Consider the following 72089-nt stretch of genomic DNA (forward strand, 5'->3'; position numbering starts at 1 on the left):
CTGCTCCTAGTCTATTGGAGTTGGGTGTGTGCTGCTGAGGCCTGAGCTAGACTGTGCTCCACTCTCACCTTGTGTGACAGAGTTTTCCTGCAATCTTCCAAGTTGTCCTTTGGAGTCTCTGGGCTGAGAGATCTGGAAATGACCACTGCTGTCACTGACCCAAGGACCCTGTGCCCTATTCCAAAATAGCTGTGACTAGTTCATTGGGGCATGGACTGAACTGTTCTACAGGTACTTTCTAACCCAGGTGCTACAGAAGATCCCATGTATCTTCCAAATTATCTTGGCTGAAAAATTGTTTCATTCAGTCCTTTTGTAGGTTCTGCCACTCTAGAGTTTGGTTAGAGCCCTTATTTAAAGACATTTGGAGTGGTTTGAGGAGAGCTTGGGCAAGTCTCTGACTTTACTCTGTCATCTTGACTCCATTGTCCCACCCTACCCCCACCCCAGAGGTGAAATTTAAATCCAAGTATTGTGACTCCAGTTCTCTTTCCTTTCATTTCTTCCCCTTCCCTACCATGTATCTCTAACTTGCCTTATGATCCCCTTAGCTCAACTGACTTTTTCCTATTGGGTTACTTGGAAAAACTATAAAATAATAATAATAATAATAATAATAATAATAATAATAATAATAATAGATAGCCTTTATTGAGTGTTTATTATGTACTAGGCACTGTGCTAAAAGCCATATACATTATATATATTATGTGTTTATGTATATATATATATATATATATATAAAATATGATCTTATTTGATTCTTACCAACAAGTGAAAAAGAAGAAATAGAAAACAGAAAAATAGAAAATAGCTTTATAAATATGATCTTATTTGATTCTTGCCAACAAGTGTAAAAGAAGAAATAGAAAATAGAAAAATAGAAAAAAAAAAGAAAATGACAAAAATGTTGTATATGTGTGTGTGTGTATTTAGGATACTAAATTACCATTGGAAATGGTTAAATAAATGAAGAAAAATTATTTATAACTATTTGGATAGGGCAGAGAGGGTGACTGTTAGAGGTCAGAGGAGGCAGTTAGTCATTATGGCCCAACAGACTTCATGGGACAGAGCATAAAGGGCTGGATGGGGAAAAGCCCAGATAGGGGAAAAAAATGCTATTATTCATTTTACAGATGAGGAAACCAAGGAAAATAGAGATTGCCTGACTTGCTCAGAGTCATACATTTAGGAAGTATCAGAGGTTGGATTTGAAGTTGTGTCTTCCTGCTTCAAGACCTGGCATTTTGTTCACTGAACCACCTTACTGCTGTTTAAGCTTGGGAGCATCCATCCTGGATAAGAAAATGTGGCCACTGAAGTGTTAAAGCATAATGCCCCTAATGCTATATTACCAGTGAGTTTTCTGGGACATCTAACTGATAAACTGATTCTCACTGAGCCATGAATGACTTTGTGTAAAAACTTTAGGAAGGAGAATATCAACAACCTCAGTGATGCCCTGACTTTCCTTGTCTGGGTTTTTCCCCATCCAACTTTTTCTGTTCTATCTCATGAAAATAGGCAGCCTATAATGACTACCTCCTCTGACCTCTGTCACCCCTCCACCCTGTCCAATGAGTTATAAATAATTTTTCTTCTTTTATTTAACCATTATTCAATGATAATTTAGTATCTTAAACACACACACATCACACATCACACGCGCACACACACACACACACACACACACACAACATTCTTGCCATTTTCTTTTTTTTTATTGGTCCTTTTATTTCTAATCCTCTTAAAAAATGCAAAGTTTTGGTAGAAGGGAAATGATAGAGTTTTACCAAAACAGGTAAAGGGAAAGGTTGACAGTACCAGTTTCCTTCCAGGTAAGTATACTCCTCTCTGACCCAGAAGAGATTCTCCAGAAGAGTCAAATGGAAAGAAGCCTTGTCTTGGGCAAGGGCAAGCAGGGGTAGAATTGAGAGGGTGAGTGAACAGAAGAGGTCTCTTAAATGATGAGTGAGGCCTCCTTAGGGGGAGGTACTAGTCACCTGTGGTATTGGTTGGGGGAAAGGTAAAGGTGGGGTCACTTGGATTTGGCCAGTGGAGACTCCTGGGTCTTGAGGGAGTGGACCAGCCAAGACACAAGGACAGTGATCAGGCAAGACCAAAGGGGAAACCTTAGAAACTGAAAGATGTAGAAGATAGACCAACAACAGGCAAATAGCTTGCTGTAGGGTTCCCAAACATTCCTGCCTGATCTGAGCAAGGAAAGGTGAGTTCAAGGCAATGTTCAAGCCCAGGCCATACAGAATCCCGACTTAGAGAAGCCAAAGGCTATTTCCATGTGCAGCCATTCTAGATGATCACACTACTTAGAAGTCAAATGAATGGACCAAGTCAGGTCTATTCTCAGGAAAATGAGGTTCCAGTAAGTTCTAGTAGAAGTGCCAGTCCAATCAAGGGGCACTCAGAGTCATCAACCATTCCAGGAAAGCACCAGCTATCAGTGCTGAAAGCCAGAGGGGACATCTACTTCCTTCAGCAGTTGGGACTTTGTTTTGTAATCTGACCTGACATGGGCCAGAGGGAAGCTTCTGTGACCATGCAGTGACCTGAGGGAACCTGGACCAGGTTCACAAGAGGCAGGGAACTGGTGAACCTGAGTGGGTACTTCAATATAGTATCCAGATTCATGAACCCACCAAAAGAGCTGGTCTCTAAAAAGGAACCACTTGGAGGTAAGGATGAGTCATTCCAAAAGCAGGGTGATCCAGAGCACAGGAATACCCACATGGTGACAAGGCATAGTAGGCCAATGGGAAGTAGATAAAAACATGCACTTGGGGTCACCTAGAAAGGTGACCCAGAGTCAGAACTCCTCCAGCCACAGCAGTTTTTTCTTATAGAGTTTCTGCCATTGTGATGCCCATTATCACAGTTGGTTCCATGCCACAGTCTTTGGAACTCCTGATTCTAGTTTGATGGGGGATGGAAAAGGAGGGAAATGAAGGAGAAAGGATTTGTCTGTGTGTGTAGCAAATTTTCCAAGTTTCCCTTTCTGCTGCCTCCACTTATTGATAGAAAGTTCCTTGATCTCTTCTGGAGATAAGGACAGGGAAGTTCAAGGCCAAAGCATAGGATTCCAGGTATGTTCTAAAAGTTTTAAGTAATTTTCAAGAGACAGAGGCAGGGGTAGTACTGCAGCTGACAGTCTAACTATTGGAAGGAGAAGCCTGCATCTTCTGCTGTTTATTTCCAGAATACCAGGATAGTTTCTTACCTAATGAACTGACACTGCTCTCTGAAATTCCACTTTTAATCCCCCACCCCCAGCAAATTCTCCTGGAAGGAATAGAATCCCTAGTTTTTTCCAAAGTCCAGATCAGACAAATGTCCAATATGAGGACCTGGAACTGGCATGGAGGTTCCAGATGTCTATATTTACCTAGGATATCTAGCTCAACCAAATCTTTTCTTTCTCTTTCTCTTTTATTCATTATCAGCCAATTAGTCTTTTTTTTCTGATTAGTTCTTTTGGGGTGGGGGAATGGTAGTAGGAGGTTCATGGACTAGGACAATCTAAGCTCTTTCCTTTTCTTCCCAACCTTAACCCCAAATCTTCTCCTGCATCATTAAAATGAAACATAGTACAGTTTTTTCACTAGTCTACTGTTAGTTGCTCTGATTATTATTCAGTACAAACACTTCAGTCATTCTAGCATTTTCACTGATTCCAATTAAAAGTCAAACTCATAATCACTGTAAAGGAAACTCCCTCATATGCATTCCTCTGTACTGATAGACCTCTTCCTTCCCATCCTTCTCCCATCCAGGGTTGATGAATTCTTAGTGTCAAAACATTAACCTTTCTGTTTGGGGCCCCATAATATATTCAAGATGCATAAACTTCTTGAGGATATTATTAATTCCCTTTTTTCAGGGTTTTAAAAAAATTCTTTCCATTTATATTGTAATAGATATTGTTTAGATTGTTGGCCTGGTTCCACATAGAATACCCTATATCAGTTCATAGAAATCTTCTTGTGTTTTTCTGAATTATTAATATTTATCATATCTTGAATTCAGTATTATTCTTTTGTACTCATGCACTATGATTAGTTTAACCAATGCACAAACAATGGTCATGTATTCCCACCCCAACTCCTACCCTCAGTTCATTGCTACCTCAAAAGTATTTCTGTTAATATTTTGGTCCTGTTGAAGAGTCATTTCAGTTGTCTCTGATTCTTCATATCCCCATTTATGGTATTCTTGACAAAGACACTGGAATGGTTTGTCATTTCCTTCTTGAATTCATTTTATAGATGAGGCATACAAAGTTAAATGATTCTCAAAGTCACACAACTAGTGTTGGAAACCAGATTTAAACTAAGAAAACTGAGCCTTCTGCCAGCACTCTATCCACTGTGCCACTAGGTGCCCCAATACAGGTGTATATGTAAAGGTGCCTTTACAGGTGTATAAACTTTAACAAATGGTAGCCCACTTTATGGAGAATAATGGTTCTGAGAGGCTCTAGTTTACTAAAGTAGCAAAAAAGGTATCCTCTAGACTTCTCCCTATCCTTGTTCTACTAGCTTGAGACAGGTTTAGAGAGACAGGAGTCCTTTTCAAAAGGGGAATAGAGTTCCAAATATGTAGTGAGTCATATGCCACCCTAACCCTCCTGTTTTCTGACCAGGTGAAAAGATCTCTACTTCAATGATTGTGAGTCACCAATTCTCACTTGAAAGCAAGAAGCTAAGATTTTCATTTCAACTCTTCTTCAAATAGGTTATGTAGCATTCCTACCTCTGGAAAATTGGCTCTCTGAAATATCTTTCTCATCTACTTACTTCTGATTTATCTTTACATTTTCTTCCCTCTCTGAATGACTTCTCTGATTCTACAATTTAGGCACATATGTCCTCCAAACTGGTACAACCAAAGGATGAAGATGGGAAATATAATCTAAAAAGATCACTCAACCAAATTCTCTGTGAACTTGAATGAGATCCTATTAGTCAATCAGACATTTAGTGGAGAAGCATACTATCTATTTTGTTGTTGATCAGTCATTTTTCAGTCACATCTAATTCTTCATGACCCATTTTGGGATTTTCTTGGTAAAGATACTGGAGTAATTTACCATTTTCTTCTCCAGCACATTTCACATATGAGGAAACTGAGGCAAGCAGTGTTAAGTGAGATGCTCAAAATAACACACCTAATAAGTGTCTGAAGTTAGATTTGAACTAAAGAAGAGGAGTCTTCCTGACCCTAGACCTGGCACTCTATCCACTGTGCCACCTAGCTACTGCTACATTAAGCCCATTCCTCAGGTATCATATATTGCAAATCTATTTTACTAGGATTACTTTCTCCAGCTATATCTCATGAGTTTCCCACATTGATTTCCCTATTCCAAGGCATTTATAGCTAGTCTTTCTGTTTCACAGGCATTACCTTCACTTGGCACATGTGACATGAACTCCTAGAGTAAAAGGGATCACCTTGAGAGTCTTGGTGATACTCTCTTTTCCTTTCTGTCAAATGAGAATAACAGTATCTCCCCCACTCTCCAAATCTTGAGTTGAATACCAAGTGTAGTCCACTTCAACAATCCGATGTATCCCAGGAAAATGCTATCCTGATGTCATCAAAACTATCTTGACACTGAAGGTGGATACCTGCCAGTTTCTATGGGAAATTTTCCAGCTTACTCCTCAGTCTCTTCAAATCTACCAATTCCTGACCCTGGGGTTGGTGGGGCATGACTTCAACTGATAAGCTAACCCTCTTATCTTAAAGGATCCAGAGAGGGGATGCTGAGAAATCATGTGGGAGGTGAGTGAACAAGAACAGAGAAGGGAGAAGCCATGAAGAGATGTGAGAGGAAAACAGTTGCCATGGAAGCAGGGGAGGGGCTGCATCAATGTGGTTGCCAGCTCTAGTTTCTGAATCCAAGAGATATGTCTGGGTGCTTCCTGCTTTGTTGGAACTCCTCTGGGGAGCTAGACCCGAGGGAGTGATGTTCCATTTTCATCCTCTCCTTCCTTCCCCTCTCTTCTGAGAGGGCATGTTTCTATTGTTTCTCTAAGGTAGCTATCTCTATTTTTTAAAAGTTTATACTTCTGTTTATTTATATTTCAGCCTTTCAGGCTAGCAATTATGATGAATCCTGTTAACCATCACATTGCATATACATATATATATATATATAAATATGTCATTGCTCAAATGCAAAAGAAAGGGGGCAACTGAAAATTGTTGGAAGAGGGAGACAGCGATATTTTAAATTGAGGTATTTTGCCAGCACATTTTTCTCTTGTTAGAACCTCAAAGCAGAGAAAAAACTATTGATTCCCCTTTACAGCATCCTAAGGCAGAAAGAATACTTGGATGGATATCCTCTGGACAGCTTAATGAGTCAGCAACAGTGAGAACTACTGAAGCGAACTGGGCTGATACTGAAATATCATTTTTCTCAGACTTGAAATAGGATATTGGAGAAGGCAGAACTACTCAACTTATTTTGTTTTTGTTTACTCTGCTAAGAAGAAAAGAAAAATAATCAGACCAAGATTGAGAATGAAAACTATAGAAAATTCAAGAAAGATACCTGATATCCTATCACACTACGAGGAGAAGTATTCTGGCCCACTAAAAGTAGGGGGCAAGGAAAAATGACTGGCAACTGTTCACCATCATCAACATACAAGAATGTGCAGCTTATTAAACAGTTACATGTTCAAAGACAAGTGTATCCTGATAATATATTAATCTGTGATGTGTCTCATTTCAAACAAGAACATTGCAGAATATACAGATTCAGATTTATTCATTTAAAAATTCATTCAACAAATGCTCATTTAGACACAGAGCTATTAAGGCATGATTATTTACTTTTCAGAAAGATTCCCTACAAGTTTGCTTTAAAAACTAGGATCCTCTAGTAAATTCAATTTATGATTCGATTTATAACTTTTCATTAATATGCCTAATATATATATATATATATATATATATATATATATCTTGTCAGAGGAAAAAGGGAAGTCATTTTTATGTGTTTGAGAAACATAAGGCTTAAATTATATACAGGAGAACTGGAGATAAACAGTGAGAGAAAAATAGTGATAGCAGGCACAATGTAGGGGCTTTGGAATAGGCAATAAGATCATTAACAGACAAATGGGCTTAAAGCATCCTTTGATCTGGAGGGTACGCATTCTCCAAGTGATCTTTCAGGATTAAAAAGGAGAATTTTACCTTTCCTACCATCATTCTTCAGGGTCTAGACAAGTCTCTCTCTCTCTTTTTTTTAAATTTAAATTTATTTTTATTAAAGGTATTATTTGAGTTTTACATTTTTCCCCCAATCTTGCTTCCCTCCCCCCTCCCCCCCACAGAAAGCACTCTGTCAGTCTTTACTTTGTTTCCATGTTGTACCTTGATCCAAATTGGGTGTGATGAGAGACAAATCATATCCTTAAAGAGAAGAGAAGTCTAAGAGGTAACAAGATCAGACAATAAGCTATCTGGTTTTTTTTTTCTAAATTAAAAGTAATAGTCCTTGCACTTTGTTCAAACTCCACAGCTGCTTATCTGGATACAGATGGTATTCTCCTTTGCAGACTGCCCCAAATTGTTCCCGATTGTTGCACTGATGGAATGAGCAAGTCCTTCAAGGTTGAACATCACTCCCATGTTGCTGTTAGGGTGTACAGTGTTTTTCTGGTTCTGCTCATCTCACTCAGCATCAGTTCATGCAAATCCCTCCAGGCTTCCCTGAAATCCCATCCCATGACATACATATACCACAGTTTGCTAAGCCATTCCCCAATTGAAGGACATTTACTGGATTTCCAATTCTTTGCCACCACAAACAGGGATGCTATAAATATTTTTGTACAAGTAATGTTTTTACCCTTTTCCCTCATTTCTTCAGGGTATAGACCCAGTAGTGGTATTGCTGGGTCAAAGGGTATGCACATTTTTGTTGCCCTTTGGGCATAGTTCCAAATAGCTCTCCAGAAGGGTTGGATGAGTTCACAGCTCCACCAACAGTGTAATAGTGTCCCAGATTTCCCACATCCCTTCCAACACTGATCATTATCCTTCCTGGTCATACTGGCCAATCTGAGAGGTATGAGGTGGTACCTCAGAGAAGCTTTAATTTGCTTTTCTCTAATAATTAATGATTTAGAGCATTTTTTCATATGGCTATGGATTACTTTGATCTCCTCATCTGTAAATTGCCTTTGCATATCCTTTGACCATTTGTCAATTGGAGAATGGCTTTTTGTTTTAAAAATATAGACAAGTCTCTCTTAATAAGCAATTGAACAGCTGATTTCTTGAACTCACATATAAAACTTTACATTTATCCCCATTACATTCCATTTGATAGATTTAAATCATAGTTTTAGTTTGCCTAGACTTTTCTCCATCCTGTTGGTCATTTAATTTTAGCCCCATATATTCTGGAGTATGTTTTCTGTTTCCTGTGTAATACTATGTCAAATTGAACTTAAAGTCCATTAAGATAACTTGGACATTTTATAAATCTCCTATCTGGCATAACTCATTTACCCTGTACATGTAGTTGGGGGTTTATCCATATTAAATTTAATTTGCTGAGATCGAGTCCATTGTTTAAAACTGTCATGATCTATTTGGATGCCCATGTTGTTGTCTAACATGTCAGTTATCTCTCTTTCCTTTGTGTCATCTGAAAAATTGGTAAACACACCTTCACTGATTAAAATTTTGAGGTGAACACAATCAAGGACAGATTCCTGAGGTACTCAACTTGAAACAATTCTCCAGGTTGACATTGATTCACTAGAATCTACCCTTTAGATTCTGGCATTCAACAACTTCAAAATCATCTCCTCACTATTCCTAGGTTTCACTTTCATGTGTATAGTTTTTGTTCTCATTCTTGTTCTGATTATTTTTTTTTTTCCTATTCAGGCTCTCCTTAGAAGAGCAAATAAAAACAAAATAAGTTCAATAGTTCTGCCTTTTCCATTATCCTATTCCTCAGAAGGAGAAATTTTTACCCTATCTTTGAGCTTCTTTTTGCTCCCAGTAAAGCTTTTTAAAAAGTCCTTTGTATAATCCTTGGCAATCATTCTCAATCTCAACTGATTCTTGATGTTGCTTTTCAGTTCTGTTCAAGATTCAGCTTTTTCTGAGCAGTGGAGTTATTGACACTCTTCTAAAATGACCATAAAATGTCTTTTCTTCATTCTCCATTTCCTACTCTTGCTTTCATATTTTGTACATTTTTCAAAAACCTGAGATAATTAAAGTGTTCTGTATCAATCTTTTGGACAATTTCCTCTCTTTTTCTTTGTTGAAATGGTTTGACTTTGGGTCCTCCGAGTTTGTTTATGAGAATAGCCAGTCCACTTGGGTCAAAGACTCCTTGAAGAATATTATGTCATGGGATCCACCTATTTTTAATTGACCCTTTTAAAATACATTCTTCCAAAAACTAGAGTGCAGGTCAGATTATGCCACTTCTTTTTATCACAAACCTTAAAATGGAGTCACCACTTCCTCCTATACTTATTTTGTACTTTGGGATCTAGTTCTTCCTTATTGCTTATAATCAGCAAGAAAACATAGAAATCTCATTATTTCCTTTGTTTTTTAAAGAGTTAAGTTTTCATTATTAAGTAAATTAAAGAATTTATCCATTTTCCTACTCCAAATAACTCCAGTAATTGTCTAGAAAGTCAAAATCCCCACTGTCATTGTATCAGAGTTTTATGTCAGGTATCCAAAATGTTTTCTGCATTTATCATTTATTTGCTCCTTCTGTCCAAGTGGTTTGTATACTCTTATTTGCTTTTTCCTCCACTGTTCATCATCCAAATACTCTCAAGCATTCTTTTCCCTAAATCCATGAATTTCTTCATACATCTGCTTTGATAAATCATGGGGCCTCTCTTGGACCTCAATTTATCTATAAAATCTAGGGGGTGCATATGTATGACCAATTCCAGTCATAAATTTTCTCATCTTTTTATTATAATCCAACTATACTATCTTTATTCTGTTTTTTTCTACTGGAATGAGTCATAATTTTTCATTGCCATCCATGCTTTACTAATAAATTATATTCAACTATATTTTAGTATTAATTGAGTCAGAGCTACTTCCTTGAATCTCTAGTTATGCTTTTTTAATTACTCATGCTTTTTGCATTTCTTTTTAGACATTTTGTCTATATATTTCTGCTTCTTTTCTTTCAGTACTCCATAATCCTCTATCTGAATATGCCTTCTGTGATATTGTCTCCTCCTCCTCTTGCCTTTCTCTCTGATATTTTAAAAAGTCCTCAGGTTTTTACCTTTTTTTAATATATCCCAAAGACTACATTCCTTGGGCTTCAGTCTTGACTTCCTGATCTGTGTTTCCTTAAGACTCTTATCTAGAAGGGGTAGCTAAGTGGTGCAGGAAATAGAGCACAGGCCCTGGAGTCAGGAGGATCTGACTAGCTAATTACCTAGCTGTGTGACCTTGGTCACTTAATCCCATTACTTAGCAAAAAAAAAAAAAGACTTATCTGGAGTGATTGTTAGTTCTTGTGATTTCAAATTATCATGTGAAAAAATTCTTAACTCATTTTCTACTTCTGATTTCCTCCAAATCTATACAATTATTAGCAATCCAATAACTACTGTGGTTATATGTGCAGCATTTCAACATCTAAAACTCTTACATATTACATGAATTTTTAATCCTGATACCTAAACCAGGAGGACATAAAGTAGAAATAAGAATCTGTAGACCAATATTACTAATAAATAGTGTTATGAAGAATTCAGTATTAACAAAGAGCTTATAGCAACATAATCAAAAGATTATTCATTATTATTAGTTGGATTCATATGAGAAATTAATATAACATTAGTAAACTATACATAAGAGACTAAATAAATTTTTAAAAATATGATTATATCAATAGCTGCAGAAAAAATTTTCTGATAAAATGCAATGCTCATTTATGTTAAACGCTAAAATAGATATCAACTAAAATGCATAGCTATCAAAATGCACAGATATCAACAAAGAAATAAATGTTTATTTGATAATGATAAAGAATATCTTTCTAAAATCTAATTGACATTACTATGGAGATATACTGGAAGTCTTTCTAATAAGATCAAGAATAAAGCAAGGATATATATTGTTCTGGCTATTGACAGAATCAAAGAATCTGAGAATTGGAGGGACCTTGTCATTTATCTATTCTTTTTTTTTTTTGCAAGGCAGTGGGGTTTAGTGACTTACCCAAGGTCACACAGTTAGGTAATTATTAAGTGTCTGAAGCCAGATTTGAACTCTTCCTGACTCCAGGGCTGGTGCTTTATCCACTGTACCACCTAGCTGCCCCTTTTTATCTATTCTTGAAAGTAGATACAAAGAATTCCCAAGATAACATATCTGGCAAATAGTTATCCAGTCCCTGCTTGAAGATTTCCAAGAAGTACAGGTCATTCCACTTAGGAACAGTTCTAATTATTAGCAATTTTTTTTTGATAGTATAACTAACTTTGCATCTTTAAAATTTCCATGCAGTGCTTCGGATTTTGTCCTCTGGGATCAAATAGAATATATCTAATCCTTCCTTCACATGACATCCCTTCAAATATTTGCAGAGAGTTATCTTGGCCCCCAAATCTTCCTTTCCCTTAAACATTCAAGGCTTTTTTTCAACCAATTCAGGGTTACATAGGTAATAAGCATTTGAGGTCATATTTGAACTCAGTATTAAGTTTTCCTAACTACAGATCCTGCACTCTGTCCAACTGCATTACATAGATGTCCTTTCAGTCTTGTGATACCTCCACTATCTTCCATGAACTTTCTAATATTATCAGAAATCACATCTGCCAGTTCTTTCAAGATTCTTGGATGTTATTCACATACAAGGTCAGGTTACTTGAATTTATTAAGGACAGCTAAGAGTTCTCTTACTATCTCCTTACCAGTCTTGGTTATCAATTATCATTATTGTTCTACCATTTTTAGTATGAAGAAAATTCTCACTTAAAAAAAATTGAAGTAAAAATAAGATTTTAGCAGCCCTGATTTCTTTATATTTTCAGTTGCTATCATCTCATCAAGGTCTTATCCTATCTTGGAGCCTCTTTTTCTCCCAGTAGTTTTTTAAAAAACCCTTTTATCTTTCTTAACTTTCCTCATCAACTTCACTCATTCTGATCTTTAGTATTCCTGAAACTACTTTTATAGAACCATGTCACATTCATCTTTGTTCTCTGGCCTTACTTCCATATTCTAGGCATTTCTTTTAAAATCTAATGTAGTTGATGAGTTCTCTGCAAATTTACCTGTCTCTCCAGACACCTCATTTTTCTTGTTTACTGAAATAGTTTCCCTTAGCACTTTCAGAATTTCATTCTAAAACATATCCCATCTTGGGCTATCTCCTTCTGGAGCATTGTACTCTATAGGATATTACCTAGATTTCCTCTGAACCCTTCTCAAATCTGCTGTCTCAACATTATACAAACAGGGTATACACAGCACTAATTCTATGAACTGGTAATTGATGGCAGAGAATAGGCAGATCTCAATTTTCATTTCATTTCTCATTTTTTCCTTCTGTATTGTGGGTCCATCTGGCATTGATTTCTTCTCCTTCTCTATCTCAGAATCTAGGATGGAGCGGTCATTTCCCTCAGGGTTCTCATTATTTCCATTCCAGCAAACAGTTCCCAGTTTTAATGAGAATATACACCTTGGTAGTTTCTTCATCATTTGAAGGATGTCATTATTAGTAAGTCAAGTGTAGAAAGTATTCACTTTTCTCTCCCTCCTCCCATGCTTTTTAGTTTAAAGTATTTTATTAGATTTTTCAAGACACCTGAAAAGTACATTCTTACCAGACTTTTTAGGAATATACAATATCAATAATTGTAAAACTGTGGTCCAGAAACAAGTCCCATTCTTAGAATCTGTTTTTTATTCAGCTAATTTTTTTTCTTCTTCTGAATCTTTTTCCCTTAATGAACAATGTTAAGAAAAACACTATCTTTGACCATTTAGTCTTCAGTTTCATGCCCAAAGACTTCATAATTATTGACAATATCTTTTAGGTTCATCCTGGAAGTATAATTTTATTTATGTGAATCACCTAAAGTAGGTAGCTTCTAATCATTTTACTAAGTTTGAGGAGCTTCTCTGCTATGACTTGTATACATGTCCTAGGAAGGTAACAGAGATCCTTCTGTATTACTGTCACCAAGTTGACAAATATCAACCTCAGTACCCCTAAGCAAGGAATCAACAGCTGCTATTTCTCTTTTTTTTCTTTCTTTCAACCCTGCTGAACAATTTCTTACCTGAGAGTTTCTCTGATTCTATTATTTTCTAAAGTTCAAGAACTGTTGGTGTATTAATAATGTAAAAAACAAAGTAAAAGGTATATAAACAGACAAAAAAGGAACAAAATTATTTTATTGTCAGATGATATGATATGATTAGAGAAATCAAGAGATTCAATTATAAAAATTAACTGCCATTATGTTACTTCCCTCCTGTACCACGAAATAAAATAAATTCACAAAAATCATCAGCTATTTTGTATATTACTAACAAAACCCAGCAGGAAGAGACAGAAAAAGAAAACCATTCAAGTTAGATTCAAAATATATAAAATATCTAGAAAGTGAACCACCAAAACAAAAATGCTCTTAAGAAAAATGAATACAAATAAATAGATGTTATATGTTCATTTCTAGAACATGGAATAAGGTAAAAAGGATAATACTTAAATTTGATTATACACCTGGTTTCCTGTCAATAAAACTACTAAGGAGTTACTTGATAGATGGAGATTAAAATAACAATAGAGCTTATGAGAAGAAACATGAGGTTGAAAATCCATTTTGAAGGGATTTCTTTTTTCTCTTTCTGCTAGATTTTGTTAGTAATCTATAGAAAGGTTGATGATTTTTTGTGGGCTTATTTTACATATTTTGTGTATATGTGTGTGTGTGTGCATGTGTGTTGTGAGTTTAAGAAGCTATATGGTATAGTGGGATCTGTAATCAGGAAGACTTCAGATACTTAGTAGCTATGTGATCATGGACATATCATTTAACCAATGTTTGCTTCAATTTCTTCCTCTATAAAATAGATAATGAAAGTATCTACCTCTCAGGCTTGTTATAATGATCACAGAAGATAATAATTGTAAGATGTTTAGCATATTGCATGACACATAGTAAGCATTTTATAAATGTTGCATATATATGTATATTATGTATATATAGTATGCATACACACATATGAATATCTATAGTATGCACACATATAATCAAAGTAATAATGAACAGGGTATAGAATTGGCATATCTCAAATTATACTATAAAAGAGTAGACACCAAAATTATTCGATGCTTGTTAAAAAATAGAAAAGCTGACCAATAGAAATATTTGATAAGTAAGACATTGAAGGACCTAATTATAACAAAACAGTTTTTGATGAACCCAAGTATATCAACTACTGGGTAAGAACTTTTTAGTCAACTGACTAAGAATTGCCGAGAAAAGTGGAACACAAAGCACATACTAATACAAAGGTGACATCATTAAAAATGGGGGGGGGGAGTATCTTTCACAATTATGATTAAGAGGAAAATTCTTAAATAAAAATTTGAAATGAACATAAACATTAAATGGGCAATTTTAATTCCGCCAAACCAAAAAAAAAAAAACTTTTTCAAGAACAAAATCAATGAAACAATGAAAACAAATGCATCAGTTGTTTGGAGAAAAGTCTTTTTGGTAAATATCTTTGATAAAGGATAATATCCAAGATATAAAGAAAATTGATACAAATAAATAAGAACAAGAACCATTCTCCAAAAGTTGAGGGATTAAAAAAATGAAGGGCCAGCTAGGTGATGTTTGGTGGTTGAGTCCTAGCCCTGGAGTCACTAGGACCTGAGTTCAAATCCAGTTCCAGACATTTACTATCTGACCCTAGAAAAGTTCTCCATCTGTAAAATAAATTGAAGGAGGAAATTTCAGATTACTCTAGTTTCTTTACCAAATAAAAACAAAAAAACAAATAAAGTCTCAACTGGTTGGACATAACTGAAATAACTCAACAAATAATAAGATGAATGAGGTATTAAAAAAGAAATGTAAGCTCTCGAAAATCATATAAAAGTACTAATAATTAGATAAATGCAAATTCAGTCAATTGTAAGGTTGTTTCTTCAGATGGGCAAGTTGGCAAAATACAAAAATGGTAAATTATTTTAGGAGCATGAGGAAAAAGACACAATACTATACTATTGATCCATTTGTTCTGGAAGACAATTTTGAATTATAATCCAAATGACATCAAGCTTAACACACTCCCACTACTTAGGAATATGCCCTAAGGAAGTCTTTTTCTAGTAGTAAGGAACTGGAAACAAAATTAGATATCCTCTGAGTAGAGAAATGACTAAATAAATTAAGAATTGTATGAATGCAGCAAAGTCATTGGAAATGATAAATACAAAGAATTCAGAAAAAAAAACTTAAAAGGACTTGTATTAAATGATAACAGTGAGAATTAATCAGGACCAAGAAAGTTATTTCCATATTCATAGTCATGTACAGAATAACAACCCTGAATGACTGAGCAGTCATGATGTCAGAACACTAATGGTAAAGCATGCCTCTTGTCTCTTAGCAGAGAGACTCTTGGGAGTCAGTAGATTGTGATCAAAATGAGAAAGAAGAAGAAAGAAAGAAAGAAAGAAAGAAAGAAAGAAAGAAAGAAAGAAAGAAAGAAAGAAAGAAAGAGAAAGAAAGAAAGAAAGAGGGGGAGGAGGGAAAGAAGAAAGGAAGGAAGGAGAGAGTGAGAGAGGAAGGAAGGAAAGAAAGAATGAAGAAAAGAAAGAAAGAAGGAAAGAAAGAAAGAAAGAAAGAAAAAGGAAGGAAGGAAGGAAGGCAGAAAGACACATAAATAACCCTTTTTTTAAGCAGTCACATCTGTAGGATGTCATTCAATATATTCATGACAACAATTTTCAGAGCGAGTGAAATGAGAGCCAGGTTGGATCAGCCCAATCAGAAGCTGGAGGAAGGAAATGAGATGCTGCTGTTTGAAGGAGCCTAGAATAGGCATGTGATGGAACATAGCAGCTCATCTTCCTGCTGTGTCTGGGCCAATGATACCTTGCCTGTGCCAAAGCTTCCCCAGGAGCCCTCTCAGGAAGCACTTTTCTCTCTGTACATGCAGGGTCTTCTGGTGAGACAGCTGTTTTTTCCAGCCTCCCTGGCTGGGAGGAAAATGCTATAGCATCTGGGGTCCAGTGGGAAGAGAGAAAAGCATATTTTAAAGAAGAATGTGTGTGGCAAAACTCTGATTTAACAGGGGGATTTAGGGTCATTGATTTCAAAGGAGTCACTCCGCTGCACCCCCCCACCCACATATACATCATTGTACCTCTTTCAAGATATATATGTATCTCCTAGTCTGTGTCTTTTTGTGTTTCTGTTTTCCATGTTTCTGCCTTATTCTCTGTCTCTTTACTTTTGTGTACCAATCTCTGTCTCTGTCTGTCTGTCTTTGTCTGTTTCTCTTTCTCTTACTGTCTCTTGTTCCTTATTTTCTCTCCTGTCTTTTCAGTATTTCAACATCTTGTATGCATCTCTGTGTCAGTGTATGACATCTGTATTTCTGTGTATCTCTTTTGGGGTCTGCCTCTATATCCACGGTTCTCTCTTCCTGTTTTTCTACATCTGTCTGCATGTCTCTCTATTTTGCTTCTTTTCTGTGTTGAATAGGCTGCATTTAATGAACTGAATGATGTAGCCTCTTTGTCTGTCATCTGTGGTAGCACATATATCTGGATTTCCTCTGGCTACCATGCTTTCTGTTTCCACTGCTGTGTGGGCCCTAGTAACACAGAAGTGCCCCTGGTATTCAAGGACCCATCTGGCAGAGACAGATATAAGGAAAAGGGCACACAACAACTTAATGAAGCAGATAAAGCTTGACAACCAGGGCAGAGAATCCATACTATATACTCAGTCTCTAATCTGTCACTCTCCCTAACGCTTACTATCCTCCTTAACCTCTCTTTCTCTTTTTTAATGTACCGAAGTCCCTTTTCCCAAGGGAACTAATAAGAAGTATTTTCAACCAACCTGGTTCAGGCACAAATTAGTTTTCAAATTGCATTAGAACCTTTGGTTCATCCACTCTTTTATTTTTCCTGAATACGACTATCTCAGATCATTTTTTTCATTTCTCTCTTCCTTTATGATAATAATGATACTTCACATTTTATAGATGCATACTTGCTTCCCTAGAGCTTTGATGGCACCCCATGAGGTAAGTGGTGTTAGTATGACTGCCTATACAACTTGAAATTGAAAGTATATGCAGTTAGGTGGTACACTGACTAGAACTTAAAATCTGAAATCAGGAGGACCTGAGTTTAAATCCAAAGACTTATGAGCTGAATGATTCTGAGCAAATCACTTAATGGATGCCTGCCTCGGTTTCCTCTGCTACAAAATGGGAATGATAATAGTAACTCACTCCCAGGGTTGTCGTAAGGATAAAATAAAGTGATATTTGTAAAGTATTTTGCAAACTTCAAAATTCTACAGGAATAATTACTATTCTTTTTTTCTTTACTCTGTCTCTATCATTCCCACAATTTTTCTCATTATAGCTCCCTAAGTCCTTAAAGATTGCACAACAAAGCCAAGGAGAGCTTTCTGAATCTTTGTTTTTCCTTAATAAAGTATTAACCCTTTGAGGAAGCTGGCCCTTGAGTAATATATGAATTCACTGGGCCCTGAGCCTTGCCATTTAACTCTCCAGGATGGATTTTTGAATGAGTCATGGTAAGCTCACACAATTGAGATCCACACTTAAACATGGTCTTTCAAAGGGAATGTAGATAGATAGACACAGGCTATTTACATTGGAACATGGCCTTGGTTCACTGGAGGCAAAAACCAGCATCTGGGAGGCATTTTCAAAAGATCCTATTAATGGGTGGAAGCCATAGTGAAACAGGGAGAGGGAGTTTTGCAGGAGTCACAGATGACACACAAAGAACAACAGGCAACACAGAAAAAAGTTTAGAAACTTAAAAATACATAAAACACCTATATAGCACTGGATGATATCAGCATATTTTATCTTTTAATGCCATAATAATTCAGACTTCTCTGATATGATGGGAGGACCAAAAAATTTTACATGTATCTTCCAATTCTTAGGGCAGCTCTTCCTCTAACCCCCTGAAATGTGGATGGGAATTGTGATAGAGCTTATCTCCCAGGGTTGTTGTGAGAATCAAGTGAGGTAATAACTCTAAAATACTTAGCATAGTGCCTGGCACATCATAAATATCAATTGTTGTTGTTTGTTGTTGTTGCTACAGTCCAAGATATAAACCTTCTATAATATTTCCATGCAGAGTCTCAGAAAAAAAGAACTGGGCCAAAAAAATTACAAAAGCTCTATAAGAAATGAAACAAAACATGTATAAGAGCTAAAGTTAAATGAGATCTATGGAGGAAAGAATGAGAAAGAGAATTAATAGCATAGAAAATAAAATAGTCAATCTTCCTCAAAAAATAAATTATCTGAAAATTAGAAAAGATCAAATTGGAAATGACTCTATTATACAAAAAAGAAATATTAAAACAAGAAGTTAAAAAATAGAAGAAACTGAAAGATATACAATATCAAAAGCAACTTACTTAGAAAAGTCAGGGAGACATAATCTAAGAGTCATTAGACTGTCTGAAAAATCATGACCCCTAAAAGCTTAGATCTTACATTTTGAGAAATAATAAAAACTTTCAGATTTATTAGAATTAGATCTCAGAGGAAGAAAGAAAGAAAGAAAGAAAGACAGACAGACAGACAGACAGACAGACAGAAAGAAAGAAAGAAAGAAAGAAAGAGAGAGAGAAAAGAAAAACTCACTAGTGATCTTCTGAAAGGGACCCCTCCAAATGAAAACTCCCAAGAATACCATTACCCAAATCTAGAGCTCACAAGGTGAGCAGCCAGAAAGAAATAATTCATATAACAAGAAAACACAGTCAAGATAACACAGGACTTGGCAGCTATGGCAATGATGGAAGAGATCTTGGAATATAATATTTCAAAAAAAGCAAAGATGAAAAATCAATAAAAATGCCTTATAAAAATGAGAATAATCCTACAGGCAGAAAAATGGACCCTTATGGAATAAGAGAACTTTTAGGAATCCTTGATGAAGGGATCAGAGTTGGATAGCAGCCGGAGAAAACAAGAAAGATAAATTTATTTGATTTAATAGACTCTGAAATGATTGCATTTTAATAGAGAAGAAACAAGTGCCCCCTTATAAACCTTAAATATCTTTAAAAGTTACAAAAAGAGTTAAATAAGACAGAGAACTTGGGAAAGGTTTTATTCTGTTTTTATGGTATTAGGAGAAAATAAAAAGAAGGGAAAATTAGTGAAGAGATGAGAAAGAAAGGGGAGGAAACCTGCTATCACATAAACCAAGCATTTGATGAAAACATATATATATGTATATATATACATATATATATATGAACTTGAAAAAAGGGATGGGGAAAGTAGGCATCATATCTATCATTTATATCTGAACCAGAGAAAAGAGGATAGGACACACACACATATACTAAGAATTTATTGTAGAATTATGTTAAACTTAACAGTGAAATAGATTGTTATAGGAAAAGGGGAAACTGGGCTAAGAGGGACAGAATCAGTAAGGAACTAGTCATAAACAAAACAAACTTTAACTTTAAGAGGTGAATCTTAAAGGGGAGATTAAAAGAGAAGTAGAATTAAAAACTTTTTATCTGAAGTAGGGTGAGGAGGGGGTAACCAAATTCAGAGGGTCAGGAACTGATCATTTTAGTTACCAATCACTAGTGTTTAATTACATTCCACTTTCTAACTTTCTTCCTTGTAAAGAGGAGATATAGAGGTTCACTCACAATGAGGAATGGGGAAAGGATATATTCACTTATGAAATAAAAAAGAATAGTAGAATGGATTAGAAAAACAGAATCTTTTTCATAAGAAACACAATTGTAATAAGATTCCTTTAGAGTTAAATTAAGGAGCTGGAACAAAAATCATTTATGCTGCAGAGAAAAACTTTAACAATCAAGTGAAGTAATTATTTAGCAAGGGCAAAAATGGGCACAATTAGAAGTAATAAACTGGAAAACTATATGTTATGGGCTTGATTCCATATTGTTCTTCAGAATGGCTATAGTAATAATTCACAGGTCAACCAACAGTGTATTAATGTGCCTGTTTTCCTGTAGCTCCTCCAACATGTCATTGTTGTTATCTTTGCTAATTTGTGTGAGGTGGAATCTCAGAATTTCTTTAATTTTCATTTTTCTAATTATTCATGAATTATAATATTTTTAGCATCACAAAAAGATGATTTCAGACATATGAATTGAACTAAGCAAAACAGGAGAATAATTTATACAAAAAGTACAACTTTGTAAAGACATATAACTTTATTAAGAACTGTGACCACCATAATGTTCAACTATGATCCCAAACCAGAAGATGATGATGATGACCTATGCTATCCACCTCCTAAAAGAGAGGTGATGGATTCAAAATGCCAAATGAGAAATCTGTATGTGTACATGGATAAAATGGACATTTGTTTTGTTTGACTATGAATGTTTTTTTTAGGTTTTTGCAAGGCAAATGGGGTTAAGTGGCTTGCCCAAGGCCACACAGCTAGGGAATTATTAAGTGTCTGAGGTCAGATTTGAACTCAGGTACTCCTGACTCCAGGACTGGTACTCTATCCATTTCACCACCTAGCTGCCCTCACTATGAATATTTTTATAAGGCATTTGTTTCTCTTTTTTTTTACTTTTACATTAAAATAAATAAATAAAATAAAACAGATTATCATTATTGAAAAAAACAAAATCTAAAAAAGTTACATCATGTTTAAATACATCACTGATAATGAATCCATGTCAGTGTTCTCTTTCTTTTTTCTTTTCTCTCATATATATATATATATATACTCATGTACACATAACACCCACATATATGTGCATTTACACTTGATATAGCCTATGAATATTTAAGAGTAAAGTTAATGGAATCACAGGAATAAATTGACAGTGAAACTCTAATAGTAGAAACTCAATGCACTCTTCATACACAGAGAAGTCTGAATGATAAAAAAGAAGTTAAAAACAATTTAGAGTTTTAGAAAAGTTATTTATGAAAGATATCTGATAATTACTGAATAAATAAAAGTGAGCATACATATTTTTTCTTTGTAAATTAAAACAGAAAAACAAATTCCAAATATATGCTCTGCTTATCATAATGAATTAAAATTTTATTCAATATTGTTTATGGATTCAGGTATACATCTGTTGTATTTTATTGTTGTTGTCATTATTGTGGTTAAATGTAATTTATCCTATATTTCATGTCTTGTTCTGAATAGCTGTGCTTATTGTTTAGAGTGGTGGCATGGACCCTCTACCTTTTTTTGGTAAAGAACAAGATTTAATCAAAACATGAGGGTCTCAAAGTATCCTTGTGGAATATGAGCCAAAAAGGTATGCCCTAGACTGAACTTAGTTTGTGTAAACTCAACATTTCAATTCTTGACCATGGGACACACATTCTTTGGGAGGCAGTATAGGGGAAAGATGTGTCCCTGGAAGCTGGAAGTTCAAAGAAATGGCAATTGTTATGAATGGATTTGGGTGCTGTAGAGGACAGAAGTTAATCCTAACTCTATTCACACCAATATGTCAGAATTTTCCATCCTGAGATCTTCTAGATCTCAAAGCTAAGAATTCATACTTGAAGTTTCAGTTTTTGCCCACTGTGTAAATCCCTTGACAGGTATCTTAGAAGATTATGTTTGTCCTTCATTTTTAAAAAAGATTGATCATATGACAGGGTTGGAGTGGGTATGGTGTTTTTGGTTGTGATTAATCAGACCACATGAGTTTGGAAGGCACTACCACATATTAGGCACAAGTGGTACATTAGAACATCTAGTGTAAAAGTGGTTCTGGATTGGCATAGCTCATGTTTTCTTTGTGTTTCTACAATTCTTATGAAATACAGCACCTTCTTTGATGCAGTCATACCAGCATTACCCAGGTGTAGAAAGGACATCTCTGATGGCCTAACTATGCCCATCAAATGTCAAAAGTATGCTTACCTAAAAGATGATTTTACATAGAATTCACACAGTAAGCATTCACATGGTGGTGAGAAGTGGTATAAACACACTCTCAAGATATCTCTGAAGACTTTTAGTATTAATTTATGATATTTACTAAGGTACTCATGAAAATCACCTAGTTAAGTCTTGAAAACATTGCTGATGTTTTAATATGTAAATCTTCATGGTCTAAAGCTGTATTTGAACTTAGGACTTCCTGACTCCAGACTCAGAGCTTTATTCACTACACCTAGATGAACTATCAAATCTAACATCTTCTAGTTGTCTTTTGTTATCATAGAACCCTCAATAGTAATATGAAACTCCAGAGCCCAGAATGGGCTCGGGCAAATGACTCCTGCCTTTGCCTTACCCTAGAATTTACTTTTCTTACATTTCCACAGCTCAAGGATCATAGAATTATGGATCTAGAACAGGAAGAACATTTAGTGGGGCCAACTAGTCCAGAGATGTCAATCATGCACCTGGGAGGGGGGCTGTATTGTGACTCACAACATTCCACTGAACAAGATTAAAGATTAATTGGAAAAAACTTAACAAAATACTGTAGAATATAGTTAATTCTGATAAATAATTTTCTAAGACAATATGCGGCCACAGATATCTTCATTTTTCCTTTAGTTACTGTCAATTAGACTGAATCATCCCCTAACCAATGGATGGCTAGAGCCTAATTAGCAGATTAAATTCAGGAATCAAACAAAAGTTTTATTTCAAAGTGAGGGAAATGGCTTGTAGGCAAGGAGGCAAATTTGATACATTTGCTAGGCCCCTGTAACTAGTAGGGGCACCTGAGACAGTGGGGTTGAACCTTGATTCATGTATTTGTGGCTAGATAAGGAATCATATAGTGTAATGCTGTCTGTTTGTATCAGGGCTTCATGTCTAGTCATGTTTTTGCTTGCTCAAACTCAGAGACCATCAGCTCCAGAAGATGGGCACAAAGGATTGGTACTATGGCAAACTCAGGGAACAGTATGCTTGTTGGACTTTAGCTCCAGAAAACAGGGTTTTTCCTATTGTTTTTTTACAATGGCCCTATTTCTATTTGAGTTTGACAACATTGAGCTAGTCCAGCCCTCTCATTTGATAAATAAGGAAACTGAGATCCAAAGATATTAAGTGATTTGCTTAAGGTCACATTGGCAGTAAGGAACAGAGTTGAAATCTCAGGAGAGATCCTGGGAAGCTGAATATGCTTAGCCCGCCCCGTACCAGGATTTCTCCCAGTCTCTTTGGGTATCTGAACATTGACTTGACTCTAAGGCTCCACACTTGTCCAGTTTTTCTCCTTCACACTCAACTTCCTAATATTTTACTCCTATGAATCATTTCTGGCAGTGGAGTCTGCATCCATTTATACATCTTTCTATATGTCCACACCTCAATATTCCCCTCTTAAAATCAATAAAGACTCCATAATTTCTCATTACAACACCAAGGGATTTAAACTCAAGTTTCTGTGACAATCATCATCAAGATCAAAAGACTGTCTAGGGCAACTAGGTGGTACAGTGGATAGAGCACCAGCCATGAAGTCAGGAGGACCTAAGTTCAAATCTAACTCCAGACAATAATTTCCTAGATGTGTGATGTTGGGCAAGTCACTTTAACCCCATTGCATTAAATAAATAAAATTCTTTTAAAAAGAGGATGTCTGGATATTTTTTTCAGTAGCCCAGGGGGTAATCACAAATTAAGTTCTTGTGCCCCCCCAGATTTATGCCCTGTTCCCCTGAGTTCTCAAACCTGAAAATAATATGCCCTCTTCATTTCCCCCTGGGTTTGGGGCAGAGGTGGGGGGAGTGAGAGGGGGAATGTGTTCTTGATTGCCCAGAGGGGCATAACGTTTGAATAAGCTGAAGTTAGTGGATCTGCTGTTGAATCTGGACTCTTATCTTTTGTTACCTGGTTGACCTTGAACAACTTATGAAACCTCTCTCTTGGTTTCATTTTCCTCATGTGTAAATGAGAAGGTTGGATTTCATGAATTCTAGGATCCTTTCCAGCTCTAAGACTATGATTTAATTGAATCAATGAAAATTATATTTTCTGCCACATACCAGAACATCTGTATGTGACCAGTAGCTCCGTCTTAAAGTTTGATCTCCTTCTTTACACATATAGGCCACCTCTTGCTCCTCAATCAGTTAGCTCTCATCAGCTTCTAATACGTTTTTTTTTAAATTTGAAGACAATTGAGGTTAAGTAATTTGCCCAAGATCACATAACAGATTTGAACTCAAGTCTTCCTGCCTTCAAGCTCAGCTGCCCCTTCCAATGTTTGGTTATACTTTTGCTCTCCCCTTGATTCTTCTTTGTCTTTATTCTATTTTCTGAGAGTAACTTCTCATCTTTTACTAGTTATTTCTTCCTCTTCTGCCTGTGCCTGCTCTAAAACTTTCTTTCCTTAGCTTCCAACTTCTTTTTGCAAAGCATTCAAACTTTTTTAACTTTAAATTCCTTATATTTGTGGTATTGCCTGAAACTTTTCTATCAATTTAGTTGGTCTTCCTGGGACATCCTCTAGGATACCATTCTTTTTTATTTTTCAAAATTTTTTTCCAATTATACAAAAAAGAAAGTTTTCAATATTCATCTTTTTGTGAGCTTTTGAGTTCCTCCTTTTTCTATTACCTTCCTTTCTTTCCCCTCTTCCCCATGGTAGAGAACAATCTGATGCAGGTTGTACATGCATAATTGCATTTAATGTATTTCCACATTAGTCATGTTATGAAAGAAGAATTAGAACTAAGAGGGAGAAACCAGGAGAAAGAAAGAAAAAGCATTAAAGAAGTTTGTAAAATTTAAAATAGTATGCTTTGCTCTGCATCCAGATTCTATAGTCTAAATTGTCCTTGATTGTCCTTATCACTGAACTGTTGAGAGAAGCTACGTCCACCACAGTTGACCATCGCAAAATATTGCTGTTAATGTGTACAATGTTCTACTGGTTTTGCTCACTTCATTCAGTATCAGTTCATACAAGTCTTTTCAGGCATTTCTAAAGTCAAGGCTGCTTGTGATTCTCATGAGCAATAGTACTCCATAACATCCACATGCCTTAACTTGTTTAGTCATTCCCCAATTGATGGGCATCCCTTCAATTTCCAATTCTTTGCCACTTCAAAAAGAGCTGTTATAAATATTTTTATACAGGTGGGTCTTTGCTCCTTTATTATGGTCTCTTCAGGATACAGATTTAGTAGTGGTATTGCTGGATCAAAAGGTATGCACAATTTGATTACTTTTGGGCATGGTTTCAAATCGCTCTCCAGGATAATTTGATCAGTTCACAATTCCACGAACAATTCATTGGTGTTCTAGTTTTCCCACATCCTCTCCAACATCAATCATTTTTCCTTTTTGTCACGTTGACCAATCTGATAGGTATGAGGTGATAGTTCAGTTGTTTTAATTTGTATATCTCTAATCAATAATAATTTGAAGTATTTTATATGACTAATAGATAGCTTTGTTTCTTCATCTGAAAACCAACTGTTCATATCCTTTGACCATTTATCAAGTAGAGAATGACTTGCATTCTTATAAATTTGCTCAGTTCTTTATATATTTAGAAATGAGTCCTTTATCAGAAACACTGACTATGAAAATTGCTTCTTAGCTTTCTGCAATCCTTCTAATCATGGTTACATTGGTTTTATTAGTGTAAAAAGTTTTTAATATAATGTAGTCAAAATTAGCCATTTTGCAATGTATAATGTTCTCTATCCCCTCTCTATAGATCTGAGAGAGAGACTATTTCTTGTTCTCTCAATTGTCTAAGTTCTTACCTACTTTGACCTTATCTTGGCATAGGGTGTAAGATATTCGTCTATACCTCATTTTGGTCACACCCTTTTCAAGTTTTCTAAGCAGTTTTTGTTAAAGAGTTAGTTCTTATCCCAGAAACTTGAGTCTTTAGGTTTGTCAAACAGTAAATTACTATAGTCACTACTTCATTTTCCCTCCAACCTTAATTGTTCAGCAAGAACTCTCACTGTTTCCATTTCTTCCACTACTGAACAGTTTCTTTCATTCATTGCCTTACCTGGTTAGAGCATGAATTCCATTAAAGAAAAAACTCTCAATTTTTCTATTTATATCTCAAATTTAGCATAGTTTTGGGCAATAAGAAGCCCTTAATAAATGCTTTTTTCATTCATTCATTCATTCATTCATTCATTCCTACAACTCTAGACAAAGACTTTAAAATGACTAGAGAAAGGGTTACCACCTTTATAGTGTTGCTGATCTTGATAAGGTGAACCCAGACACAAATCTTACAGGCATTTTATCAGATTCAATCTCTCATCTATTGTCTTCTCCTTAACCATTGGGATCCCAGAGTCATGTCAATCAGATAGAACACTTTGACATCACTAATACTAAATATTGGAATCCCTCCTCAAGAATCAACATCCTGACACAAGGTACTTATTTTTAAAGAGAGCATTTAAAAAGAGCACTACTAAGTAGTGATGATAGCATTATATACAATTAAATAGACCAAGCATCCAGCAGTGATGAATGATCAAAAAGTTTCTCCAAAACTAAGTACTCTCTTACATAATTATTGGCAATAATTATACTTTAAAATCCTAATAATAGGTCTATGGATTCATATAAAACATTAACCTTTTAATTCAACCAAAAATGTCAAGATATTGTATTTCTCCACCTTCAAAGTCTTTTCCCACTTTTCCCTCTAGGAAAGTGTATAGCGGGTAAAGAACAATAAACAAACAAACCAAAAAAAAGTCCCACCCCCCCAAAAAAAACACAAAAACTAAGTCCACAGAAAAATGAGTTAGGGATGCTAAGCAGACAATAAAATTAATACCTACTGTGCAGTTAAGAATATTGCTTTCCCCAACTCCTGAAGCAAATGGAACTATGACCCACCCAGAGCCAGTATCTTCTGCTAGTCAGAAATAAGAATATTGATCACAAGAAGGAAAGGGAGTGGTCAAGGGAAGAATAGTCCAAGAAATGTTAGTATAAACTTACTGACTTTTTTTTGGAATGTTATTCATAAATTGTATTTTAATATTTTGTGATTGTTTTCCTTGTTCAAGATTGCTATAAATGTTACCTTAAGTAATCTTTGGACAGAGAAATATCCTAGAGCACAGAGGGTTTATGCCTGTTTGGATATTTCTCTCTTGATGCTAAAAATGCTTGGATATAGATTAATGTTAAATTGTTTTAAAAATTATTTCAGGCAGATTTATGTCTAAACCACAGAGGAGAGTATTAATATATAGTTTTATATTTTATAGTTGCAAATACTAAAGCTCAGAGGTTAGGAACCTTGCTTAAGGGCACAAAGCTAGTGAGTATGAGAGTCCAACCCAAGTGTCTTAAGACCAGTTCATTCTTGCCACAGTTTCTGCTCTATATTTTTATATTAAATTTATAAAGCCTCTTGAAATTACCTTTGTAGATATTTCATTTGATTCTAAGAGCAACCCTCTAAGGTAATGTGTCAGACTTTATTTGACAGATAGGAAAACTGAGACACAAGGTGGTAAATTGACTAACCTATGGAGTTCCTCTTGATAAGATAGCTGAAGGACCAATCCTATTATCTCTTGGATTATTCCATACCTGATTGCTCTCCTAACATTCTTTTCTTCTTCAAGCCTTTTTTTGGCTCTAGGACAGCAGTGGTCATTGGTGAAGGGTGGAAAACCATTAAAATGAAACTTAGTATATGCACACATACACACACACACAACACACACACACACACACACAAACACAAAAGCAACTGATGATGGCAGTCTGAAGTTGAATATATAGAACCAGGATTCATCTACATGGAGGTGTTACACCCAAGGGAGATGACATCATCAAGAGAAATGAGTGTAGTGATAGAACTCAGTGTGGATAGAGTATTGGGCTTGAAGTCAAGTCAATGGATTTAGATCTTCCCATAGACACCTACTATCTGTGTGACACTAGAGGAGATCTCTAGGTATCTCAGCTTCCTTATCTGTAAAATGAGAAGCTTGGAACTGATAAACTCTAAGGTATCTTCTAGCTCTAAATCTTTGCTCCTATAATTGCATGTGAAAAGAACCCCAAACAAGAATTTGGGGAATACCCAGTTTGGGATCAGGTTATTGAGGATGGGTCAGCAAAGAAATCTGAGAAAAGCTAGTTAATGGTGGTGGGGGGGGCAGGAAACCGCCTCCAACCATTCTGGAAAGCAATTTCCAGTGGCATGACATGAAGAAAGTATGATGGACTCAAGATACAGGATGAGACATACATTTTTGGACATATCTAACACTGTTTCTCTCACCTGTGCTTATTTGTGGCAATGGTTGGGCTTTATTTTTCAAACAATCTTTTTTTTTTTATTTTTTACAAGACAATGGGGTTAAGTGGCTTGTCCAAGGCCACACAGCTAGGTAATTATTAAATGTCTGAGGCCAGATTTGAACTCAGGTATTCCTGACTCCAGGGCAAGTGCTCTATCCACTGGGCAACCTAGCCACCCCCAAAACAATCTTAAGAGGCAGCTGGGAAGAAAAGGAAAATAAGGGATAAGGTGGAAAAAAAAGGAAGAAAAGAGATCATTGAAGCACTTGTTAAAATGTAAAGAAGAGAATAAAAATAAGGTCAGAAGGAATTTCACCCAAGTAGGACAGTTTTGAAAGTAACATTCTGAATTTGTTATTGTTGCTTGTTCTTCATTTCTGAACAGGACCAGTGACATCAAGGATGTGATGCCATGACATCCACGTGAAGTGATTGTAAGTGAGGGGGTGCTGTTCATTCACTAGCTTCATTCTTTCTTCCAGAGAAGGAGTAGAGGGTGGTCAATAGAGTTAAATGCAAATAAAGAAGGATGAGAAGTAAACACTTAAAAAGTCAAGGATAACTTTAGAGAAAGCAGTTTCAGTTGAATGATGAGCTTAGAAACCAGATTTTAAAGGGATAAGGAGGAAGTGAGAGGAGAAAAGTAGAGGCAGATACACGGAAAGCTTATTTAGGAGTTTGGGAAAGGGAGTAGAGATGGGATAACTTGAGATGATTATATAATCATGTTTTTAATGGCTAGAGGGGATTGGCTTGTTTGAAGGCAATAGGGAAGAATTAGAAGTTATCAATCAATTATCAAGTATTTAATAAGGTTCCTCCTATACATGTCAAATACCTTAGTATTCATTGGGTATTTGTACATAGATAGAGAGGGGTTGGAAATTAGAGAGGATCCCTTCCTTCCCTTCTCCTTTTCTTTCTTGCTTCCTTCCTTCTTTCCTTGTTTCCTTCCCTTTCTCTCCTCCTTCCTTTCTTCCCTGCCTCCCTTCTCCTTCCCTCTTCTCTTCTTGTCTCCCATACTCCCTTCCTTCATTCCTTTCCAATTCTTCCACTTTTAGAGTCAATAGCTTTCTTTTGTAGTACTTTGAAAAATGTCATAAGGGAATTTCATTCATAAGGTGTCAGCATTTCTGCAGAAGATAGGAGTGAATGAGATCAGTGTTAGAAGGGTTAGCTATGGCAAGGAGGAGGGCCACCTCATTGTCATACATATTAATGTGATACAGAGCCTTGACTCAGGGGTCTCAGATGTGCTGAATTCATTTGGCAGCCAATAAACAGGAAACTCTTTGATATTGGAGTCAGAGCCCATCCCTTTCTAGATTTTCATTAAGCTCTATGTATAGGATGCTTCCCCCCCCTACACACACACACCCAGATGCAGATGGTGTCCTAAATACATAGGCCAACACAAATACAAATATGTCTTCTTTATCCTTTCCATGTGTGTGACATTTCTCTTTGAATATTTTGTTAGAATCTTTTTCTTTCTTTTTTACTTCCTTTCTCCACCCTTTCCTTCCTTCATTTGTTTCTTCTTCATTTTTCCCTTTCTTTTTTCCTTCCCTTCCTCCTTCTCTCTCTCCCTTGCTTCTTTCCTTCCTTTCTCTTTTCCTCCTTTCCTCCTTACTTCACTCCTCTTTTCTGTCTTCCTCCCTTCCTACTCTATTCCTTCTCTCCTTTCCTTCTTCCCTCTCCCCCTCCCCTTCCTTCTTTCTTCTTCACTTTCTCCCTTTTTCCTTCCTTTCCTTCTTCCCTTCTTCCCTTTTCCCTTCCTCCCCTTTCTCCTTTCTCCTTCCTTCCCTCTCTTTTTTGTCTTCTTCCCCATCCTCTTCCCTCCTCCTTGCCTACCTCCCCCTTCCTTATTTCCTTTCTTCTTCCTTTCCTTCCACATTTCTTCCTCCTTCCTTCCTTTCCTTCTTTTTTCCTTACACCCTCCATCCTTTCCTCTTTTCTTCCTCTCTGTCTCCCTCTATTCTAACTTCTCTCCCTTTTTTTATCCTTCCCACCCTCCTTTCCTCCCTCCCTTCATTTCTTTCTAGTTCTTTCTCTTTTAGAGTCAATAGCTTTCTTCTGTACTACCTTGAAAATATCATTAGGAGATCTTATTTCCAAGGTGTTGGCATACATGCCTACTTGAAGGTGGGCGTGTTGAGGAGAGGAAGGATGGAGAAAAGGGGAGAGGAGAGCCTAGCTGTCTAGCTGACTGGGGTTGGTTTACTGGCTCTGGGGAGCCACTAAGAATGATCCTAGTATGGATGGAGCAGAACAAATTCAAGAGAGCAAGCTCTCTTCTATAGAGAGATCCAAATCAAGCCCAGGAAATGACCCTGACAGCAGCTGCAGCAAGAGCTCTGAATACAAAGGAAAACACGCATGTGTTTTTTTGTATGTGAGTCTACAATGTCAATGTATCAGGGATAATTTCAGCACATCCTATTGGAAGATGAGTTTCTCAGACAGACTTTGCAGGGTTGTGATTGGATTTCCTTTTTCAAGCCTGGCTCTTACTGAGAGGCTATTCCTTCAGGGAGAAACTGCTTTCATTCCTGTTGGTTGTACATGTCTGTACACTCACACTAAGTAATATCAAGGATGTAAATTCTAAATAATTGGAAATACCATAGTAACTCTTGTATTCACATAGAATGTGCCTCTGCAGAGCACAAAGAAGTAACAAAAAACAAAAACAAAAACAAAAACCCTGCTTCATCTCGCTTATTTTCACAGTCTTCAGTAAAAAAAAACAAAAACCCAGCAACAACAACAAAAAACTCATAATTTTTCTCCCTGAGGCCCATAGTAGTTAAATGACATGTTGCTAGATGCCAATGTCTTTTCTACTCTTATACAGCAAAGCACATTTGGAAACAACCAGTGAACATGGCAGCTTCCACACTGCTAGCCTGTGTTTGCACAAACAGCAGTTGATTGGTGATGGTGAAGCCTGTCACATACTGACTTTGCCCAGATGCTTTCCTTATGTGCAGTCAATGGCCATGGAATCAAAGGAATTGTCCTTATGGAGTACATAGACATCTCTACCAGTGGGACATTATGGGAAATGGTGACACTGAGGGGTTGAATCCTTCAAAATTTCTTAAGTCTGGGCCAGGTCACTTCCTGGCTATGTGATCTTTAATAAAGCACTTATATTTTCCTAAGTCTCAATTTCCTGAGTTGAAAAAAATGGGAATAATGAATTACTGCCTATTTTAATTCACAAAATTGAAGTGAGAAGCAAAAGAGAAAAGATATTAAAGAGTTTTGTAAGATGCTATTTAATTTCAATTGTTTCTTTTTCCCATTACTTTTATGACAGTGGAAAAGTATGTGATTTAGAATCAGAAACTTTGAGTTCAAATATTGTTCTGCCATTCACTATGGGCATGACCATGGAAATCTAGGTGGCATCATAGCACATATGGTGCTGGGCCTAGAATCAAAAAGTCTCATCTTCATGAATTCACAGCTGGTCTCAGACACTGTGTGACCTTGGGCAAATCACTTAACCCTATTTGCCTCAATTTCCTTATCTGCAAAATGATTTGGAGAAGAAAATGACCAGCCACTCTAGCATCTTTACCAAAAAAAAAAAAACAAACCCAACTGGGGTCACCAAGAATTAGACATGCCTGAAATAAGAATAAGTGGACTACAGGTCACCTCACCTTCAGGTCTTGGTTTTCTAAGAGTAAAATGAGAGAATTATTGTGAGAAAACCTTGAAGGATTTTTACATTTTGAAATTTTTTAATCTCAGATATAAGGATGAACTATTATTGTTGCTGTTTTTCATTCTTTTTCCTTATCTTTTATTCTTTCTTAGAATTCATTCAGAGTTGGTGCAAGGACTGAATCCATAACTTCTTTTTAATACTTATGCAAATAGAATAAATGACTAAATGACTACTTTTTATAATTGAATAAAGTTCTGGAATGTCAATTTATCTTCCATAGACTCACAGAAAACTTTGGTAGTAGACAATATGACTTACATGCTAGTTTTTTCTTACTTTTTTGGGGGGTGTTACTCTTTATTTAGCAAACCTCAATTAACATGAATATTTCCTTAAATAAATATCAGAAAAAAGTAGACTGTATGTATGATAGAATCAGTATCTGCTAAGTCCCCACAACATCCTTTATTCTCCTATAGGAGACTTCTCCAAGACTTGATTGCTCTATGGTACTATGACTCAATTTTTGACTCAGCTTCATAGTGACCTCTAGCTATAACACCAAGGCTTTCTGATCACCTAAAAGATAACTAAGTGGGTCAGGGGATAGGATGCTAGACCTAAGTTCAAATCCAGACTCAGGTGCTTAATAACTGTGCCCCTGAGCAAATTATTTAATCTTTTTTGTCTCAGTTTCCTCGCCTATAAAATGAGGATAAACATAGTACTTACCTCTCAAGGTCACTGTGAAGGTAAAATGAAATCATATTTATAAAGTTCTTTGTTTTTTGTTGCTGTTATCTAAGGGCTTAAATGACCTTTTCATCTAGAATAGAAATATTTTCATTTGGAGACAGATATCCCAGAATGTTAAGTTAGTACCCCCTACCCTGCTGAAAAGTCTTCAAATATGGAGATGAGGAGCCCACATCTAACTGAGTCAAGTAACATATCCTTGTTGAATCTCCTTTTGGAGAAATAGCTAAGTTATTAATGATTGAATTACTCATTAATGCTTCATTTTATTCCCAAATCAGACAAAATCAGGGCCAACCTATAACATTTGGCATAATTATTAGTTGTAACGATCCCAACATCATGGTTCACATTATGGTTGAAGTGAGGGAGGTTAAGTCACTTGAGGGCCTAGATACAGCACTCTGGCTCCTGATGACAAGGATCCTACTAGGGCTCTAGGGAGAGTTCTCTCAATGGAACAGTGAAAAAACCCTTCAGATGGAAGTGATTAGTTCAGTGGCCGCTGGAGGAAGCTGACAAGGAGGGTAAAGAAACACAAGGTCAAGCATTCAACCATCATGTAGTATTTGAATTCCTAGCATAAGAAAACTTCATGTAAATAGACCCAGCACATTGAGCAGTTAAAGGCAGTGGTTCCTGTTTTAAAAGATCATGGAATGAAGACAGAAGGGCAACTGTTGGAGCTGGGATGATACAAGTGAAAGTGGTGATACTGATGGGGTGGAGTCAACAGGCCTCAGGTAGGAACCAACCCAGAGATTTTGCTGAAGACTATGCTGCATTCTGTTTAGATTAGGGCTATAAGGCATGAGACTGAAAATGGAAACTTGGGAACTGATGATAGGAAAGCCCTGGATTTTTCCCTCCCTCTCTTTCTACCTCCCTTTCTTCCTCCTTCTCTCTGTCTCTCTCTCTCTCTCTGTCTCTCTCTCTCTGTCTCTCTCTGTCTCTCTCTCTCTCTCCCCCTGAACCCCAGGTATAGGTTTTATAGGTTTTCTTCCCCTGAGGGAACAAGAGGATGGGCAGACTTTTACCATCAAGTAATTGAGAATTGTACAGAAGTAGAAAGAGAACCTGGTGAGGTATTACATCAGACAGATGTAATATGGATACCATCTTTTTTCTCTTTTTAGGTAACTAGAGAGCTCTGAGTACCTGACCCTATTAAAGGTAAATTCCTCTTTCAGCCAGTCCCAGTTGGGCCTCTGAAAGAGAGAGAGGATAAAATCCATAAAGGAGATGGGTTTGATGGAATGACTCTTTGTCACCACCCTTCTCTCCATTCTCATGGCCTGCCACACCCTATGACCAACCTGAGTCAGGGGCAATTAAATCTTTCTTATGGATGTGGTAGAGCCTGTACTAGTGGCTTCAAGCTTCAGCTATGGGGTCTCCCTAGACACACAACAATACAGGTAGGGACAGATCATCTGATGAAATTAGAGACAAATTGGAACAGTGATAGCTGCAACAAGGACTGCTGTCAGTGTAAATTGGCTCTCTTGGGATGGAGGGAAGAGGACCAGTTTTCAGTGCTCTATTAGGTGAGCCCGAGACCAGGACAAGGTGAATGCTCAACATTCAGAGCTCAGGGTTACAGGGGTAAATATTTAACCCAAAATCCCCCTGTAAGTGGGGAACATCTCGAATAATTTATACTCTGGTATTTGTGATTTATAAGATTTATTTTATTCCAGATACTAGGGAGCCAAGATGGAGTATCCAGTTGATTAGAGGAGGGAGAAGATTAAAGTTATAAAAGGAAACAAGAGGAATTGCAAAAGACTGACTATTTCTCTGATTCAGACTTTGTCCTAAAACTAGTAAAATTCAGACCATCCCCTTATGGGGGTCTCAACAAACTTAGCAACTCTATATTTGGATAAGCCTTTTTGTTTTGTTCATATGGAGTGGCAAGTATTGAGTATGGGGAAATGGTCCACAGATGAAAAGTTTAATGTCAACACATTGAAACAGGCACATGACTGTAAGGAAAGACTTCAGAGGGAATTATTTTCTACTTAAGGCTAATGCTGTATGATTGGGACTGATAAGTATTTATTAATGAACTGGTCAGCACCTTTGTGTGATCATTTGAAAAATGTGCATCAGACCAGGAAATCTATCCAATAGGTGGAAGGTCATAAGCATAAACAGTAGAAAATATGAGAAGCTGATCCTGAACAGGCAGAAGACTTCAATCCAAGCAGGTAAAGGAGATCATGGACGTTCAACTAAGATTACAAGGCTGAGAGATGAGGAGCCTTAGGACAGGGATATAAGCAGAGGATTTGGGTAACAAGGCATCAGGTTCCCAAGCCAAGGAATCCAAGTAAACAGAAGTAAAGATCTTGGCAACAGGTAAACAATACCAGCCTCAAGGATGTTGCTTAATACCAGTCAAATATTTTCTCAGGTAAGGATCACTACATGCTTTTTGCTCAAGGCCACTTTAATTTTTTTCTGACTCACCTCTCTATTGAGTGAATTATCTAGTCCTATTGATTGCACCTGGGCAATTGTTTTGAAGGGAGAGGAGAAGGGAATGGGGTGGGAGGGGGGAGTTAATGGAGCCCTAAAGGTAGAGACAAGTAGTTTGGAGTCATTGGACTACAGGAATGAGAAGGGGAGACAGTTCCAGACAGGTGAATAAAATCCCAATAATTGAAAGAAAACAGTGAACTATTTCACACCCAGACTGGAAATGTGAATGAAAATTCACATTAACAGAATCCGCCAGCAAACTACCAAGACATTTAATGTTAAAGTTGAATCCAGTTATTTATCATAAATTCCATTATAGTATTTTTTCTCTCACTTCCCTTCTAGGGGTGGGGAAAGACAATGATTCACAAGCCACAAAAATATTATGTCCCTGACTATAAAACTCTTGCCTCAAGTTCTTTGTCTAGAAAGGAACTACACTGGCCAATCTCTTTGCCTTCAAAAAGATTCTAACAGTTTTAACTGAAAATCCAGTCACTTCACAAACCCACAAATTGTCTAAAGGCTAAAGTAAGGCAGAATCAGTGCCTCAAGTCAGGGCTTTGTTTATAGATGGTGGTTCATTGCTTCTGGAAACCACCTGATTCACCCCAAAGTTGGGGAACACTTTTATTTAAAAATGTTATATAGACTGAGGGTGATTTATCCTTTTTTTCCTTTCTGTTTATTTTTATTTTCATTTCCAAATTCTCTCTCCCTCCACCCCCCTCTCTCACCCATTGAGAAGGCAAGAAATATGATATCCATTATACACATGAAGTCACACAAAACATTTTCACATTAGCCTTGTTGGGGAAAAAAGGAAGGTAAAAAAATATGCTTCCATCTACATTCAAGAGTCCACTGGTTCTGTATCTGAAGGTTGACAACATTTTTCATCATACTGTTGTCCAGTCATGTTTGACTCTTTGTGACCTCATTTAGGATTTTCCTTGCAAAGATATAGTGATTTGCCATTTCCTTCTCCAGCTCATTATACAGATGAGGAAACTGAGGTAAACAGAGATAAGTGATTTGTCCAGTGTCACATAGCTACTGTCTGAGGTCACATTTGAAGTCAGGAAGATGAGTTTTCCTGATTCCAGGCCCGGCACTATTTACTGCACCATCTTGGATCATTGTATTGATCAGAGTTACTAAGTTTTTCATAGTTGATTATCATTACAATATTTGCTATTTATATACATTATTCTTCTGCTTCTGTTCACTTCATTTTTCTCAATTCATATGTCTTTCCAAGTTTTTCTGAGACCATCCCTTTTAGTGTTTCTTACAGCATAATAGTATTTCATCACAATAATATATCTTAACTTATTCAGCCATTCTCCAGCTGATGGAAATAGGTGGAATGGGAGTGGGGAGCAATTAAAAAAAATTTAATATAGATTCAATTTTTTAGAAGTAGTCTTTTTACTCATCATTTAAAAATGGCCTGAGTTTATAACTTCAAATTTCCTGAACTTTTAGTTCAACTTGGGAATTGGTAGATAGGTTACAGTTGAAACAATTTAACAGAGAGAAAAAGAGATGTACAATATAAATATTTTTATTTCCTAAGTACTTGTCAGTTATTTCCATTGAGTAAATATTTACACTTCTCTTGTCCCACTGAAGAAATCTACATCTACATATCTGAAAGTAAATATCTTTGCATATATAAATATTTACTTACCCCAGAAATATATTTCTTTGTGTATATCTTCTTATAAGTGTTTTATATTAAGGTTCAATTCTGGTCTACAAATAAGTTTTAAATCTTATAATTCTTTCCTTAGAATTTTTTAGATGAAATAAATTATTGATGACCAATATAGATACCATTCCCACAAAATTTTTCCCTAGTTGAAAAAATGTGAAACTGAATTTAAATATGCAGTATTTTTATTTATCATTTTTTATTTAAAAAATCTTAGTGTTCCTACTATGCACAGATTAAAAATATCTCAGGACCTGAACATAGTATTGGAAAAACAGTGAGTTGAACAGTTGTTAATTTGTCATTAGTATTTCTTTACTGCCCTACAGTAGGCTGAAAGTCACTTCCTGAAGTAGTCTGTTCCCTCATGGGACAGAGCTCTGCCTTCTGAACATTTTATCAGTTGTGTTCTTAATTCTGGGGCCAAGAGAACATTTTGAATCCCTTTTCCATATGACAGATCTTCAGATATTTAAAGAAAGGGATCCCATCCTATAATTTATTTTTCCTTTTCAGGTTAACCATCCACAGTTCCTTCAACTATTTCTCCTTCTGACTCTACTATTTGTAGAAAACCCCTTTTTACCTTGTCTTTCATGTTGAAACCTTGGGATTATCTTTGACCTTTCTCTCTCACCTCATATAACATCAATTACAAAGTAAGAATCAATTCCATCTTTAAAATATTTTATGAATATTCATTCCTTCTTTTCTGTTGCAACAAGGGTAGGAAGTAAATTATAGTTGCAAGTAGATATTGAATTTGGAAATGGAAGGCCTGGGTTCTGCCTCCTATAGCTTGGGTGATCTTTATGTGGATGTTGTTATTCAGTTGCATTTAATTCTTCATGACCCCATTTGGGGCTTTCTTGGCAAGGAAACTAGAGTGGTTTGGCATTTCTTCTCCAGATTATTTTACAGATAAGGAAGTTGAAGCAAACAGAATGGAATGATTTGTCCAGGGTCACACAGCTAGTATGTGTCTGAGGCTGTATTTGAACTCATGAACATGAGTTTTCCTGGCTCCAGGCCAGGTGTTATATGCACTGTAGTACTTAACTGGTCATTGAGCATTCTTAGGCAAGTAAATCACTTAGTCTTTTTGGGTCTTACTTTCCTCATTTCTGTTAAATATAGGGGTTCTTGACCTGGAATCTGGAAGACCATCTTTTTTTATTAAAGATTTTATTTGAGTTTTACAATTTTCCCCCAATCTTACTTCCCTCTCCCCACCCCCACCCCCCACGGAAAGCAATCTGTCAGTCTTTACATTGTTTACATGGTATAGATTGATCCAAATTGAGTGTGATGAGAGAGAAATCATATCCTTAAGGAAGAAACAAAAAGTATAAGAGATAAGATCAGACAATAAGATATCTGGTTTTTTTTCCCCAAAATTAAAGGGAATAGTCCTTGAACTTTGTTCAAACTCCACAGCTCTTTCTCTGGACACAGATGGTATTCTCCATCGCAGATAGCCCGAACTTGTCCCTGATTGTTGCACTGATGGAACAAGCAAGTCCATCAAGGTTGAGCATCACCCCTATGTTGCTGTTAGGGTGTACAGTGTTTTTCAGGTTCTGCTCATCTCACTCAGCATCAGTTCATGCAAATCCCTCCAGGCTTCCCTGAATTCCCGTCCCTCCTGGTTTCTAATAGAACAATGGTGTCTGGAAGATCATCTTCATGAGTTCAAATCTGATCTTAGACAGTTCCTAGCTGTGTGGTCTTGGGCAAATCACCTCAATCTATTTGCCTCAGTTTCCTCATCTATAAAATGAGCTGGACAAATGAATGACAAACACTTTACTATTTCTGCTAAGAAAATCATGAATGGAGTCATGAAAAGTTGGATATAATAAATAATTACTAACTAACATTTATATGCAAGCATACATGGCAAAAGGTCTGACTTAATTTCTTTCCTTAAAACAGGTAACCAATTTTCCCAAGTTCAACTTTAAAAAAGTGAATTTTCCCCAATATTAATTTCACCTAAAGTTTTATCAGTCATTAATCTTCTTCATATATTTGGTTGGATGACTGGTATATCCATTTTTTGTAAGGACTGTTCTCTAGGGGTGGCTAGGTGGCGTAGTGGATAAAGCACTGGCCCTGGAGTCAGGAGTACCTGGGTTTCAAATCCGGTCTCAGACATTTAATAATTACGTAGCTGTGTGGCCTTGGGCAAGCCACTTAACCCCGTTTGCCTTGCAAAAAAACAAAAAAACAAAAACCTAAAAGAAAAGGACTGTTCTCTATTTCTACTTTACTTTTGTTAAGTGCTAATAGTTTTAATAATAACTTTGGAATAAATTTTGAAGATTAGAAATATAAGTTACTGAAACAGACATAGGATAGAGAGATATCTAGAAAGAAAATAAATACTTGGAGGAAGTTATGAAGGAATTCCTGTTCAAGTAGGGATTGTATCCAACTATTTTTGAGGTTCCTTCCAACTTTGAGAGTCCATGATGTAGGGCTGGAAGGGAAATGAGATATCATCCTTTATTTTATTGATAAGGCAGTTATCAATAAGGCACAGTTGGTAGAGCAGTGGGTCTTCAGTCAGGAAGGTGTGAGTTCAAATCTAGCCTCAGAAACTTATTATTTATGTGATCTTACACACATCTTCAATTTCTTCAATTGTAAAATGAGGATTTTAAAACTACCTCCAGGGTTTCTGTGAGGATCAAATGAGATAATATTTGTAAAGTGTTTAACACAATATCTGGAATATAGTAGGTGATATACAAATGTTATTTATTATTATGAAACCCAGTGATAGTACTTGCCCAAGGTCATGTATGTAATGGCAGCTGGGTGGTATATGGTACACAGAGTGCATGGTTTGGAGTCAGAAAGACCTGAGTTCAACTCCTGCCTCAGAAATGTGCTAGCTATGTGATCTTAACCCCATCTGCCTCAGTTTTCTCATCTTTAAAGTGAACTGGAGAAGGAAATGGTAGCAAACCACTCTAGTACCCTTGCCAAAAAAACTCCAATTGGGGTCATAAAGAGGCACATAAGACTAAAACCAGTAAAGATTAATGATCAAACATAACTTAAAAATGACAGAGCTGAAATTTGAAATCAGGTCTTCTCTAAATCCATGGTTCTTTCTAGACTACATTACCTTTCCAATAATTTACATTGTGAAATAGAGCTTTATGGTTTACAAAATGTTTTCCTTGAAACAAATCCCTGACATAAGCATGGAAAATATGATTATTCCCATTTTTAGATGAGGAAAGTGAGGTTCCTCCCAGTCACATAGTCTACTATTGTCAAAGTCAAGTTTAAACTCAGGTCCAAGATACTTCCACTGATCTAACAACCTTTGGAGCTGCTTGGAGTTCATTCACCTTTATAGTCTGTGGAAATAGCAAAATTCTACAAAGAAAAGTATTTTTTGTGGCAGGAAATCTGGAGGTAATTCTCTGACATGAATCATCAAAGCTGGGAGTTATTCTGTGTATATTTTCTAAAAATACTTTGCAGAGTTTTTAACCTTCCAAGTATTCCATATCCTGCTTCCTTTCATGTCCCCAACATATTGTCATTGCTATCATTGTTCCCTTTTAAACATCACCTTAAGGTTGAAACATGCCTTCGATAAATTATAACATCAGAACTGTAAAGTAGGTGCTGTTTATGGCTGAGGAAATAGGTTCAGAGAGATTGTGAATTGTGCCTTAAATACTTAATCTCATTTGTCTTTGAAACAATCTTATGTGGAAGGTTCTATTATTATCCCCATTTTTTTGCTGGGGAAACTGAGGTGCATAGAAGTTAAGGCACTAATTTGCAAGCATCACATCAGTGATTTGATTACTTATTTAACCCAAATTCTTTATATGATTGTTCCATTCAACGCTATTAAGGGCAGTCTTATCTATAAACAAACAAACAGAAGGAATAAATGACCAAAAATAAAATTTAACCCACAGAAGCCCCTACCTAATCATTAAGATAGAGTTTCTGTCCCCTGAATCAAATTCTGAAAAGTTATTTTTTCCCCTCAAACGTTAATCATACTTCTTTTAAAACTCTGTATAAGCACCATCTTCTATGGGAAGCCCTTTCTGGTTACTACTCCCCCTTACCATTTATGTCTCCCACACACAGACACACACACACACACAAACACACAAACAAATAGCCTTGTATCTATTTTGTATATATTATAAGGTATATGTTGTCTTTACCCAAAATGCTAAGTCCATTTTTATTAATTATCTCCTGTTTAGGTAACATATTTATTTTACATTTAGTCTGTTTATATTTATTCTACATTTAAACAAAACATTTTATTTTGTATTTATTATGCATATATAATATATACAAAATTATAATATCTGCCCTTAAGGAGGATCTATTGTATATGGGAGGAAATGTGTAAATCCATATTTGTATCTATTATATGTATACATATATGTTGTTTGTCCTTCATTTTTGAAGATCATAGTTGAATGGGATTTAATTGAGGCAGAGTTGCACAAATTTGTCAGTCTCACTTTCTCTTCCAGAGTCATGGAAGTCCTGTAGCAGGACAAAAGTCCGGATAACTGGTGATGGCCCAGGATGCAGTCTTTGATGTCTGACCAAGCTGTAAGTTCTCTTTCATGCCCATTGGAACAAATTGTTCTAATCTACCCATCCTGATGGGGGAATTCACATGCTTGGGGTAGAAACCTCCCTAATTCATTGACAGATTTGAGGTCCATTGGTTACCTGATTTGGTTCAACTGGGGTATAACCACTGTGCCTACCACTTGGAATTTCTTGGAGCCACAGGTGAGAGCTGGATGCTAACTGGACAGCAAAGGTAGATGAGCAGTATACTTCTCTATAGATAGTTCTTTCCTTTGAAATAGAATGTAAGCAGGAAGCTAGGTGGTAAGGGGATAGAGAATCAGGAGAAACTGAGTTCAAATTCAGTCTCAGTAATATTACAATAATTACCTAGCTGTGTGACCCCATTGCCTTGAATAAATTTTATAAAATTAAAAATAGATATAGAATATAAACTCCTTGAAGGCAGACTATCATTTTCATCTGTATCACTGGCAAACCAGAATAGAGGGTCATTTAATAAATGCTTGTGAGTTAAATGACTGATTCCTCAAACACACAACTACATGCTGATGCCATGCCATTTGTTTTATGATTATATTCATATATAATCTTTGCAAAAATATAAAGCATTTTTCTCTTAACCATCCTGTGAAGTCCTTAGGGGAAGAACTATTATTGTCATTTTACAAATCAAGAATGTGAGGTTTAGAAATCTAGTTAGTTTCAAAGGAGATACGACCTGAAATCAGACCTCTTGAGTCCAGGACCAATGCTATTTCCACTGAATCAGCCTTTTATTTTTCACTGTTATTTACTTTCTGAGCAGCAAAATATATTTTAGTGATAGCTCTGCATACAGAATTTCTTTATTCTCTGACAGACCAGAGACAAAACATCTAGTTGCCTTTCCAGGCCAGACCCAGGCATGACCTGGCCAATGAAGCAAGGAGAGGAGAAAAGGTATCTGCAGACCTCTGGGTGAGAGGCCAGGTGAGTCACCTGCACATCTCCTCTGTTCTTGACCTCTCTGATCAAGCTGACAGGCAGGAGAGGCCTTCCATAATAAAGATGTCAGCTGTGCACTGAAAGATGTAAGGAGACAAGCTTACTATGGCTTGGTGCCACACAAATGATTTTGGATGGGCTTTGGCCAGATGCCTGTACCACTCACAGGGCCTTGTCTGTGTTGGCTTCTTCCATGCCAAGCAGGAAGTGCATCACATAAATACTGTCCTTGGGCTCATCAGTTATAAACTATGGCAGCAAGAAGACTGGCCTTAGGCAAAACTGATGTTAGGGGAGGTTTTTCTTCCAGGGCCTCTTAGCATTCTCCACATTCAGGAATCATAAATTTTATCACACTTCTTCTCTTGACATGCTCTCACTCCTCCAGGTATAGCCTTTTATTTTTTCTTAATTTTTTATTTCACTAAATATTTCATATTTTTAAATTGTTTTAAGATTCATCTTTTAAAATTTTGAGCATTTAATTCTCTCCTTCCTTTCTGCCCCACTGACACCATTTTGAGAAAGCAATCAATACATCAATCATATCTGTCGAATCATGTAAAATGCATTTCCATATTAATCCTGTTATACACACACACACACACACACACACACACACACACACACACACACCAATGCAAGAAAATGTTTACAAGTTAAATGTTTCCTTCAATCTGTTTTTGTTCATAATTTCTCTAGAGGTTAGTTTTTTACAGTTCATCATCATTACAATATTACTATTATGTGTGTACAATGTTCTCTTGGTTCTGCTCACTTCATTTTGCATCAGTTCATCAGATAAATCTTCTAAGAATATCCCATACTTTTCCTAAATTTCTACCTAATACTGGATAGGATCTAGATCTGTAATCAGGAAGACATTAGTTCAAATCCTGCCTTAGATACTCATTAGCAGTATGACCTTGTGGTAAGTTTCTATACCTCTCTATGTCTCAATTTTCTTTTCTGTAAAATGGAGAGAATAATAGTCCTTGCTGACACAAACTTGTTTTGAGGACCCTCTCAAATGAGGCAATAGATCAAAGTAAACCTTAAAGCACTATAAAAATATTATCCTTCTATCCTTGATAGAAGAGATGACGTTTTCCTTTTCTTTGTATCTCCAGAGTTTAGAACAATGTCTATAACACATAGAAAGAACTTAATAGTGCTTGTTGATTGTGAGGTAACTATCAGGAAAATCTGACAAACAGATATTAATTGTCAATAATAGTTTGAAGTGTTATCCCTTCTCAGTAATTTATTTGCATTTTCACAGTGATTCTATAGGTGAGAATTTTAGGCATTGCCCAGGGTCAGTAATTCATATTGTCTGGATTCCACCTAATCTCCTGAATCTCAATTTCCCTTCAATTTAAATGACTGAGAGTCTAGTAAGGGAAATATTTTCACTCCTCTCAAATTATACCAAGTAGGTATCTTCTTACTTGACTTATATGTAGAACTGAACTAGCATTTATAGTTATGAATGCTCATCTTTAAGTAGTTGGAAATATCTGACTACAAAGTGGTGACTTTAGAACTCTGATAATTGATGAAGTTTTATATGTAAAGCTAATTCTAATCTAGGCAAAAATAGTAGGATCATCAAAATTTGTTTTTGCTGTTCTCTTTCCTTCATGGTAATGCCTTCACTTCCTCCTTTGTACCTTCTCTTTTCTCTTGCCCCTCTGTCCTCCCATAAATACTGGTCTTTGGTTCCTTCATACTATGATCATTCATACAGCTAGTATATGTTATACATATAGTATATAAAACTTGAGTCTTAGAGAGTATGAGACCAGTTCTCTCTTCCTCTTTGTACGCACTCCTCACAATGAGCTTGTGAGCTAAGTAATGTCATCATTTGACAAATGAGCAAACCAAGACTCAGACAAATGAGAAGCTCATATATCTAACAGATGCCACAGCTAGGACTCAAACCAAGTTTAACTCCAAAACATAGCTTTTTTCCTTATTATGTCAGTGTTTGCCTACATATGAGTTGAGTGACACTACCAGCGACCATTCCCTCCCAAGGAGATCATTCATGTTTTCTGTGTGAGGAAGTGGGGTCAAGTTTCAGCAAGCAATCATAGTTTAGTCCTAGAAGAGATCCCAGGAGTCATCTTAACCTAAACTCTCCTATTACAGATGAAGAAATTGAGGACCAGAAGGATTAAATATCTTGCCTAATGTTATCCTGTTAAAGTGGCAAAGACATCATTTGAAACCTGGCTTTTAGACCCCAAATTTATCAGTCTTTCCCATTGTATATTGTCATATTCCTTCCCCTACCCTATAAATGTGAAGAAATTCAGCCAGGAGATTAATGACCTTCTGGGGAAAGCCCCTCTCCAATTCTTAGAGAAGTTGCTTCTTGGAACAGAACCAATCTAGCTTTCTTCACCTGAAGAGCTCCACAGCTGCCAGAAAAAAAAACAGAAAAGGTAAACCAAGTAGTCAAGACTCACTTCAAGCTAGAAAGGGAATACTCCCTGTCTGATTAGGAATCCCCTTGAGTCAAGTAAAGTTTCATCCATATTCTCTGAATAGCAGGTCGTTGTCATCACTGTTATTTATACAAATCACAGATGTAAAAGTCAAGTCAAGCTAGCATTAATTAAGTGCTATGTCACAGACATTGTGTTAAAGGACTGGGGGTATAAAGAAAGGCAAAAGACCATCCTTGCCCTCAAGGAGCCTGCTTCCTCCCCCCAGTCCTCAAGCTATATATAGGATAAACTGGATATAGCTAATCTTAGGGAAAGGGTATTATAATTAACAACTAAATTGTGGACTTCATATGTGTTATAGGTGATAGAAAAACCTGGAGAAATGTAGTGAAAAGAGGTTGCTGACTCTCTTGTGTTTTCAGAGAAATTTCAAAAAATAATGGTTATGAGACTAATCATTTTCATTAGATATAGTTGTTTTCTATTTTACCAAGCTTGTCATTCACTACACCTCTGTAAAATAGATATTTCACCTCTCTGGACCCCAGTTTCTTGAAGGTTGGAGTAGAAAGTATCTCTAGGTTCCCCAAGAGAATGTAAACTCTTTGAGCGGCTCTTTTTTGCTTTTGTCTTTGTATACCTAGAGCCTACTACATATTGGGTATTCTTAATGATGATTATGTTTGTCCTTTGTTCTAGAAGACCATGACACAGGGAGATGAAGCCATGACAAGCAAATATATTGTATCTGAGTGAGGGGGCTGTGCTAAATCATCACCTTCACTTTCTACTCCAGAGCCATCTGGGTCCAGTGACCAGATAGGAATCAGATTGACTGGAGATGGCCCTGGATGCAAGGCAACCAGGATTAAGTGACTTGTTCAAGGTGACACAGCTAGTAAGTTTCAAGTGTCTGAGGTCATATTTGAACTCAGATCCTTCTGGAGTCCTGTTGACTCTAAGGCTAGTGGTCTATCTGCTGTACCATTGGCTCTCAATAAATGCTTGTTGAATGAATGAATGAATGCATGGATGGATGGATGAATGAATGAACATGTCATGGTTCTGGATTCTATGGAGAGAAGAAGAGTGACTTGTCAAAGGCTATTAACAACATACATGCAAATGACAAATACTTCTAGGCTCAAAAGATCAGAGAAGTAGGTGGAATGATACATAAAGACCTTACAAATATATTAGGGAATTACAAGCAGTCTAAGAATGGGGTTATCAACATCTGCCCATAATAAGGCCACTGTTTTTCAAGTTCAGTAAAATGTGAGCAAAGATGTTTAAAAAACACTTCCAAACCCCAATACATTGTTGGTGGAGCTGTGAACTCATCCAACCTTTCTGGAGAGCAATTTGGGATTATGCCCAAAGGGCAACAAAAATGCGCATACCCTTTGACCCAGAAATACCACTACTGGTTCTATTCCTGAAGAGATTATGAAAAAGGGTAAAAACATCACTTGTACAAAAATATTTATAGCAGCCCTGTTTGTGGTGGCAAAAAATTGGAAATTAAATGAATGTCCTTCAAGTGGGGCATGGTTTAACAAACTGTGGTATATGTATGCATTGGAACACTATTGTTCTATTAGAAATCAGGAGGGATGGGAATTCCAGGAAGCCTAGAAGGATTTTCATGAACTGATGCTGAGTGAGATGAGCAGAACCAGAAAAACACTGTATACCCTAACAGCAACATGGGGGTGATGATCAACCTTAATGGACTTGCTCATCCCTGCAGTGCAACAACTAGAGATAATTTTGGGCTAATTGCATGGAGAATACCATCTGTATCCAGAGAAAGAATTATGAACTTTGAACAAAGACCAAAGACTATTACCGTCAAATTAGAAAAAAAGTTATATTAAAAATTTTACTTACCTCATACTCTATTTTTCTTCCTTAAGGATATGATTTCTCTGTCATCACCTTCAACTGAGATCAATGTATAACATGGAACCAATGTGGGGGTGGGGTGGGGGGAGGGAAGCAAGAATGGGGGAAAAATTGTAAAACTCAAAATAAATAAAATCTTTCTTAAAAAAAAATACTCCCAAGCTAACCCTGTACTCCCTTCCAGACTCACTGCACCTGTTCCTGCCTCCCTAAAACCGTAAAGATTAGTTAACCGGCAGTTTAGGCAAGAGTTTTTTTTTTCCATGTGTGCATGCCCTTCACATCAGAGAAGGAAGCAGCTTCCTCCCCCAGAAAATGCAATTAAAAAAACAAATTATATCAGCAGGGCTCTCTTTGCTCGAAGTGTGAGCTTGATAGAAATCAGCAATGCAAATGGTGCTCAAGTGCATTGAGAACTTCCGCTTTCCAAAAAGGGGAGAAATTAATTGCTTTTATACTTACCGTCCCGATAAGCCCGAGGCACATGCTATACACAAGTAACAGCAGCCAGGAGCCCTCCACAAGGAGTAAGAAAGAAGCAAAAGCAATAAATCTCCCTCGGAAAGGCTGGCGCGCCCCACTGCAGATGTGCACAGCATGGTCCTCCTTGGGTCTGCGGTCCACCGAGGCTTTGCCAAGAGTCCTGGCTTGGCCAAGCTCTGCTCAAGATGACAATCTGAAGAGTCCTCCGGTGCGGTGGGGGGAGGGGGAAATGAGAAAGCATGAGTTTTTCCCATAAAGAATCCTTGCCTTCATTTTTAACATCAAAATACTGCCCATTTGACCAGAGAATAGAAGAGCTTCAGCAATGAGTCCCCAGGGTGAGCCAGTGTTCTTGTCTCCAGCAATGACACTGAGGGCACGTACTAGGTCCTGGTTATGCTCTGAAATTCAAGAGATCAGGAATATTTCCAGTCTCCCATTCCCCAACCTCACTTCCTTCCCTTACTAACTTGAATGACTGAAGTTATTGTACAGATGGGGATAAAGATAAGTAGTCAATTGTTGAGTGGTTTTAGCTAGGACTCTCTGTGACTCCATTTGGAGTTTTCTTAGCCAAGATAATGAAGTGGTTTGCCATTTCCTTCTCCACTGCTCATTTTACAGATAGGAAACTGAGGTAGACAGGGTTAAGTGCCCTGCCCAGGGTCACACAGCTACTAAGTGTCTGAGGTAGAATTTGAACTCAGGTCCTCCTGACTCCAGGTGAAGAGTCTATCCACTGTACCACCAAGCTTTTCCCAAGCTACAAAAAAATCTCTCTGACCTGTTGGTATCTTCCCTCTGAGATTATTCTCCAATTACACTCTGTACAGACCCTCCAGCTCATTTACAGATGAGGAAAAATGAGGCAAATGGGTTTAAGCGATTTGCCTAGGTTCATACAGCTAATAAATAAGGCTGAATTTGAATCAAGATCCTCCTGACTCCAGAGTGAGGGTTTTATTTACTGTGTCACCCTACTGCCTCCACATATCCATATCCCTATACTCACACAATCTATGTGCATATGTGTCTATAGAATCTGTACACATGCACACATATTTGTATATATACATATGTGCATTGTATATTCCTGATTAAATCTTTTATAATCTCGCACATATATCTGTATGTGCTTTTTTTTCCCTTTTTTTGCATTTTGCAAAATTTGCTAAATGTCCTTCATTAGAACAAGAGCTCCAGGAAGGCAGGGATTTGTTTTTGCTTTTCTTTGTGTTCCCTGTGCCTGGTACAGAGCCTATTGTGTGCTACAAGGCTTTAAAAAATGCTTGTTGACTGTGATTTTATTGATACAGGGAACTCCTGGACAAGAAAGCTCCCTCCAGCAGATTGATACCTTCTCCACAAATTATAGTGTTAGAGAGATGCCTGGAGCACTGAAAGGTTAAGTACTTAGCCAAGGCTAGACTGGAACTCAGGTCTTCACCGCTTCCCAGAAGACCCTCTATACACTTCAACACATTGCTACTATGAAATTATAGAATTTGGAAGAAATCTTGGAAATTATCTAATCTAAATCCATCCATTTTCAGGCAAAAAACACTGAGTCTGATAAATTTTATCTAACTTGATCAAAGTCACAAAAATGAAGTAGAAAAACTGAGATTTGGATCCAGGGTCTCTAACTTTTGGCAGCGAGGGGACTCAGAAGATAGTGCTGGGCTTGTAGTCAAGTAGACTCAACTTTATGGGTTCAAATCTGTCCTCAGACATTTGTGAGCTGTGTCACTCTGGGCAAGTCATTTAACCCTGTTTGCCTCAATTTCCTCATCTGTAAAATGAACTGGAGAAGGAAATGGAAAACCACTCCAGTCTCTTTGCCAAGAAAACCCTAATTGGGGTCCAGAATGTTGGAATGACAAACAATAAAACAAATTCTTGGTCCAAATCCTGTACATTTTCCTCTACACTATACTATCAATCTTTCTAAAGAAGTGACTGATGGGGGCAGCTTAGGTGGTGCAGTGGATAGAGCACCAGCCCTGGAGTCAGGAGTACCTGAGTTCAAATCCAGTCTCAGACATTTAAAAATTACCTATCCATGTGGCCTTGGGCAAGTCACTTAACCCCATTGCCTTGCAAAAAAAAGTGACCAATAGCTCTGTAGTCTAAATGTAGATGTGCATGGTGTTATATAAATATTGGATGCTTTTTTTTCCTTATCTTATAAGCAATGTTAAGAGAGACTTGATGATGCCCCAAGGTCCTACTCCTTGATTATAAGATTCCAAGGAGTTTTTAAATCTACTTATTTTGGGGATATGTATTTGGGATAGGAACATATTATATTTGCTACTCAGTGGATGGATTAGTACAGTGATCCTTTCCCTTTGTCCTGAAATGATCTCTCTTGAGTTTTAAGGAGGATCTTCTAGTTTAAATATTCTTTAATTTCATGAAAAGTTTTCATCCTTTAGATATTTCTGTCATCATTCTGTTAACATCCCCACCCTGGCCCATCTTTTAAGCTTCAAGAATCCTTTAATTCTCTCTCATGATGCAGGCCCTTCCATCCCCTTGATCATTATATTGATTTTTTATTGGACTTTTTTTTTTATTATATCTCCACTATGTCACTGAGCACAGTTATCAGAATTAGTACATTCCAGCATTGCCAGACAGGCACATAAACCTGGTTTTGTACAAGATCAGGATGATGTTTTCTTGGTGCTTTTAGTCTCCACTGAAGGGAGTATTATTGATTTGAGTTCTCCAGAATGAAATCTCCTGTGTCTTGATTCAGGCCTGAGAAGGGCAGTAGTGTTGGGCAGGAAAAGCATATTTTCTTTTTTTTTCCTTTGAGTTCATGTATTTGTTTTCATTGTTATACTATTTATTCATGAAATATTAGTCTTACAGAGTCAATAATAACATACAGTAAAAGCTGCATCTTATTAATCAGCAAACACTCAAGTCCATCCATGTATTATGGTCTATCTCTCAGAGTGTTGTGATGAAAAGGCTTTGAGAATCTGAAAGCAATTTATAGAATGTGAATTATTATTTCATAATGATAACTGGTGCTCTTAACTATCATCCTGTATCACCCTCTTGCATTTTGGAATGCCCACTCTGTCCAAGACCCTCTTCTCTGTTCTCTCTTATTTGCTTCCATAAATTTAATTATCATTTCTATGTAAATGATTCCAAAACCTGTTACCCCAGGCTCCATCTTGCATTCCACATAGACACCTAGTAGACATTTCCATTTGGATATCCCATAGGCATCTCAAATTCACCATGTCCAAAGAACATCTTTTTTCCCTTTCTCAAAAATTTACCTTTCCCCTAACTTACTAATTTCTGTCTAGAACTGGACAATTTTTACAAGTACCAAGGGTATTATTCCTTGGGGTCATACTTAATTTTTCCCTTTTCCTCATCCCTAGTTGGAGAATTAGTTGTCAAACCTTATTGATTTTTACCTCCAAATCTCTCATATCTAAAATTTCTCTCTATTCACAGGGTAAATCCCCCTTTGCTCCTACTCCCCCCTACTCCAGGTCAGTACCTTAGTACTTCTCACCTGGACTATTACATTAGTTTCCTAATTGTTCCACCTTCTTGTGTTTCTCCTATCTTCATTCCGTCTTCCACATAGTTGTTAAACAGAGAACCCTAAATTACAGATCTTCCCAAATCACTCCATTACTCACTAAGTTCCAGTGGCTCCCTATTGCTTTTCAGATGAAATGCAAATACCTCTTTTGTATTTAAATTGCTTCAAATCTAGTTCTATCTTACCTTTCCAGGATACACATTATTATACATGTCTCTTTCATCTGTTCTACAGTCCAGTCAAATGGGCATATTTGCTGTTCTTTATATAAGACATTCCATCTCTTATCTTTCTGCCTTTTCAGAAACTGTCTTACATGCCTGACCAGTACTTCTGCCTTACCACCACCTCTTAAAATACTGAGCTTCCCCATTTTGTTTTTTGGTGTTTGTTGTATTGATGAATGTTACTTCTTTATGACATTTCCAAATATACTCTTCCTCACAGCAAAGCTTTCCTTGTTAACAGAGATGAAAAAAATGTTCAGTAAAACTAAACAACATATTGACCATGTCTGAAAGCATATGTAACATTATAAATATGTAGTCCACCCCCTTTGCATTTTCACCTTTCTTTTTCAGAGTTGAAGCTTCAACATTTATAATTTCACAACATTCAGTTTCAGGTTTTGTTTTTGTTTTTGATTTATCTACTATTGTAGTCATTGTGTAAATCATTTCCTGGCATTCCTTACTTCACTCCATAGAAATTTCTCTGAATTCCTTATATCCTCCCTCCCTCCCTCTCTTCCTTCCTCCCTCTTTCCTTTTTTCTTCCTTCTTTGCTATCTTCTTTTTCTTTCTCCCTTCTTCTTTGTTTTCTTCCTTCTCCCCTCCTATCCATCCATCTATATTCTCTCCCTTCCTTACACTTTCCAGCATTAACTATTTCTGCCCTTTTCATCTTTGCCAATTTGTTGACAAAAGGTTTGCATTTCTCATTATTAGTAATATGATTTGGAACAATGTTTTATATGGTTATTAAAAATTTGTAATTCTTTTGAGACTACAATATTTACAATAGCTTATTGATGTTTTCTTATCTTATATAGTTGTGTCAATTCACTATATATCTAGACTTTTATCAGAGATATGAAACAAAGACTTTTTCTCAAATTTCATGTTCTCAAATTCATATAATTGAAATTATCTCTTTTATATTTCACAGTCATCTCTATTTTGATCAAGAAATTTTCCCCATTAATTGCTATAAAAGACTTTATCTCATTCTCTTCTCATTTTTAAGGTTTTTTTTAAAAAAAAAAAACTTGTAACTCATATGCATGAGAAAATTGATTTCATTGTTCTGTTTGCTTTTCTTGAGGATTTTATTTGTTTATCTTATATTTCTTTTATCTGGGATGTTTACCTAATGGTTTTTTTAATTCATTGACATTTATTAAGTACCTATTATTTGCTAGACCCCATACTAAGAATACAAAAAAGAAAGTCTCTATCCTTAAAGGGTTTATAATCTAATAGGGGATAGCAACATATGAGGAAGCTGAAAAGTGAGGAAGGGTTTCCAAGGGATATGATGCTCCTGGACTGGAAACAAAGCTGAGTCCCTTGGGAGTTCTGAAGGCTCAGATCCCTCTTTCTTTTAAAGAAAGAGGGAAAAATGTATTTCAGTCTGTATTCTGAAACCATCAGTTCTGTCTCAGGTGGATCACTTTCTTTATCAAAAGTCCATCATAGAAGTTACTTCTACAGTTTGCTGTTGCTGATTGTAATTTACTCCATCTATTCCTCCCCACTACCTATATTATATTTTCTCTCTCCTTTCAGTCTGCCCCTCTTTAAAAATATGTGGAGGGGCAGCTGAGTGGGACAGCCAAGTGGCACAGTGGACAGAGCACCCACACTGGGGCCAAGAGGCCCCAAGCCCACATTACACCCCAGAGACCCAGCAACCACCTGGTCCCATGGTCCCAGACAGACCACTCAATTCCAGCACCTTGCAAAAAGTAAAAAAGAAAATGTGCTATATCTGACTATCCTCTCCTATGATCTACCCTCCCCTCTATCACCCACGGGCCCCTCCCCTACCCCTGTCCCCCTTCTCTCCCTTTTCTTATAGATGTTTATACCCTATTGAGTGTGTATGCTGTTTCCTCTCTGAGACATTTCCAATGAGAATGAAGTCTCCCTCATTCCCCCTTACCTTCCCTGCTTCCATACCATTGCAAAAGTTACATGAAATATCTTTTACATGAAATACCTTAACCTATTCTACCTCTCCTTTCTCTTACTCCCAGTACATTTCCCTTTCACCCATTGGCTCCATTTTTTACAATATATTATATCTTCAAATTCAGCTCTCTCCTGTGCTTCATCTTTAAAAGTTCCTTCTACCTGCTCTATTAAATGAGAAGGTTCATATAAGTATTATCAGTATCACCATTCCATGCAGGAATACATGCAGTTCATCATCATTAAGTCCCTCATAATTTACTCTTCTTGTGCACTCTCTATGCTTCATCTGAGTCCTGTACTTGAAGATAAAACTTTCTGTTCAGATCTGGTCATTTCAACAGGAACATTTGAAATTCCCCTGTTTCATTGAAAGTCCATCTTTTCCTCCTGGAAGAGGATGTTCAGTTTTGCTGGGTAGTTGATTCTCAGTTGCATTCCAAGCTCTTTTGCCTTTCAGAATATTATATTCCAAGTCCTATGAGCCCTTAATGTAGTTGCTGCTAAGTCCTGTATGATCCTGACTATAGCTGCACCATATTTGAATTGCATCCTTCTGGCTGCTTGTAATATTTTCTCTTTGACTTGGGAGTTCTGGAACTTGGCTATAATATTCCTGGGAGTTGTTTTTTTTACATCTCTTTCTGGGGGAGATTGGTAGATTCTCTTAATTTCTATTTTGCCCTCTGCTTCTAGGATGACAGGGCAATTTTCCTGTAGAAATTCTTTGAAAATGAGGTCAAGGATCTTTTCCTGATCATGACTTTCAAGTAGCCCAATAATTTTTAAATTATCTTTTCTGGATCTGTTTTCCAGAGCACTTGTTTTTTTCAATGAGTAGTTCACATTTTCTTCCATTTTTTCATTCTTTTGGCATTGAACTATTGTGTCTTGATTCCTCAAAAAATCATCAACTTCCTTTAGCTCCATTCTACATCTGAAGGATTTATTTTCCTCAGAGAACTTTCTTATCTCCTTTTCCATCTGGCCAATTCTACTTTTTAAAGCATTCTTCTCCTCAATAACTTTTAAAAAGCTTGTGTTTAACATGTTATTTTCTTCAGCATTTTTTTTTGGATCTCCTTGACTAAGCTGCTGACTTCATTTTCATGTTTTTCCTGCATCTCTCTCATTTCTTTTCCCAATTTTTCTTCTATCTCCCTTACTTGATTTGCAAATTCTTTTTTGAGCTCTGTCATAGCCTGACCCCAACTTTTATATTTCTTGAAGTCTTTAGATGCAGAAGCTTGGACTTTCTCATCTTCTGATTGTGTGGTTTGGTCTCCCATGCGACCAAAGTAATTGTCTATGATCAGGTTCCTTTTTTTCTGTTTACTCATTTCCCCAGACTGTGCCTGGTTTGGGGGTACTTACTGAGCTTTTGAGTATTATTGGGACACCCCCACAGGGACCTTTCTGTGTGTGAAGCTCTGACTGCTCTCCTGGTCTGTGAATGACCACAAGCATACTCCTCTGCCCCAGGCTGTTGAGGGAGGCTGCTTTACGGGGGACCACCAGGGTCTGAATATGGTCAAAGCCCCAGAGTCCTGTTCCAGGGTCAGAGAACAGACCTTGGCATTCTCCCTCCACTCCCTTACCCTCTGTGGGCTGAGCACTCAGGGTGTAGCTGCCTGGAGGCTCCTGCTAAGTGGCTCCACAGGCCTGCTTCTGTTTCCTGGGATCTGGGTTGCACTGAGTGCCTGGGCTTCATGCTTGCTCTGTAGAGGTCTCCCTGATGATCTTCCAGGTTGGTGCTCCCTGGGGTGCAGGTCAGGAAACTGCTTCTGTTTCTGGAGCTGGCACTCCAAGTCACCTTGGAGCTGTTCCTGGGAGGCTGAAGTTCCTTTACTCTGGTTCAGTGCAGCCCCTCTAACCCCGTGGAACCGAGTCTTCTCGCTATTTTCCATATTACCTTCGGCTGGAGAATTGCCTCGCTGGATCTTTCTGTGGGTTCTGTCTCTCAATAGTTTAGTTAGTCAAAATTTTAAGGTTTTTGAAATATTTTAGAGAGAGAGCACCTAAGAGAGGCTATCTTGGCTCTGTGCCCCCCACCCCATACCTAATGTTGTATTCACCTGTTTTTTTTCTTTTCAGGAATGTCTCAGGCCTCTTTTGTTAAAGTATATATTACCCCAGCCCCAGATGGTGATTGATTAGGCTAAACTTTACAGAATATATTACTTTGCATTGAAGTTTTATTTACTATCTGTGTGACCCTGAATAACTCAACTATTGGACTTCAGATTTTCTCATCTGTAAAATGAATATGTTAGCTTAGATGACTTCTAAGGTCCCTTCCATTTTAAATCTATAGGCCTTTGCTTTTTATTTTCTTTTTTTCTGATTTTTCAGAGCTTTAAAGAAAACCTGGCTTATTCATAGACAGCATGATGAAGACCTTTAGAGGATATCTAGTCCATTTTCCTCATTTTACATAAGAAGAAAATGAGGCCTAGAAAGATTAAATGACATATAGATACACAGGTTGTAAAGTTAATAACAGAACTAGTATTCAAATCTTAAGTCTTCTGACTGTAAATCTAGTGTTTTTGCCACTGTAACAAGTTGATGCTCCTTTACAGCTTAAGGTCTTTCTCTTAGTTGTTTAAAGAATTTATTATTTGGTATAAAAATCGTGGAATTTAATTATCACTTATCTTAAAGTTTAAGGCTTAGAGATTTTAATATCCATGTATTTGCTGAATTGGTACTTTGTTTTCTGCTTTCAAAAACTTTGGATAATCTATGACTTATTTTTTAAGCTACTTAAATATTTTAATTTATTATTTTTTCCCCTTGGAGTTATTGCTATGGTGCTGTCTTCAGGGTCAGTTTCTTTAGTTCATATAGAATTCATGTCTCCTTTCAAAATTCTTGTCTTTCATTTTTATTTTGCCAAATTTTCTTTTATTTCTGTGTTTTTTGCAGTTTTTTTTCCTCCTAAAATGTCAGGGGATATTGTATATTATATATTTCAAGTTCTCTTTTCTTTTGTTTGTCTTCCCTAAATATCTACTTTTTGACTTAATTTCCATACTATTATTTCTTACTAAAGTTTTATTTCATTTTTGAACTATTTTAGCCTTTTTTTCCCCCTCTTGTTTCTTGGCTTTGAGGAATCTGAAAAATTCTTTTTCTTTGGAGATTTTTGATTCATTTTCCTTCATGGTATAATATTTGTTCAACTTTTAAAACATTTTCCACTGATATTTTCCATCTATCTTTAGGTCTTATTGCTGGTTTTCTACTTGGGAGCCAGTCCCGTACATGTAACCAGCTCTCTTGGATTCCTTTTTTTTGTCTTTTGATTTTTTCTTCTAATATTCCAAATAGCTTGGCATAGACTTCTCTCTTCATTTGTTGTTCTTTCCCCTTTCCAATGCTATATAGATCACTTAGTAAACATTATTTAGCACCTGCTATGTATCAGGCACTCCACCAAGTACTAAAGATATAAAAAGAAGCAGAAGTCAGTCCCTGCTTTCAAGAAGCTTATGCTCTAATGAGAAACAATTGCAAATAAATACTATATTTCCCCATGTATGACACGCCCATGTATAAGGCACCTTGTAATTTTGGGGTATAAATTTGAAAAAAAATTGTATTACATGAAGTTATTGAACTCAGGTTTTATTCATCATGAAATTCAAGGACCTTCTGTTCATAGATTTCAGGCATCTTTTGGATAAGTCTGGTACGCGTGGACATATGCTTAGTCCATTCTTTTTCATGAACCTGAAGTACCAATTATGTCCTCCTTTGAAATCAGTTACTTCTTTTTCATCAGCAGTTCTTCTGGCCTCCTGTTGAACCATCTTGTGGACACAGAAATTCCAATGGCCCCCTGCTTTTCAATCGATCTCTTCAATTCCTCTCTAAATAAAGTCATTTTGCTGACTTGCCTCTCATGCTCTCTCATGGTCTTCTTCTGCTGTGGTGTTTTCAGTAGGGTTTCTTCTTCCCATAGCCAGTCTCAGATTGTTTTCTCAGTTGGAGGAGGACAAAACTGATGGTCAGCAGCATGATTTCCATTCACTTTTGCAATCTGGATCACTTTGAACTTGAATTCAGCACTGTACGAAAATCTTTTCTGAGCCATTTCTGGGCAGAATGTGACAAAGTGTAACCGAATATAGCAGTAACAAATGGGAAACAATGAGCACAAAGACAACAAGTGTGTGGGGGGGGGGGGAACAGGAAATGCAAGTAAAAAAATTTACAAACATTGTATAAGATGCTCCCAGGTTTTGGACCCCAAATTTTTTGGAAAAGGGCTAGCCTCATATGGGGAAATACAGTATATACAAAGTAAATTATATATAGATAAATAGGAAAGAATTAAAAGAGAGAAAGCACTTGAATTGAGGGGAAAGGGAAGGATTTTAGTTGGTATTTAAAGTATGGAGGTCAATAAGGCAGAGTTGAGGAGGCAAAACATGGGGTAGTCAGAGAAAATTCCCAAAGCTTAGATAGAGTGTTTTAAAAACATGAAATAGCAAGATACTATTTTTCCATATCCCCTCCTATATTTGTTATTTTCCTTTTCTATCATGTTATACAATAAAGTAGGTTTGAGATAATATCTCAGAGTTATTTTATTTTGCATTTCTTCACTTAATAGTGATTTAGAGCATTTTTTAATATATCTACATATAGCTTTGATTTCTTTTTCTGAAAATTCCCTGTTCACATCCTTTGATCATTTATCAATTGGGGAATGATTCTTATTTTCATAAATTTGACTCACTTCCTTATATATTTGAAAAAATAAGGACTTTATCAGAGAGAGTTGCTGTAAATTATTTTATATTACTTCATTTTCTATGATTGTGGTTATTCAGATGTGTCCATCTCTTTATTACCCTGTGGACCATAGTATATCAATATTGTTCATGGGATTTTCTTGGCAAAGATAGTGGAGGATATTTTTCTTTTTTCAGTGGATTAAATGGTTAAATGACATGTCCAGGGCACCCAGCTAGTAAGTGTCCAAGGTTATTTTTTAACTCAGATTTTTATGATTCAAGGTCCAGTGCTCTATCCATTGAGCCGCCTAACTGCCTCATTGTCTGACACTTTTTAGCAAAATGTAATTTCCATGTTCCTCTCCTTTAATTAGTCTTATTTTTGCTTTTGCTTTGTCTGAAATTCTGTTTCTATCCTGACTCCCACCCCTTCCCCATCCCACCCCACCCCACCTTTCTTTTTCATTTCAACTGAAGCATAATAGATTCTAGAGCAGGATAGTGTTATAAATCTATGTGTCTGCCCTAATTATGATTAAATTCATAGGAGTTATATGTATTATCTCCCCATATAGAAAACTCTTCTATTGTGGAAGCTAGGTGGTATAGTGGAGTCAGAGGGACAGGAGTTCAAAACTGGTCTGAGACTTTTAATAATTACCTAGTTATGTGACCCTGGGCAGGTCACTTAACCCCAATTCCTTGCAAAAAAAAGATTAAAAAAAACTCCTCTATTTTATTAAATATCTATATTTTTCTCTTGAAAGATGAAGTAAATTGTTTTTGGTTTTAATTCTATCTTCTTAACCTTTGGGAATATTCCAAAGTTTCTGTTCCTTTATTATGGAAGCTGCTAAATCTTGTGTGTGATCCTGTCACTGAGTCTACAATATTTGAATGGCTTTTTCTAATTTTATAATACTTTCTACATTAACTGAGAATTCTGGAATTTGCTTAAAATAATTCTAGGAGTTTTCATTTTGGAACCTCTTTCATGGAGTGACTGATGAATTCCTTCAGATTCTATTTACTCTCTCAACCTAAGCTAATAAAGCATTATAACTTCTTGAAATATAGTGTCTAGGTTCTTTTTTTTGATCATGGATTTCAAATAGTTCAATACTTTTAAAATTATCTCTTATTTTCCTGATCATTTGTTTTCTGATGGGATATTTCATATTTTCTTCCAGATTTTTTCTTTTTTTTCTTTTGTTTTATTGTTTCTTGATGTTTCATGGAATCTTTAGCTATCACTTGCCCAGTTCTAATCTTTAAGGAATTATTTTCTTCAGGGAGCTGTTGTAACTCCTTTTTATTTGACCAATTCTGCTTTTTAAGACATTATTTTTTTCAATCAATTTTTTGTGTTTCTTATACCACTGAACTATTTCTAGTTTGTAAATAAGATGTAATTTTCTTTAATTTTTTTCTCTTTTACCAAGTTGTTAATACTCTTTTCAAGAATTCTCATTTCTTTTTTCAATTTTACCTCTGCCACTCTTATCTCTTTCTTTAACTCTTCCAAGATTCTTGTGGGGTTTGTATACTATTATCATTTCTCTTTGAGGCTTTACTTATGGTTATTTTGATAGCATTATTTTCTTCTGAATTTATATCTTTATTTCTCCTCTCATCATAAATATAAAAAAGCCCATAGTAACTTTATTATGATCAGGTTTTCTTTTGTTATTGTTTGATCACTTTCCAACCTCTTTCTTAATTTGTAACTTAATGTGAAAGCTGGGTTCTCACCTGGGAGTGGGGAAGCACTATCCTAAGCTTTAGACTTTTTAACACTGCTGTTTTAAGAGCAAGTTCTGAGAGTCTCCAAATTTTTTTTTTTTTGGGGGGGGGATGTTCCAAGGTGCTACTCCCTGGAAGATGTATGGTTATTGCTCTCCTGGTCAATAGTCCTATTCCATTGTAGTTATTATTACTAGTGCTCCCCTCTGCCCTGGAACTGTGACCAGAGCCCTTGTTCTCTTGTACTCTTCATAAATGCTCTTCTTTCTGGAACTAAGAAGCAGAACTGCATGTGGCCAAGGGAATGCCAAACAGCACCCAGTCCTGTGCTTAGTGTTAGCTCAGGGTCTTTATGACCAGTAGCCCAATCTCCTTATCATCCCTGGACTGAAAGTTCTTGAAGCTCCAGTACAGCCCCAATTCTGTTGTCACAAACCTCTTTGGTCATCCCTTGAAATTGCCTTAATCGGGAAAATGTCTCACCTTGATCTTTTGTTTGTTATGTTATTCCAGAATTTGATTTGACAGTGTTATGTTTTTTAGTTTGAAGGGGAATATTAGAAACTTCAAATAAGTTTTTATTTCAACCCCCACCATCTTGTCTTTACCTTACTCTGGTCATGAAATCGAAACATTTCTGTATTTCTTAAAGGAGTTCTGGTTGATTCACTTAAAACAGATCAGATACTGATTCTCTAGTCTAGATAGCCTATCTTTTCCCTTTGATTCTTTGTTCCCTAGACCCTTCATTACACAAAAATGTGATGGGAGAAGATTTTCCCTAGGCCATAAACAATCTAAGTATCTCAATTCTGACCAAATGGGATGAAGGAAAAAAATATACACATCCTTGTTAAACAGTACAAACTCTCTTGTTCAATTCAGCATTTTTTTAAATTTTCCACACTCGGGTTTTTTTTTTTTCTCTGTCATTGGCTCTGAGGCTTTGTGAGTTGGGCACTGTATTTTCTTCCTCCCTCCCTCCCTCCTTCCCTTCCTTCCTTTTTTATTTCTTTTCCTTCCTTCCCTTCTTAGGCAGTTTTGAACTGCCCCCCTCCTTACCTACTACCATATTGTCATTAGACAGTGTAGGCACCAAGTTGTTTTAGTCCACTTATAGCTCACATAAGGTCTGCCTTAGTTTTCCCTCCTATCAGGGATTCCAAGAATTCGCTACTATTTTCATCACTTTCTCCCTATCCAAGTGGATTATACATCTTGGGACAGTGCACCTCTCTCTGTATCTCTCTGATATAGAAGTTACCATGTCTTTTTTCTATTTGGAGTAGTTGTAATCCCTCCCAGGGATCCCTCTCAATGAGAACAGGATAAATATCTTATTCATTTGATCACTGAATGAGAGGATCATAGATTTGGAACTGGAAGGGAACTCAGGGGTCATTAAGTCCATCTACCTCATTTTACAGATGAGGGAACTGAGGCAGAGATAAGTCACTTGAATTGTCTAGAACCATAGAAGCAGTAACAACTGAGGCTGAGGCTGAATTCAAGCCTAGGTCTTTCTTCTTCCAAGTCCAGCACTCTTTTAACTATTCCACATTACCTCCTCTTTTTTTCCTCTCTTCCATCCAGCAAAATGCTTTACACTTAATAGATGTCATTAATGCCCATCAGACTGAGGTAAACTGAATCTAATCGAGTCACCAGCAAACAAAATAAATGCATTGAACACTCATGGGGATGAACATTTGTTTAAACAGATTACTGAAAGAGGAACTTTGCCTGTTTCTCAGTTTTGCCTAGGACCAGAAATACTGTACATGGGCATGGATGTATATTTATGAGGATGCAGATATTACTTTCAGGCAACCGGCAGGACCTGCTGACTCTTGTACTGACTGGCTTGTTCGATTGGCTCCTGTTCCTTTTTGAAGCACTAGATAACATGGCACCTCTTGACTCTGTGGGCTATTCTGCTAAAGTCTCCTGCCATGCAGAATAAATGCCATCATGTGGCATGGAATTTGGCTATTTTCACTGGTGCTGCTTAGTTTTTCACTCACCAGGCAAGCCCCCAAATTGGAATGTGTCTGTTCAGCCAATTATACTCCCTGGCTTTTAACAGCTGCCCCTTTCCCCTGGCTGCTTAATGAAAAGAGGAGGCCAAGCATTAGCAGGGATGTGTGGAGGCCCTCCAGCACAATCCCATTATCAAGGATTCTGAATAAAGAAGGAAATGAGTCTGCTAGTGAATATGGGGTCTAGTTCTCAGAGAACTAATAGTAATAATAGATAGCATTTTCATAGCACTTTAAGATTTGCCAAGCACTTTACAAGTAGCATCTCATTTTATCCTCACAAAACCCCAGGACCCTGAAAGGTAGGTGCTATTTTTTTCCAGCAGTTTTCCAGTCATGACTAGATACTAGAGTGGTTTGCTATTTCCTTCCTTAGTCCATTTTACAGATGAGGAAACTGAGATCAACAGATGCCCTGTCTAGAGTCACACAGCTAATATGTGTCTGAGACCAGATTTGAATCCTGATTCCAGAGCCCTAGCCAGTGACCACATATCTACTATGCACTAAACACAGTAGGACCACAGAGATATAAAGACAAAAATCAAAAAGCCATTATCCTCATGGAGCTTACATTCTACCTGTGAAGACTCCATGTACACATGTAAATAAATGCAAATATGTGCCATAAAATTTACAAGGAATAGAGCATTTCTTTCTCTTTTTTTTTTGTTGCATTTGTTGTCCCTTAAGAACAACAACAATAACCCCATCCCCTCAAAAAACTCACTTATACTTATGAAAAGTGTGTCTTCCACTTCTGGAGCAGGATTCCTCCTTAAACTGAAAAGGCTGTTCTTCCTACATCTCTAGGGGGTCCCCTTCTGACTGCAGATGTTCAGGATAGATGCTTCTTAAAATCTCCACCCTCCCAAAGAAGCTTGGTTCAAAGGAAATCACCTGGGAGAATCCAGCAGCTCAAAGATGCCTGCAGAAGTTTCATTAAAATTCCTCACCTGGGAGCTTAAAAAAAAATGGTAACTCAGCTGGAAGGGCATTTCAAAGTCCAATTCTACATCTGTGAATGTGAAAGTAGGAAGTTACGGCACTAATCAGAAACAAGACTGTTCTGGCCCATTGGAGGGTTAATGATTCACAGTGCATGACCCCACAGAGCAGGCTGCAGGACAGTGCTTCTGAGTTCACTTCAACTCTGGGGTGGCTAAGTGTACATGTGATAGTTCATATACATGTGTATTGGTGTGAACCTGTGTTTAAAGTTCTGTGTCTATGGTAGACACTTTTTAAAGTGTGGATGTGTACACATGTACCATGATGTACTTGGGCACATGTGTGCTTGTGTATATATATATATATATATATATATATATGACCATATAATGTGTGTTCTGGAGGACATCTAGTTTTTTAATCATAGCTTAGAGAGAAAAAAGGACAATTCCTCTCTCTTACTCTTATCCCAGCTCTTCTTTTCCCTCTTCTGGAATAGATAAACAGGTGGTTAGCACATGTGACTTTAATTGATTTTAATCTTTTCAACTGAGAGTGCTTAGGTTCTTATCCTTGATTGTCCTAAAGGGAAGAAGCATTTAATAGACACCTACTATTTACCAAGCAAGTGCTTTATAAATATCATCTCATTTAATCCTCACAATAACCCCAGTTATTATCCTTGTTTTACAATTGAAGAAACTAAGGCAGGCAAAGGTGACTTGCCCAGGGTCACATAACTAGCATCAGTGGTTTATTTACCCACTTTGAAAGCTAGCTGTCTCTCTTTATGTTGGAATGCTAATAGAACCAAACCAGAAATGTTGTCTCCTCTTTTCCTGTGCTTCTGGCTCTCCTCAAGCTTGACTCCCCTCCTATTCCCACCTTTTCTTTTCTCTTTACAAAACCTTTCCCTACCACTCCATAGAACCTTCTTCTTTTCATGGGTTTACATGCTACTCTGCTCCAGGGGGGCAAAAATGACTGGACTGCCGAGTGCCTTTACACAAAATGGGAAGCTGGACATCTGTCATGGGCAGGACATGTAAATCCATTTCCCTTTTAAAAAGAAAGTCTTCTAAGCATTCCCACTGCCAGCTCTCAAAATTTCACCTTCTACTTCAAAGGTGTATAAAGCAATCTCTACCTCAAAACTACTGTCCTACCCAGCCCAGGGTGTCCCAGAATCTTGTAGCACTGATGTGTTTTCCCAAGTTTTAGTGGCCCATAAAGCTTCTGTAAAATCCATGATAATCAAATGGGATGCTTGGACTACATAATTTTCATTGAGTCATTGAAATCAATGACTCCATTAGACACATAAATTTCCTCTTTATCTCTAGCCTTTGAGGGTATGTTCATGTTATGCTTGTAGTGAATATAGGCTATGTAGCATATACTTTTCCATGATGAATAAACTGAGCCTCTGAAAGTGACATAAACAGCTTGCATGTGGTCCCCAGCTGGACCTGGGGCAAGCCTGCGACCAGAAGTTGAATCTCTGATTTTCCTGGTCCTGTGCTCCTTCAAGGATTGGATAGCTCAGTAGCTTTTCTTATACAAACTCTTGAATGACTAACTAAATCACCCTTGTCTTCTAAATCCTCCTCATAATAGTAGCCAGAATGCAGTACTAGGGGAGGGTTTGTTGTATCATTTTATTTAGCATGAATACTATAAGAAAGATGATAATTTCCTCTTTGGAACTACTGGTAGAGAAACTGGAATATGAAACCTTAATCCCCTGCTCCCATCTTCAAAAACTACCTTATCTGTAAAGAAACCCAAGGCGTGTGGGGGTGGGGAATAGGGAAGGCAGAAAGATAAGATCTACGATTTCATCAGCTTGTACTTTGAAGTTGTTTCATTCTCAGCCTGGTTCACAAATGTCTTGCTCACCCCCTTAATTTCCTGTTTTCAACATCTAATGACAGAGACACATAGAAACTCAGTACCAAGTGACCTCATTAGTGCTGCACAGGAAGTAGGTAGAAATGGTCTCCCTGACCATGAGGAAGCTCTTAGCAACAAACCTGAATTGTGGCTACATGTCAGGAATATGCTTTGTGAATTCTGATTTTCTTTTGCCTCCATCTATTTGACTATTGGAGAAATCTTCTACTCTTTATTCTCCCTTGCCCTTCCCCCAGCCCCATTGTGCCCACATCCAATCAGTTGCCAAGTCCTGTCATTCTCCTTTAATTATATCACTTGAATCTGATTTCTTTTCTTTACTCACAGAGGCAATACACTAATTCAGAACATCACCCCCCCCCCCCCATTTGGAATATTGCAATAGCATCCTAATTTTCCTGCTTCTAATCTCTCCCCTCTCCAATCCACCTTCCACACAGCTGCCATATTGATAGTCCTAAAATGCATGACTGACCACAACACTATCTTGTTCAAAAACTCCAGTGGTTACCTATTGTCTGTCTCTTAGATAAAAACAAATTCCCTGTCACTTAAAACCCTTTAAGAACTGGATCAAATCCATTTATTCACCTAATTTCCCATTATTTTGTTTTAGGTCCTCTACATTCTAGCTAAACTTTTTATTTTTCTTGGTAAATACTTTGGAGTGATATTTATGCATTCATTTCCTCTGCCCTTTGGACCCCCCTCCCCGGTTTTTCCAGGGCAATTTCTACTTAATTTCTTAATTTCTTTTCTTCTATCTACAGCACTAAACACAATCTCTGGCATATACTGATTAGTTTATAAACCTATTGAATTGAATGCCCAATGGCTTTGAGCACCTAAAGAATAGAGTTTAATATTTTAAATTCAATTTCTAAACAAATAGAGTTCAATGGGGAATGAAAACCAAAACTGAAAGGAAAATATTTTCATAATTTTCTCTCCAGAGTCTTTTGTGACATTTAAAACTCTCCAGGTTCCTCCAAGGTACCAAAGTAACAGCTCCTGTAGCCTCCCATTATGGAAGGAAGTATGAAAGACAATGGGCATCCCCTTTCAGTTGCATTTGGTAAGGAAAAACAGATTTGTTTCTGCTCACAATTAGGATAGAACCCAAGAGTTTCCCAGTTGGAAAAAAAGTCTGAGGGATTTCTAGCCCACCCACCTCATTCTTCCACCCTAATTTATTTGACAGAGATGAGGGACTATGGAGGAAAGAGTGAGGCTGACTGACCTGCCTCATTAAAATTCAAATAACTTGTAAGTCAAGACATCTTCCTCCTGATGTCATTGGTCTTCTTTGGGAACAAAGGAAAGAAAAACAATGATAACAACAGGGATAAATAGAGGGGACCCAGGGGAGATTCAGTGTCTCACTCAAATTCACATAGAGAGCTGGTGACAGAAGACCTGTGGTCTTTTGACTCTCAATTTAATTCTCTTTTCCACTGCCAAAGGGATGATGGAAATTGGGGTGAAAAGAGGACTCAAATAGGAGAATGAGAACCTGGGTTTGAATCCTGTTTTTGCCACTTAATGTGTGACCTTAGAAAATTCACTTAAATGTTCAGTCTCAGCTTCCTCATCTATAAATGAAAGGATCTGATAGGAGTCTTCTCAGTCTACTTATATCTGTAAATTTATGATGCTAGTTCCACAATAAGGAACTCCTTTAAGGACCAAAAACTGGAATTCTATACCCACATCTTTTCCTTTCCCTTCCTCTCCCACTTTCTTTTTCCTCTAGTTGAGACTGTAGACCCAGGACTATAGTATGAGAAAGGTTCAGTATGACAGGAGCTTGATTTCTAACGAGAGGAAGGGGTTTTATTTTTTTCCCATGCTGGGTTTCATTGAACCCCCATCCAGGTGCACCAGGGACAAATTACTCAAAGTTTAAGTACTCTGGACCCAGATAGATTAGTCAGTGGTGCCAAAGTCGAACAGAAATTGATCCCTGAAGGCCTCTCATATTGACTTACAAAAACCACAATTTAACATTTTTTCTATTATTGTTATTATTATACATATTATTATATATCATATTTATACACACAATTTAACATTATATTTTAATTTATTTTGTTAAACATTTCTCAATTACATTTTAATCTGCTTAGGGGCCTGTATGTTGGAGTTTTGGGCTGACTGTTTGAGGCAAGTTTGTCAAGAGCTTGACTCCTCTAAAACCTTTTCTTGTTCTAAATACTAGTCCTCTAAGAGTCAAGAGACTTGAGCTTCCACACAGGCTTTGCTGGCTTAGGAGAATTATAGGAGAATCAAATAGTTTTTCTTATCTATTCAATGGGAATGCTAAATCTTACCCTACTACTTTTAATCAAACAATCAATTAATTGATATTTATTAAGGATCTGTTGTGTGCTAAACACTGAGGAGGTGAAAGACAGTTTTTAATCTGCAATGAGCCTGAGATCTAATTGGGGGGGGGGAACACAACATGCAAACAAATATAAACAAAACAAACTATATACAGGATAAATAGGAAATGATTGGCAGAAGGAAGGCTCTGGAAGGGAGAGGGCTTGGAAAACACTTCCTGTAAAAGAAAGGGATTTTAATTGGAACTCTTCTGAGGTCGAATGAGATAATGTAAGTGGAAGCCATTAGTAAGATATTATATGAATGTAAAACATTTTAGTTGCAAGAATCAATCAATAAGGAAAAATCATCGTGCTTTTATTCAGCTCCTATGATATTCTAGGCAATCCTTTTCAAGATGCTGAAGTCACAAATACAAAAATCCTTGCTCTCATAGGGCTTACATTCTAATAAGGCAATACACTAACTAACATTTATGTTTCATTTTAAGCTTTGCAAAGTGCTATATATTATCTAGTTTGATTCTTTCCACGACCCTGTTGTATAGATGCTATTATTATTAAACCCATTTTACAGCTAAAGAAACTCAGGCTGAAAGAGTACCATAGTGTTAGAACTAAGAAGAAACTGAGGAGGAAGTCAATTCTCGGTCCCCTAATGATATAGGGATTTTGAGCAAAGAAGGGAATTTCAGTCTAGTTAGCTAAAATATTGTGAGTGGAGTTATAGGGCAATAGTGTCTATGCTTTTTTAGCAGCAGCTATAATATTCCTCTGATTATTATTCCCAGAACAAGAGTAAAATGTAAAAAGTGGGCAAGGTAGAGATAGGGGTTGCATTTGGCACCTTGGAAGATGGCAAAATGCCTAGTTGGGTAGGCCCTGGCATCTCTGGTGGATAGTTGACTATCATGGGGAAAGGATGTCTTTGTGAGAATGCATGTGGGACACCGTCCCCCCCCCCCACACCCATGCATCTTTTCTTTTCTTTCTTTTTTTTTAATCTCTTGCCTTACTTTACAGGATCATATCGTTTCAGCAAAGGAAAAAGCAATGATTTAGATAAGCTTCCAAAAAAAAAAACTCCAAGTAGGGCAGCCGTGGCATTATTGCTCCCATTTTTTCCACTGAGTTAGCAACAGAAGCATAAACAGGTTAGAGACCTGCCAAGATCGCGCTTCAAGCGAGTGGCAGAGCTGACCTCGCGGGAGCCCCTCTGGCTCGGTGGATCCAGTCGCCGGCCTGGGGCCACCAATTATTCTGGCAAAGGACAGAGAATCTGTCATTAAAACTCTCTCAAAGGCTGAGCAATCGATTCTTACGTTCCTGGCTGGGTCCCCCAGGGTACTGGGGATGGCGAGGAGAACCAGCACTCCAGGCAAGGGATGGCAGACAGCCTGGGAAGGACCACCGCGTTTTATCAGCAGCCTTACGGGAGCATCTGTAGGAGCGAAGATTTCCTGAAGCCAGCAATGAATGGCCTTCCCATTGCGAAAACCACAGGAGGGAAGGATGCAAAGCACTCCCGAAAGGCATCCTCCCTAGCCCGATTTAAGAACCATCAGGGCTCCCCAGAAACGTGTCTTAGAAAACAAGAGACAAGGAAAAGAGAAATAGATTCTCTTCCTCTGGTACAAAATTTCTCTTCTCTCTGTCGCCCTGGCTCCCATAATTCTCTTTTGTCTGTCTCTGTGTCTGTCTGTTCTCTCTCTCTCTCTCTCTCTCTCTCTCTCTCTCTCTCTCTCTCTCTCTCTCTCTCTCTCTCTCTCTCTCTCTCCTTTTCCTCCTCCTCTTCTGTGAGCTACTCTGGAGGAAAAACCTGACCCAGTCTGTACTAGGAAACGTTTCCCTGCACACTCGGATGCACAATCAACCCATTGTTAAGTCCCCTACAATACCTCATCAGTGAGCACAAGCGCTATAATTAAAAATAAATCCAGCTCAAGCTCTTTAAAATAGGATCTAATTTAATTGGTGCATTTAATCTATCACTGTCACTCCAGGCCAACCAGGGGAGAGAGAGTCTCCTCACAGCAGGAGACGACTTAAGCGTTCTCTCGGCAGGGGGTCTCCCCCCTTGGGGCATTTAAACAGCTGGGTGTGGACAGGTCGGCACCGGCTCCTGACATTGCTCTTGAGAAAGGAGGTATGAGAAATGACTGGGGCCTTGTGGGAACTCCTCGGCAGGGTGCCAATGGCTGGAATGGGTTTTGACTGTCTTGATGCTAGTCTCATGTCACCCTCCTCAGTCAGGCAAAAGAAGTGTCGTCTTAGGCCGCCACAGGTGTGCCTCCAGCTGATTTTTTTCTCTGGTTTCTCCCATAGTTAGGCTCAAATCGTTCGTTCCACTGAGCAAGGGTATATTCGTTTTGTAAATTCGGCTACTCAGGGATGACTATTTTAAAATAGGGCTTATATGTGAGTGCGCACACAAACATATTTCTGTATGATCTGTGACTTTATCAGCCGGCGTCAGGCAAAAGTAATGAAATCAGGGAAAGTATTTCTTTTTGCTCTACTTCTTCCCTTTTGTTCCCAAATGAAAACACTGGTGCACATTTTTAAAAGTTTAACCTGCATTTTGAATATTTTCCCCCATCCCTTTTTTTAGTCTAGACAATCAACAAAATAATAAATCAAGCCCTGATTTGAGGATTTTTGAGATGTAAATGCTCACACAGAAGATTCAACAATTAACTGAGTTGGATAAGAGCTGGCTTCAGCATAACCTACTCTGTCTAAATTATCATAGCTAGTATTTATCCAGAGATCTAAAGTTTGCAAAACTGTCGACTATCTGCCTGGTCTGTCATTTGGTCCTCCTAACAACCCTAGAAAGTAAGGGCTATTATTATTCCCATTTTACAGATCAGAAAATTGAGGCTAAGTGAGATTAAATAATTTGTCTAGCGTCACTTGGCCAGTATGTCTAAGGGAGGGTTTTAATTCAGATTTTTGAAACACTATTCATTGTAGCATCTGTAGGAACCTAGGCAAGTTATTTGTCTCAGTTTCCTCATCTTTAAAATGAACTGGAGAAGGAAATGGCAAACCACTCTAGTATCTTTGCCAAGAAAACATCAAATAGGGTTCAGAATAGTCAGATATGATTGAAAATGACTGAACAAAAGCTTCATTCATTCAAGTGCAGGTGCTCCCTGATTGCTCCAGGTTCCACTCTGCTACCTCACACAAATTTACCCCTCTGGAACATTTCTAAACATCCTGAAATCATCTCTTAAAAAATCCTTCAATCTGCTCACCTCCCCTTCATTCCTCTTCTTCAGTCAAAATTCTCATTCTCAGAATGACCCGATGAAGTAATTCTCCTCCCCTCCTCCATATCTATTAACTTGATGATTCAACATGTATTTATATTTTAAAAGAAGACTTCAAGGTCCAGGGCTTCCTAATCTGTTAATGACACCTTGGGCAGTCTGGTAAAGCCTATGGACTCTTTGATACAATGACATAAAATAAAATACATAGACTTACATAGGAAGCCAATTGTTTTGATGTACAGTTATCAAAATTTTTTTTTAAAAGGCCAGAGATTTTAAGATAGAAATTCCAGGCAGTGGGAGCAAACTGGTTGGTAGGTATTCTGGGACACTGATCATTTGCATTTTTAAGTGATGCTATTGCTGCTTCTACCACTACTACCATTCCTACCTCTACCACTACTGCTACTCTACTAATAACAACTAACATTTATATAGCATTTTAAAATTTGCGGAGTGAGTTGTAAAACTTATTTTATTTCATTCTCACAGCATTCCTGGGAGGCAAGCACTATTATTATTATCATTTACAGATGAGGAAACTGAGATAGACAAAGATTAATTTTTCCCAAGTCATACAAGCAAAAAGACTACACTTTATCATTCCAAGTTCAGTGCACTATCCATTGCAATACCAGGACATGAACTTGATGAACTTGATTCTTCACTATAGCTAATATTCTTCATTATAGGTATTAATAATAATAATAATAACTCTTTTTTCTCATACATATACATTTACCAGTAATATATATATATGTATATGTATATGTATATGTATATGTATATATATATGAGAGAGAGAGAGAGAGAGAGAGAGAAAGCACCAGACCCGGAGTCAGGAACTCATTTTCTTGACTTCAAATTTGATCTTAGATATGTGATCTTGGCCAAGTCACTTTACCTTGCTTACCTCAATTTCCTCATTGAAAAATAAGCTGGAGAAGGTATCTTTACCAAGAAACTCTCAAATGGGGTCATAGAATCAGACATTATTGAAAAATGATTAAGTGAGAACAAAACTACTCACATATATATATGTGAAGAGAGTGTGTAAGTCACATACATATGTATGTGTGTATTTATACATATATGTGTATATGTGTGTGCATATGTATATGCCTGGTGATGTTTTATCCTTTTTCCTTGAAGAAGACCATGACATCAGGGAAGTGATGCCATGACATGCACATGCATTGGATTTGATTGAGGGGGTACTGTGCTAAGGCATCCTCCCTTGAGACAGCACTTAGTATACAGTGATTCATTTGATCCTCACAATAACCCTATGAGGTAGGTTCAATCTTCCCCTTAAATAAGTGGCTTATCCAGTATCATGGGGCTCACAAATATCTGATGGGAGATTTGAATCCAAGACTTCCTGAGGTGAACTATTGCCTTTGGAAGTATAGGTAAAGGAAGTCCTTCCTTTGACAAGGGAAAATGCAATGTAAATGGAAAGACAATAGACTATGCTATAATAAGAGTGACTTGATCCTAAGAAAAATTGAGAGTGAGCTAGAGAAATAAAACTAGGTGGCCCAGTGACGACCAACCTGATGCTTAGAGGCTGTGATAGCTGAGGCAGGCAAGCTACCCTCTGAGGCTTACAGATGCCACCCACGTTTCCTGGTACAGCCGGGGC

General features: G+C 37.1%; 2 long non-coding RNA genes across 2 annotated transcripts; one reads left to right on the plus strand and one right to left on the minus strand.

Annotated features, from left to right (window-relative positions):
• The first annotated feature begins 2570 nt into the window (after positions 1-2570).
• On the plus strand, positions 2571-31726 carry LOC141506955 (uncharacterized). The gene is made up of 3 exons (XR_012474039.1): positions 2571-2696; positions 28965-29013; positions 31437-31726. It is a non-coding gene; the product is annotated as an uncharacterized LOC141506955 (long non-coding RNA).
• Positions 31727-41747: 10021 nt separating this feature from the next.
• Positions 41748-51952, minus strand: LOC141506954 (uncharacterized). Its single transcript, XR_012474038.1, has 2 exons — positions 47634-51952; positions 41748-47210 (listed from the first exon to the last, which is right to left on the minus strand). It is a non-coding gene; the product is annotated as an uncharacterized LOC141506954 (long non-coding RNA).
• Positions 51953-72089: the final 20137 nt, after the last annotated feature.

Source organism: Macrotis lagotis, chromosome 1, assembly GCF_037893015.1.
Source record: "Macrotis lagotis isolate mMagLag1 chromosome 1, bilby.v1.9.chrom.fasta, whole genome shotgun sequence".
Taxonomy (NCBI): Eukaryota; Metazoa; Chordata; class Mammalia; order Peramelemorphia; family Peramelidae; genus Macrotis; species Macrotis lagotis.